Source organism: Papaver somniferum, chromosome 2, assembly GCF_003573695.1.
Source record: "Papaver somniferum cultivar HN1 chromosome 2, ASM357369v1, whole genome shotgun sequence".
In the NCBI taxonomy this organism is placed as follows: domain Eukaryota; kingdom Viridiplantae; phylum Streptophyta; class Magnoliopsida; order Ranunculales; family Papaveraceae; genus Papaver; species Papaver somniferum.
In genome coordinates, this window is record NC_039359.1 from 138,360,177 (window position 1) to 138,432,265 (window position 72,089).

General features: G+C 38.0%; 3 protein-coding genes, 2 long non-coding RNA genes and 3 pseudogenes across 7 annotated transcripts; 4 read left to right on the top strand and 4 right to left on the bottom strand.

The window, feature by feature from the left end:
- Window positions 1–9,202: 9,202 nt before the first annotated feature.
- On the top strand, window positions 9,203–12,984 carry LOC113349249 (sm-like protein LSM5). 3 transcript variants are annotated; one of them, XM_026593182.1, is made up of 6 exons: window positions 9,203–9,289; window positions 10,005–10,063; window positions 11,609–11,699; window positions 11,802–11,925; window positions 12,473–12,545; window positions 12,704–12,984. In XM_026593182.1, the coding sequence occupies exons 3-6, from the start codon at window positions 11,666–11,668 to the stop codon at window positions 12,734–12,736; spliced, it is 264 nt and encodes an 87-aa protein (XP_026448967.1). In that variant the 5' UTR covers window positions 9,203–9,289; window positions 10,005–10,063; window positions 11,609–11,665; the 3' UTR covers window positions 12,737–12,984. The 3 variants fall into 3 exon arrangements, with proteins under 3 accessions (XP_026448967.1, XP_026448969.1, XP_026448968.1); XM_026593184.1 differs by having other exon boundaries at window positions 11,614–11,699; XM_026593183.1 differs by having other exon boundaries at window positions 9,211–9,289; window positions 9,896–10,063.
- Window positions 10,098–11,583, bottom strand: LOC113349250 (mavicyanin-like). The gene is made up of 2 exons (XM_026593185.1): window positions 11,049–11,583; window positions 10,098–10,935 (listed from the first exon to the last, which is right to left on the bottom strand). The coding sequence occupies exons 1-2, from the start codon at window positions 11,218–11,220 to the stop codon at window positions 10,598–10,600; spliced, it is 510 nt and encodes a 169-aa protein (XP_026448970.1). The 5' UTR covers window positions 11,221–11,583; the 3' UTR covers window positions 10,098–10,597.
- A 197-nt stretch (window positions 12,985–13,181) lies between the features above and the next one.
- Window positions 13,182–31,425, top strand: LOC113354006 (annotated as a pseudogene).
- Window positions 31,426–37,970: 6,545 nt separating this feature from the next.
- LOC113354007 lies at window positions 37,971–38,717 on the bottom strand. The gene is made up of 2 exons (XR_003361643.1): window positions 38,259–38,717; window positions 37,971–38,180 (listed from the first exon to the last, which is right to left on the bottom strand). It is a non-coding gene; the product is annotated as an uncharacterized LOC113354007 (long non-coding RNA).
- Window positions 38,718–41,606: 2,889 nt separating this feature from the next.
- On the top strand, window positions 41,607–42,616 carry LOC113349251. The gene is made up of 3 exons (XR_003360033.1): window positions 41,607–41,793; window positions 42,086–42,249; window positions 42,494–42,616. It is a non-coding gene; the product is annotated as an uncharacterized LOC113349251 (long non-coding RNA).
- A 2,693-nt stretch (window positions 42,617–45,309) lies between these two features.
- On the top strand, window positions 45,310–46,979 carry LOC113352053 (annotated as a pseudogene).
- A 3,165-nt stretch (window positions 46,980–50,144) lies between these two features.
- LOC113354008 (WRKY transcription factor 71-like) lies at window positions 50,145–52,070 on the bottom strand. Its single transcript, XM_026597463.1, has 3 exons — window positions 51,416–52,070; window positions 51,174–51,317; window positions 50,145–50,784 (listed from the first exon to the last, which is right to left on the bottom strand). Exons 1-3 carry the CDS (start codon window positions 51,979–51,981, stop codon window positions 50,355–50,357), a joined length of 1,140 nt encoding a protein of 379 aa, XP_026453248.1. The 5' UTR covers window positions 51,982–52,070; the 3' UTR covers window positions 50,145–50,354.
- Window positions 52,071–55,136: 3,066 nt separating this feature from the next.
- Window positions 55,137–56,611, bottom strand: LOC113352054 (annotated as a pseudogene).
- Between the last annotated feature and the right edge of the window lie 15,478 nt (window positions 56,612–72,089).

Below are 72,089 nucleotides of genomic sequence, written 5' to 3' on the forward strand. Positions count from 1 at the left end.
GGATGCAAAGTATTCCAACAAATTTTTTGAAGCACATAATTCTAAGCCTAAATTAGGTAACTTTTGGAAGTCTAGGGGACTAGAAACAACCTCTAAGTTGGGTGAAAGATCTTGCGAGATAGGTTCTTCTAATAAATTAGACGAATCATCTACACAATCATTCACAGGGTCATCTATATATTCAGTATGGGACAGAGAGTCACTACATGATTCATCATCATCATTAGCAAATAATCTTTGACATTCAAGAACTCTCAATCTTTGTTCCAAACGAGGCGGTGTGTGTTGTAATACTTCTCATATATCTCTAGAGGAGATTCTTCACTTACCTCATGTGGAGTAGAAACTCCATACCATTGCCTACGCATGTATTCAGCAAGCGTCATCTCAGATGAGGTTTCCTAATAATTTTACTTTCTACGCATATATTCCGCCAGCGTCATCGTAGGTGACAACTCCTCATAAGAAGTCATCATCCTCAAAATGTCCCTGAAAGGAAATACAATAAGAAACGCATAAAAAGGAAAAATAAAATACTATACAAAATGAAAAATAAACCTAAAAAATTAATCTAAAAACAAATCCGCGTCGGCGGCGCCAAAATGAAGTAAGATTTTTGATTGTGGTTGTAGTAAATAAGGATTCGAACTCTAAGACTTATTAAGATTAATTTTAAAGGAATAAAATAGAGAGTTACTGGGTCTAGGATTCGGCCAAACTCATATCAATAGGTTCAATTATTCATTCTCAACAATTATCGCTCAACAAATAAAACAACATCGACTCTTATTTTTTCCAAGGTAGATCCTCCAAACATTAGTTATAAATCGTAAGCATGGGACATCAAACCTCTAAGCAAGCATGACCCATCTAATAAAATGATAACTCATTTTTTAAAATCATATTTCAATTAAAATTAATGAAAAATTCATATAAAAAATAAAATAAAATCACCCATGTATGAAGTTCGTCTTCCTCCGTCGACCTAGTGTTGGGGTTTAGCTTCTCATGATAAATACACACTCATAAATATAATTTGTTGCTCAAATGGTATTTTTATTAAAGAAAACTAATAATACAATGAATCTGGAACGCTGTATTGGCGTTACAGAATTCACTGTTACAATAGATGTTGCAAATTTAAAATAAGCGTGCCAAACTGACTGTTACAAGTACTGTCAGTAAACGACAGTTCTCTGCGACAGTCAGTGGACGTCAAATTTTTTCTTCTTCTTCTCGCTGCAGAAGCAGAGAAGTTGCTCTGCAACTCTCTGTTTTCTTCCCCAAACTCTCGATAATCTTTCCTTCGACTCCAGAAACTTATTTATACCTCTTATGACCAAGAAAACTTCTCATTAATCCAAAATATCTTTTCATTACTCTGCAGCAAATACAAAATATTCTCGGCATATTTTCATCCATTTTTACGTAATTGTTTCCTTTTTTATCACCAGAACACGTCACCATCTCTTCTAATTAGGTAGAGAAAATATCTCGACATAATGACCCTTGAAAATCTCCAAAAATAAGCAGAAGTTAACCACAGAATACTCGGTATGTTTTCTTCCCCTGTTTGACGAGATTAAACCCAAATCTTCCTTATCTACTCACACGCGTGTTCTGAGCTGGAATTCCTTGTTTAACTTGGCTTGATTAGTCGAATCTTGTTGAATGAAGAAGAAAATATTCTCCCATGCAATACGTATCATCCAAAAATTTCGAGATAATCTCACATGCATCAACTGCCCTGATTTCGTCTGCCCGACGATGTGACCCAAATTAATCCAATCAAAAGCCCTTACCAACCCTGTTTGGGTCTAATAAAGCTATCACAAAGAAATCAGCGATTGAATCTCTCCCTAGAATGCCCAAAAATCAACCCCTAAATTATGTTCTTCACTGCCATATTTTCCCGTCAAAACTGTTCTTGCTATTTCCATCAATCGTTGATTATCCAACCAAATGTAACTGAAACAAATCACATTACCACCTCTGTTTAGGCCCTAGGAACAAACCCATTTGATTTCAGCGCTTTAGTCTCTTCCTAACGCCTTCAAATCTTCAACCCTAATTCTGCAGCCATTTTCCCGCCAAAATTCAAAATTCAAACGAAGAAGATGACTGCCCCTTATCCAGATCCAGCGTCCCTTTAGCAATTTGGGGTATATTTAGTAATTCTTGGGGTGCAAATAGTAATTGGGTTACCCCTTAGTAATTGAGGTGCCCCTTAACCAGCGATGAGAGTCCGAATAACACGCGTCCTCCGGGGTACAAAAACTACTTTTCGAGCAACTTTCTCCATAAGAGCTTATTTCACAAAAAAACCTACAAACAAGTTTATTAGTGATAAAATGAGTCCCAGCTAATGTATTTATGGGTGAAAATGTGTCGCACTTTCGTGCTCATCAAATTCCCCCACACTTACATTTTGCTAGTCCTCGAGCAAAATAGAAAACTGACCCGCTACACAGTTGGTCATATAATAAGAGACATAGAGAGACCCGCTACACAGCTGGTCATAATTTTTTATTTTTTTTGAGACCCGCTACACAGCTGGTGATAACATGCAAGAAAAGAGAATTGACCTGCTACACAGCTGGTCATATAAGAAGATAGAGAGAGAGACCCGCTACACAGCTGGTCATATAAATTATATATATATATATTTATATTTTTTTTGAAATGATGAGAGAACAAACGAAAAGACCCGCTACACAGCTGGTCATAATATGTAAGAAAATTCCTGAAAAAGAAAAGTAAAACGTTAAACACTCCCCCACACTTAAACACTACATTGTCCTCAATGTAATTGAGTCATCCAATGCAAAATTTAAGATAGGAAATCCATAAGATGAAAAAAAAAGTAAACGAAAATATAAAAATAAAAATAAAATAAAATACACCTACTGGAATGTACAAAAAAGGATCCCCAAAAATTAACAACCTGAAAATTTGGGGATCAACCCAAAATACAACATTTGTAAATGACAGCTTCACACTTATGTTATAAAGATGCAGAGACACTGAAACTATTAAAAACAAATATTTACCCCTAAATCAAGTTTTTATTGCACAAGGAAGTGCGTAAAGAACAAAATATGGGGATACTATTGGGACTGGAAAATTGTCAATTGGCTCATGCACGGTATTAGAAACAAGGACGTCCTCTGGGTATTTGGATGCAAAGTATTCCAACAAAATTTTTGAAGCACATAATTCTAACCCTAAATTAGGTAACTTTTGGAAGTCTAGGGGACTAGAAACAACCTCTAAGTTGGGTGAAAGATCTTGCGAGATAGGTTCTTCTAATAAATTAGACGAATCATCTACACAATCATTCACAGGGTCATCTATATATTCAGTATGGGACAGAGAGTCACTACATGATTCATCATCATCATTAGCAAATAATCTTTGACATTCAAGAACTCTCAATCTTTGTTCCAAACGAGGCGGTGTGTGTTTGTAATACTTCTCATATATCTCTAGAGGAGATTCTTCACTTACCTCATGTGGAGTAGAAACTCCATACCATTGCCTACACATGTATTCAGCAAGCGTCATCTCAGATAAGGTTTCCTGATAATTTGACTTTCTACGCATATATTCCGCCAGCGTCATCGTAGGTGACGTCTCCTCATAAGAAGTCATCATCCTCAAAATGTCCCTGAAAAGAAATACAAAAAGAAACGCATAAAAAGGAAAAAGAAAATACTATACAAAATGAAAAATAAACCTAAAAAATTAATCTAAAAACAAATCCGCATCGGCGGCGCCAAAATGAAGTAAGATTTTTGATTGTGGTTGTAGTAAATAAGGATTCGAACTCTAAGACTTGTTAAGATTAAATTTAAAGGAATAAAATAGAGAGTTACTGGGTCTAGGATTCGGCCAAACTCATATCATTAGGTTCAATCATTCATTCTCAACAATTATCGCTCAACAAATAAAACAACATCGACTCTTATTTTTTCCAAGGTAGATCCTCCAAACATTAGTTATAAATCGTAAGCATGGGACATCAAACCTCTAAGCAAGCATGACCAAATGATAACTAATTTTTTAAAATCATATTTCAATTAAAATTAATGAAAAAGTCATATAAAAAATAAAATAAAATCACCCATGTATGAAGTTCGTCTTCCTCCGTCGACCCAGTGTTGGGGTTTAGCTTCTCATGATAAATACACACTCATAAATATAATTTGTGGCTCAAATGGTATTTTTATTAAAGAAAAATAATAATACAATGAATCTGCAACGCTGTATTGGCGTTACAGAATTCACTGTTACAATAGATGTTGCAAATTTAAAATAAGCGTGCCAAACTGACTGTTACAAGTACTGTCAGTAAACGACAGTTCTCTGCGACAGTCAGTGGACGTCAAATTTCTTCTTCTTCTTCTCGCTGCAGAAGCAGAGAAGTTGCTCTGCAACTCTCTGTTTTCTTCCCCAAACTCTCGATAATCTTCCCTTCGACTCCAGAAACTTATTTATACCTCTTCTGACCAAGAAAACTTCTCATTAATCCAAAATATCTTTTCATTACTCTGCAGCAAATACAAAATATTCTCGGCATATTTTCATCCATTTTTACGTAATTGTTTCCTTCTTTATCACCAGAACACGTCACCATCTCTTCTAATTAGGTAGAGAAAATATCTCGACATAATGACCCTTGAAAATCTCCAAAAATAAGCAGAAGTTAACCACAGAATACTCGGTATGTTTTCTTCCCCTGTTTGACGAGATTAAACCCAAATCTTCCTTATAAACTCACACGCGTGTTCTGAGCTGGAATTCCTTGTTTAACTTGGCTTGATTAGTCGAATCTTGTTGAATGAAGAAGAAAATATTCTCCCATGCAATACGTATCATCCAAAAATTTCGAGATAATCTCACATGCATCAACTGCCCTGATTTCGTCTGCCCGACGATGTGACCCAAATTAATCCAATCAAAAGCCCTTACCAACCCTGTTTGGGTCTAATAAAGCTATCACAAAGAAATCAGCGATTGAATCTCTCCCTAGAATGCCCAAAAATCAACCCCTAAATTATGTTCTTCACTGCCATATTTTCCCGCCAAAACTGTTCTTGCTATTTCCATCAATCGTTGATTATCCAACCAAATGTAACTGAAACAAATCACATTACCACCTCTGTTTAGGCCCTAGGAACAAACCCATTTGATTTCAGCGCTTTAGTCCATTCCTAACGCCTTCAAATCTTCAACCCTAATTCTGCAGCCATTTTCCCGCCAAAATTCAAAATTCAAACGAAGAAGATGACTGCCCCTTATCCAGATCCAGCGTCCCTTTAGCAATTTGGGGTATATTTAGTAATTCTTGGGGTGCGAATAGTAATTGGGTTACCCCTTAGTAATTGAGGTTCCCCTTAACCAGCGATGAGAGTCCGAATAACACGCGTCCTCCGGGGTACAAAAACTACTTTTCGAGCAACTTTCTCCATAAGAGCTTATTTCACAAAAAACCTACAAACAAGTTTATTAGTGATAAAATGAGTCCCAGCTAATGTATTTATGGGTGAAAATGTGTCGCACTTTCGTGCTCATCAGATTAGTTTCCATGGAGATGATCTACAAATGAATTTTAATTGTATCCCTTTTTACGAATTCTCCTCCATAACTCATATTTGGAATTTCGGACTGATACTAGGCCTCCTTTCCAGTAGACACTACTAGACAACATAGTTGATCTCAGTTTCCTTCAAATATGATTAGCGAGTAGAAAACTGTAAATTTCATTCCTTGATTTAAAGAATTATAATGCATCAGATGTCAAGAAATGGAGAATAACAAAGCGTCAATTTGCCAACAGTGTTGAGAACTGCGTAAGTTAGTCATATTTCTACTACCAGCACCAAGATTCAAGCAACAAAAAATATGCTCGGAACCAAATTGGAGTCATTCAGGTTTATCACGGTGCTACAGACCAAGTATTCGCAGCAACCCAATCAAAAGCTATTGGACTGAGAAAAGCATCAGGAATACCAAACGACTTTACCACCGAAAGAGTACTGTTTGTACCGTCAATAAAATTGATGGTGGCCCGTTAATCAAGCCCGCTTAGCCCGCTTAGCCCGCTTAGGAAGATTCCAGAAGTTTCCAGAGAAGTCTTGTTGCTCAAGTTGCTTGCATATCAAGTTTGTATCAGAATTAGAGTTACATAACTATATAAATATATGTATCCTAAACCCTAAGGGGATATGGAATCCTAGGTTAGCTAACCATACAATATCTATTGTAACTCATATCAATACAATACTCTCCATATGGGATTCCTATGTGGATGTAGGCACAACTTGCCGAACCATGTTAAATTCTTGTCTCCAATTGTTTATCTTCATTGTTTTAGCCCTAATTTCACATAATCATCGTGTTTAGTGCCTAGAAGTAATTTTCGGTACAAATATTGGCGCCGATTAAGGGATTCGAGTGAAAGAATCGTGTTTTATCATTGAGAGAGGTGAGGAAGAAATCTGCACGTAATTCCATGCAAATTTCAGCAAAAAAATAAAAAATAAAATAGGCTTCATCCGAAAGTGTTACGAAGAAGTAAAGCGTTGCAAACAGTTGCAGAAACTGTTGCGAAGGCAGTTTCAGAAGAATGGCAAAAATCATAAAAACAGTCACAGATATAGGTGTTGCAGACAGCGTTTCAGAAGCTTCTCTCCTGTACAACCACAGAGGTCCATCCTCGCGTACAACTTCATATCCATACCATATGATCCATCAGATTTAGTTGATCTGACCCGTAAGATCCAGCTGATCCAGCTCAGTCTATCGGTTCGGTTCAGCTCCAACCTGTTCGTAGATGGTCCAACTCGATCCAGGCGGTTCGGGTCTAACCAGTTGCCAAATCAGCAGCCACGCAACCAAAAAGTACATGTCATCAGCGCAACGTCCGGGATAACATCTGCTACATCTGCAGAAACCGTCCAGTCATTAGTGATGTGTCAACATCCAACCAGCTGCCATGTCATAAGTTTTGTCAACAACTGTTCTGCCACGTCAGCAAACTTCGTCTCAGTCAGCAGTGCCATGTCAGCACCCCTATGTCCAGTCAGCAACGTCACGTCAACTCTTATCTGCCATTCAGCATACTGTGCACGGTCAGTACTGCTACGTATGCAACATCACGCGCGCTTCGTTCAGATTTTGTTTCCTCAATAACTTCTTCGTTTTAAGTACGAATTGAGTGATTTTTGTCTCGTTGGAATGTCTTTCAATTCCCTACAGCATGGAAGCAAAAAATCTAGTGTTCGAGAAACTTTAATGTGCACTTGGAGCAGCAACATGATCGAGTTCGAGGATTGTGGATAGCGACATGATCGAGTTCGAGGTTCGTGGATAGTGACATGATCGAGTTTGAGATAAGGATTGCCTAGACCCTTCAAAGTTTATCCTTGCATCACATCGCAAGCACCTAAAGCCTCACCTTGTAGGTGAGCACTTAAGTCTTGCTCTTATCGCAAGCATAAAATCTCTCCTTGCACGCGAGTATAAAAGACTTGCACCTTGGCAAGCACAAAGCCTCGTCTCAACCACGAGCCCAGCGCCCGATGTTGGTCCGTACAAAGTCTCATCTCGACCGCGAGCCCAATGCCCGATATTGGTCCAAAGACTCGTACTCAACACAAGTAATACAACCAGCCTGCCCGAGCAGCGAGCGCTACAGCCTTGTTACGTTGCGAGCAAAAAGCCTTGCCCCAGCCGCAAGCACACTACACTCTACTCAAGTCTCGACCAGCTCTCGAGCATCACAAGTCCACTACGTGGCATAAAGTCTCTCCTAGCACGTGAGTAAATTTTTTGCAGGTAATTACAGTTGGGGGCGTCTTTGTAATATCTCTACTCACGCTTGGGGACGAGTTACGTCATCAACGTTCGACGCAAAAGGAAAAAAAAAATTCTTAACCACCAACAAGTTGGAGGTTAAGAGGGGGCGATGTTTGTACCGTCAATAAAATTGATGGTGGCCCGCTTAGCCCGTGAAGGAAGATTGTAGAAGTTTCCAAAGAAGTCTTGTTGCTCAAGTTGTTTGCATATCAAGTTTGTATCAGAATTAGGGTTACATAACTATATAAATATATGTATCCTAAACCCTAAGGGGGTATGGAATCCTAGGTTAGCTAACCATACAATATCTATTGTAACTCAAATAAGCCTTCTCCGTCAGGAAGCTTTCCCTTTCCAGATACTTTAGAGTATTGGAACACCTTAAGTTGCTTCAAATAAGCCTTCTCCGTCTGTTCAGCCATGGTTGAGTATTCTTCTTCAGAGGCGAGTGGGAGGAAGAGACGAGAGATCTATTGTAACTCATATCAATACAATACTCTCCCTATGAGATTTCTCTATGGATGTAGGCACAACTTGCCGAACCACGTTAAATTATTGTCTCCAATTGTTTATCTTCATTGTTTTAGCCCTAATTTCACATAATCATCGTGTTTAGTACCTAGAAGTAATTTTGGGTACAAATTAACATGTATGGGGTCGCAATTGGCTACATAGCTTTGTCACTTCTTTCCTTACATCGGCATCCTTATCGGGTGACAAGTAGCCATATCTGAGGAACGATATGTCCTCTTCTATGCTGATCAAGTCGACCTCAAAACGCCAAACACACTCTGCGCAAACAAAAAGAAATGAATAGGGTAAGCACAAAAGATTTACTGATCTAATAAAAAAAAGAGAGGACTTCCTTGTAAAGCAGTGTCTCTACTTTCTTAAAGTCATTGATTGACACAAAATGCACAAGTCTTAAGTGCACCATGACTCACAGCTACTTCAGCCTCCAGAAAGGTTTATAGTACTAATCTTTCCGTGAAATCTTTTGACAAGTCCTCTGCGGTCTGGTGCTGTATAAATAAACCTGTTCAAATTGTCATAATATGAATGACCCATGCGATTTTCGGTCTTCAGACCTTACCCTCCACAAACTTCACGGCATTCCTGATGCATTTTACAATAAGATGGTATCATCAAGTTCCCCACTGGAGGGCATTCAAATACATATTGCTATGTGACTTCACCTGAAGGGTCTTCATGTTATGCCGGCTTTGAATAACAAAGTTTGGGTGTCTTTTTTTTCTTCTCTTGATACACGGCCCAAGGCCCAGGCACAGGCACGAACTACCTCATAGAAAACCAACAAAATCCGTAAAAGAAAAAAAAAAAACCAAACTCTCGAGCTTCTTCCTCGTCTCTGGCTGGGAGGTGATCTGAGATTACAAAGGGCTTTTCTTCTTCGTTCCCAAAAATTGAGGTATGGATTTTTGAACTTCACCACTCGTATTGTTGTAACCTGTAACTTGTTAGAAACTTTAGAAACACCAAACTTTATAACGGGTGTTGCTGGTTCACAGATTGTAAACTACTGGGTATGAAATTAGCTTCGTTATAGCATAATGTCTTTGTCTCCAAATATGAGTGATACATGTTGAATCAAGGTTATAACTTTAATTGTACATTATAGAATCTTCAATTACTCAAAATTGTGATTATCAAATGGGATTTATTCGCTCTCCAAAATTCATGAATCTGTTGGACACTAACTAAAACCCTAAATTCTTTATCTGGTAGTATCACTAGAGGTATCATTAACATGTTCATAGATGCCGATTTTTCATTAATTTCAAAATATAGATAAGTTGAATTTAGAGTTTCATCATTAATCCCCGTTTAGTGAGAGAGAGGGGGTACCTGTAGCTTTAGTTGGAGAGAGGTTTAAGGCAATTTAGAGACACTTTCAGAGCATTGTATATGAATGCTGCCAAACGCGAAGTCTTCGACTTGATTCAAACAGTTCTGAGTAACATGATGGGGAATTAGAGATTCAAATCTTAGTATTTGCTCATATATACTTTGCCAGGTTAAAATTGTGTTCATGGATGTTCAAGGCTTGGACTCATAAGCATTAGAATTTCATTGCGAAAAGAAATTAACTTTTGATATTGCTCTCGTGCTTGTCTGCGGTTCAGTGTCTTCGGAGATTGCGATCCAGTAACAGACCTTGCTCTCGTGCTTGTCTGCGGTTCAGGTGCCTCTTGACTCTCTCTGTTGTACATTATTTTGATATGTGGTTTTCTTTGTACATGAAAAAAGACCTAAATAACTAGTGCAACATCGCTGGAGTTTTACTCACTTCTCAAAACCCTAAAAACAAAAAGGCGTAGATTTTCTTCTACTTCCTTTGTTCTTCTTTAATCTAGAAGTTCTTTGAGTTTAGAGTAGAAATGTTATTGGTATCGTTTACTGGGTACTTCAATATATGTGGTATTCGTAACTCTAGTCTACACTCACATTGATTTACTTTAAAAATGGAGTTGGACGTGGGGTGCCCTAATTCTTCGCAAAATAGGGTTTAGGGTTTAATGATTTATTGATTGCTATTTTTTGAAGCAACTGCATATTTATAAACATACTTCTCAATAAATTCCATAAAAATCCAAATCAGATTGTTGAAGTTTCTTACAAATCAAGCATACCAGGATTGCCAAATTAAAAAAACTATAAAAATCCCTACTGTAATTAGTCTTAAAGAATTTAACCTCAAAAAGACTTATAAGCAAAACTAGTGCATGGAAATAAGATAAGTTGCGGCGCCAACTAAACCGACAAGGAGACTGCTAGAGAGAAGATAAGACGCAGAAGATTTAGAGGGTGGTGGTGGAGTTGCCGAAGTTGGTGAAATAGCTGGACCTTGGGCAGCAACTTGAATGTCAACCTTCTGGCCCATTTCACAGTGACCAGGGATACCACAGATGAAATAGAAGTGATCATCACCCCCCATGATTGAAATAGCGTCGTTCCCTGTTGCATAGGTGGCGAGTGGAGCTGTTGTAGTACATGATTCATAGTCTGAAGATGTCACTTGTAAGACGTTGTGGAAATCTCGGTTGTAGACGAAACCTAAAATAAACAATAAACGTATACTACATTAAGAAAAGATGAAAAAAAAAAAAAAAACTAGCTAAGATTTAACAGATAAAAATTGACAGAAAAACTGAAAAGAAGAAACTTACGAAGGGTGTCTCCAGCGTGAAAAGTCTTGGAAGAAGCCCACTTATTGTAATTGACCCCTCCCATGATTGTCCAACCAGAAGCATCACCAACATCATAAGTTGCAGCCATTGACGAAGCTGCTGCAATCATTGTTACTAGGAAGAAAACCAAGGCTTTGGTACTGGAACCCATATCTTCTTAGCTTAAGTTGATGAATTGAACAAGACTTGATGAGAGGATGCAGAGATAAAGAATACTGAATCTGTATGTTTGTGGGAGGCTAAGCTTTTTAGGATCATCTATTTATAGCTTTTGGCATGGTGTTTCCATAAACCATTCTGATTTTTATAAGGAAGTTGTTTCCATAAACCATTCTGATTCCTACAAGGAAGTAGAGAACATAAAAGGAAGTTCTTTCTATATTTGGTTGAATCCATTAATGGGCCTAGTATTGGGCTGTAAACTCTAATCGTATGGTATGCATTCTCTTTAAGGTTTGTTGCTTTCAAAAAACTTTCTTTTACCAGAGTTTTTTGTTGCTAGCTTTTTTATCATATTTTTTTTGTGTGATTTGAATTAGTGAAGGAAATCTGGAAGCGACTCGTGGGTGAAGAAAAATTTGGAGGGGTAAGAGAAGATGTCAAGCAATCCATCACAGCTACTCCCATCGGGTATATTCCCTCTCATACATATAAATACAAGCATAACCTGTTTATTGTTATCGCGTTTAACCTTTTGAGAGGTAACATAATTTGGTTGGTGGTGCATTTCAGAGTTGATTGATCGGTGCATAGGATCAAAGATATGGGTAATAATGAAGGGTGACAAGGAGTTGGTTGGAACCCTTCGGGGATTTGATGTTTATGTAAACATGGTCCTTGAAGACGTCACTGAATAGTAATTCTCTCACTCTCTCCCTCTCTTGCTTACAATAGTATAGCATATCCAAATCTTGGCTATGTTACGGCTGTAAAAGTTTGTGCACATAAATCTCAATGTGTAGTACTTCTTATGTTCTCTTGGAAGAATTTCTGTTGTGTGGTTTGAGATAAGCTTCTTAGTTATGGTATCATTATAAGACTGGGTTAAGTCCTTCGATTGTTTCACATCGTTTTAGAAACTAAGATACGTTATTATCTTTAATTTCTCCTTTGCCTAGGATTTAGACCTACCAGTCTAGGATTTAGACCTACCCCTTGATCTGATTGAGCTGAATTGTTGCTTTTTCCAGCATCGAGCAATACAAATTTATGAGAATCTCTAATATCTGCTGTGTTCCTAACTTTTAACTGAAGTAGTTTCATTTGCACATGTCTCAAACTACTTCATATATGGCATTTTTGTTCAAATTTCTGTTTCTATTTTTATAGCTGATTGCCGTTTGACGCAAGTTTCGTTTCTTATTTGTGATTTCATTCGGTGTTGTACCTTTTGCACATTGTAGTGAAATAACTGCCGAAGGACGACGAGTTACGAAGCTTGACCAAATACTGCTTAATGGAAACAATATTGCCATTGTAAGTATACCATTCCACCCTGATTATATAGAAGCTTTGGAGTTGCAACATTGTATGACAACTTCAAACGAGGCGGAAAATTTTGTTCTTTTTCGCATTTTGCACTTTTTCTTGTTTAGCATCCCAAGTGTCTGAGTCTCTGCAATTTTCTAATGCAGCTGGTCCCCGGTGGCTCCCCTGATCCAGAGTAAGAGGTTGACTCGGATGGGCAGGATCTTCGTTTTGAGACCACCAAATCGATCATTATTAATAGGTACAATGAGAAATTTTAGTAAACTAATCATGAGCTGTAGGATAAATGTTTATTACTGTGGAACTGTTAGATGTCTCTGATAAACTGACAGTGAAATTAACATTGGAATCCTATATTTGGGTTGGAAGACTAGTGATAATTTTTAATTGGATTGGATAATTGCAAGTTAATTTTTTTTGTCTAAAATTATATGGCTTGTCGTCTCTTCTAATAACAAAAACCTTTCATTGACTAAATAAAATTGTTACCACATGGCGAAGGAACAGTTTGGCTGGATCTTGTTAACTGTCCACGATCTTTTGTCGGACTTTAAACACTAAATCAACTACAAATACTCAAAACTCAAAGGTGACAATCAATGTTTGATTAGTTGTTTTCAACAACTTCAATGGAGAAGTCTGGTTATGGAAATGATGGAATTTACAGATCTTTGAGACCACCTGTAAATCTACCTAAAGATCCAAACACTTCATTAGTCTCATTTCTATTCAGAAACTCAAGCTCTTATGCTGATAAAACCGCCATCATTGACATTGATTCTGGTGAATCATTAACATTTGAAGAATTGAAATCTATGGTCATTAAGGTTTCTAATGGTTTTGTCAAGTTGGGTATAAGAAAAGGTGATGTGGTTTTGATTATTGCCCCAAATTCTGCTCAGTTCGTTATATGTTTTCTAGGAATTGCTGCTATTGGTGCTATAGCTACTACTGTTAATCCTTCGTACACAACTGGTGAAATTTCAAAGCAAATCAAAGATTCTAAGCCGAAATTGATTGTTACTGTTGATCAGTTGTATGAAAAAGTTAAAGGGTTTGGTTTGCCATTTGTGATGTTGTGTTCTTCAAGTTCTTTATCTGGTTCAAAATTCACGGAATTTTCTAAGTTAGTTGAATTGTCTGGGCCGGTTTCGCGGAATTTTAGATTTGCTCCTGTCATGCAAACTGATACTGCTGCGTTACTGTACCCATCTGGTACTACAGGTACTAGTAAGGGTGTGGTATTAACACACAGAAATTTTATTGCTGCATCTCAATTTTTTTGCTCAGATCAGGATTGTAATGGAGAAATGCATAATGTGTTTCTTTGTGTCGTTCCAATGTTTCATATTGTGATCTCCAATATAGCGTATTCACAACTGCAGAGAGGGAATATGTTGGTTTCAATGGGAAAATTCCATTTACAAATGGTTTTGAGATCAGTGGAGAAATATAGAGTTACTCATTTATATGTTGTTCCTCCAATTATACTTGCTTTGGCCAAGGAAAGTTTTGTGAAGAATTATGATTTGTCATCTCTAAAGGTTCTTGGTTCTGGTGCGGCACCACTTGGGAAGGATATGATGGAAGAATGTGCAAAGAAGTTACCACATGTGCCAATTATTCAGGTAATTGTTGTGGGATGATTTTCAAATCACATTTCTTTTGATCACTTTGAAGGTATATTGTTCTTTTTTTTGATCCAAGAAAAGATTTTATTGATAGGTTAAGCAGTCACATGTTGTAGTTCTTTTGCAACTACGAACTGAATATCTCAGATGCATGATTTATATGGGCTGATACCAGTATTACTTAGAGGCTGATACCATTTAGCCGATCCAACGATGAGGATCGTTTTTTTTTATCATATATGAAATGTTATCATCCCTTAGTAGTGTTGGTATCAGCCCATATAAACGGTAGAATATTTTGGGATATTTCCTCGTCAAAATCAGAATCACTTCTTTCATTTCTTGTTTTTTTAGCTAAGAAGTCAGCTACACTGCCCTTAGTCCTACAAACCCACTTAAAGAACCAAAATCTGTAACTGTCTCCGGAAAATTTAATGTTAAAAATAACATTCTCATTCATCCAATGAACATAGGAGTTTTCCTCGTTTATGGATTTTATTAAAGATTCATTATCCGATTCAAAGACTACTCTTTCACAGCTTCCAGTAGCAGCCCATTCAACAGCTTCTTTCATGACTGGACATTCTAGCTGCTCCACTTCATTATCCTTTAGCATCCTTCCATTGAAATATGTCCCTCTGACTCCACAGCAGGCACCTGTAAAATTTCTATTAATTGGTCTAACATCACCTTGTAATGTTGCTTTAACAAATGATGCATCTATATTAATTTTACAATAATTATCAAGAGCATCACATCCTTGAACCTGCAATGATGTATTACTACTAACACTAGTGATACAATAACTATTGATTAAGCTTAGAATCCTCCCAACTGTTGACTGCCTATTTGGCTTGATGTTTTGAATGATAAGAGCACACCTATCTTTCCATATGAACCAAATAGTAGTCATTAGCAAATATAACTTATTAGTAATACTACTAATAATCCAACTGTTATGCGGAGATAGAATATTATTGGTATTAACATTCACTATTAGTCAAACGGATCTTGCACATCAAATAAAAAAAATGATCAAATGACTCAAGAGGATCATTACACAAACTACAATGCATATCAATATCACGTTTGTATCTAGAAATTTTCTGTCTAGTTAGGACAATATTTTTCAGACACTTTCACATAAACAATTTAGTCATGTGAGGAAGTTTTGTTTTCCATAGCTTTTTCCAAACACCTGTAGGAAACTTCCCGAGTCCACTGTGATCAGGTTGAGGGCCCTTGACCTAAACGAACTTTGGAGCAAATATTCGTCAGAATATCCAAGTTTAGAGCGTCATCTGGTCCTTGAGAGTGATAAGGTCGGATGGATGATTGCTCCTTTTGCTCTGTCACGTCGTAATGAGCTTTATCTTCTCCGGTGAGGTCGATTGCAGGCAGGATCCCGTCAGTGTTATTCTCAGCAGTTTTAGTACTCATTCTTTAGGAAACGTGTATCGATCTAGATTTGTTGGATCTATCCCTACAAGTAACTCCAAAGGAGTTTTCAGATAAGTCTGGATGTCAATTTGAGATTTTGCAAGATTCTGTTGAGTCTCCGGGAGTTCTCCTTGGTCCTTACCCAACGTTTTCAAGGATTAGCAGTAGATCTTTATGGAAATAGGTTACTGGGACGTTTCATTATGCAGGAAGAGATCACTAACCTATTCTCTAAGGTCAAACTCGAAATTAAGAGGAAGTGCTGGTAGGGATAACTCTCTCGACAAAATCTGTAATGGATTTACAAAGACTGAATCAATGAAACGTTTTTGTGTTTGGATTGGTGGAATCGACTTCCTTCCTAATAGTGACCATGATTAAGATCTATAACTGAGTGAACAACCTCCTACTGTGGTCGCCAAAAGTTACCTAAAATCGATGAGAGGCTAAAGTGGGATTCTAGGGTTTCTGAAAGTGAGTTACGGGAGGTTGAGCACGAACAATCTTCTCCTAAACCACGCACATTTTCCGTTAAAAGGATGTTTCAATCACATGAGAGGTTTAGAGCTGGTCTAAGGGAGGGAAGCAGACGAAGAGAGAGATCAGAGAATTCTAGGGTTTGGAGAAGAATTGCTCTGAGAGGTTATGAGAAAGATCGTGTTTTCTTGGAGAAATAGAGGACCTATTTATAATTGAATTCTCTAATCTCAGGTCGGTGAAGATAAGGATTGATTTCCTTGCCGTGCGGAGCAATTCTCCCATCTTTTCAGGAATATATAGAGATAATCTAGGTTGAGTTTATCTCATTATTCCACCGCCTTTACTCTCTTTTGCGGTGAAAAAATAAGTCGGGTATTTCTCACACGTGCCGTAGACTGCCAGAACAAATCCTAATTGTTATCACCCCATTTTTGTGAAGCTGAGTCAGCCTTTGTGATGATGTGTTGAGAGAAAGAAATATTTACTTTAGCCGAGTTGGCCAAGATAGAGAGATATTCTCCGATTTGTAAGAATGACTAGGATGAGTCACTTGAAAAGGCATGGGATGCTCCAGAATTCGTGTGTAGAGTCTGAAAAGGAGACTTGATTCCTACATGAGGCTCCTGCCTACCATGAGGAATATTCAGCCTTGTTTCAAATTTCCCGTGAGATTTGAATCTCTCTGAGAGTTTGTGGAGAGATGTGAATCTCTCTGGGATTTCGAGAAAAGATGTGAATCTTTCCGATATTTTGCAGAGAGATGTGAATCTCTCCGAGATTTTGAAGAGAGATTTGTATTTCTCCAAGATTTTGCAAAGAGATGTGAATCTCTCCGAGATTTTGCAGGGAGATTTGAATCTTTCTGAGGTTTTAAGGACGGATCAAAAGCTCTAGGAAGATTTTCTTAACGGATCTGAATCTCTCTGTGGTCAGCTGGGACTCGTCCTGAAGAGAGAGAAAAGGCTTTGTACGCCCGATTAATATCTCTGCGATACTTTGTCTCACTTGTCTTTGACCAGCGTATCTTGCAGAGATGTGCTAGGAATCAACTGTGTGTCCATATGATGGGGCCAACAAGACCAGTGTATCTCGAAAGGATGTTCTAGGAGTATGTCGAAAGGGACCGTAGGCAGAATAACTAGCGTATCCCGTGGGGATGTCCTAGGAGTTATTCGGAAACCTTAGTAAGTCGAGTTAGAGCCTAGAGCAGGCATGACCAGTGTATCTTGCGATGATGTACTATGAATCAGTCCTTGATCTCAAATAGGGTGAGTCGCTTACAGGAGACATGCATATCTCTGCTCTGGGTCATAAGTCCATGGTGGACGTTTTTACGCATCTACAGAGCCTACATGACCAACAATATCTCGTCGAGGATGTATACTAGGAATCATGGAATCACAATCAGTTGCGTCTCGTGAAGACATGATGGAATTGTGGTTGTTCGTGTTCATAAGTATGTCGGGGACGTTTTACGCTCTACAGAACCTACGTGACTAATATTATCTCGTCGTGGATGTGCGCTAGGAGTCACGACATCACGACTAGAAGTGTCTCGCGGGGACGTATCCTAGAAATCGTGGATATGAGTTCCTTGAGGACCAAGGGATTAATATCTCCCGTGAGAGTTGAATGTTATCTATGGTCTTGAAATTATACTTTTTCCCCTTATCCAAATTTCACCATCTACAGGTACCACAACTCACACTCTAGAAACTATTTTTATAGATAATATCTTTGCATCTGTAAATACCTTTTCACATCCAAGTGCTATTACCACTAAGCTTTTGTTGATGAAGAAAAGAGAATCATTGAAAGTCTCTAAATTCCTAAATCCTAGTCAACCTAATTGAAAAAGCGGGGGTCTAACAACACCACCCAATATTTCGCTTAGCAATCTGTATGGACTAACTCCGAAATACTTTGCTAGAGAATCAACTAGATACTCAGACTCCATCTAGATAAAAGTAACTCAAGGAGTTAATATCTCTCTCTTGATTTGATTTTACTCAAGCTAAAAACAATAGTGAGTCTTTATCAAATACAAGGAATACTTGGACGGTACCAAAGACCAATGTCCAAGGATCAATCAATATCAATTAACGACCAAAGATTGGATTTCCAATTGATGACCACGAACGCACAATCTGTATTATTTCAATTATATAAAATATAATGCGGAAAAGAAATAACACAGACACCAGAAATTTTGTTAACGAAGAAACCGCAAATGCAGAAACACCCCGGGACCTAGTCCAGATTGAATACACACTGTATTAAGCCGCTACAGACACTAGCCTACTGCAAACTAACTTCGGACTGGACTATAGTTGAACCCCAATCAGTCTCCCACCGATTCAAGGTACAGTTGCATTCCTACGCCTCTGATCCCAGCAGGATACTGCGCACTTGATTCCCTTAGCTGATCTCACCCACAACCAAGAGTTGCTGCAACCCAAAATCGCAGACTTGATAATAAACAAATCTGTCCCACACAGAAAAGTCTATTAAAGGATAAATCTGTCTCCCACAGATAAACCCTAGTTTTATTCCATCTTTTGACAAATCAAGGTGAATAAGAACCAATTGATAATCGGCCAGTCTTATATTCCCGAAGAACAACCTAGATTAATCAATCACCTCTCTACAAATCCTTCCTGACTACACAAGAGGATTGTCGAGGAATCACAAACAGTGAGACGAAGATGTTTGTGACTTCTTTGTCTTGCCTATCGGAGAACTCTCACTATCTCAAGTCAATCAATCGATTGTACTCGTACGATAGAAGATGCAAGATCAGATCACACAACTACGATAAAGTAGTATCAGTCTGGCTTCACAATCCCAATGAAGTCTTTAAGTCGTTAACCTGATTTTAGAGAAGAAAATCAAAGGTTAATGGAGATCGACTCTAGAGGGCGCACTAGTAGCACACAGACGTGTGGGGATTAGTTTTGCACAATGTTAGATGTCTCCTTTATATAATAGCCTTCAAATCAGGGTTTTGCCTTAGTTACAAAGCAATCCATATTCACCGTTAGATGAAAACCTGATTTAGATTCAAGCTAATATTTCTCAACCGTTAGATCGAAAAACCTAGCTTGTCACACACATTTTGGTAAACGTTTATTGGGTTCGTGAAAACTATGCCCAAACGTGTACGTGTATGTTGGTTCAACATAGTAACCCAAAAAGGTAAACCATATGAGCATTTCATATTAACTTTGTTCTTCTCCACCATAACTAGTTCAATTGACTCAAATGAACTAGTTAAAGAGTTGTTCAATTGCTATGAGATCTTATGTAACTACACAAGACACAATTGAAACAAAGATGATTCAATTCGATTGAATCGGCTCATGAACTTTATAGCCACGGTTTTCATAAAGCATTCCTTAGTAATTTAAGTTTCATGTTCAGAGAACATCTTTAGACCATAACCTCTTAAGTTCACAAACAAGTTCGCGGACTTAAGTTAATCGGTTGAGTTTTCCAAACTCAGCAGAAATTCTCGGAAAGAGAACTTACACCAGTTCGCGGACTTAGCACACAAACGAGTTTTGGAAAATCCATCAGAAATTCTCGATCGAGAACTTCCGTCAGTTCGCGGACTGAGTCTATGGACTGGGTTCGCGGACTTGGCAAGCCAATTCCACAATCCTTTCGATTTCTCTTGATCAACAAAGTTCGAAAACTTCGGTTCAAGGGATACATGGTTATGTAATTTACACTCTTATTTCAATCATTGAGACATTCTCAGAGGACGCTATGTAACCGTTATTCACAGACCGATTCACGTCAGAGCAATTCTCAAAGTGATTGAAACTTTTTATGACTTTCGTCACTAGGTGAAGATAAACTTGATCAAAGCGAAACGCTTTACCAACACATGATTTCGAGATATAGATAGGCGAGATATACTCAGCTCGAAATATCAAATGTCTATGATCTAGTCTATATAGCATACAACTTTTGTCTCATAAGAAGTAGGATATAGAAGAGATAGACAATTGAGTGATAGATAAGTTCAAGTATCCACATACCTTTTCGTTGATGAAGTTCCACGGTTCCTTGTATAGATCTTCGTCGTTATATGATGAATCTCCATGAAGTCCTTGAGCTCAACTACACTTTTCTATCCTAGTCTGAGACTTAGCTATGTAGGCTAGAAATCAAGATTTATAGTTTTGATCACTAACATTGACAAACATGCTTGAGATAGCAACACATGCGAGGTTGACCGGGCTATGCTCTAACAATCTCCCCCTTTGTCAATTTTAGTTACAAAACTATTAATACATATGGAATATAAAAAAGATAAACTTTAGTGGCTCCTATTCCATAGTCTAATCTTCAACGTTCCCTGAAATCTTCGTCCTTCCAAGTACTCCAATGATCCCAAAGGTTGTAAGTTTAGCACCATCGTTGTTGAAGATCCGTAGCTATAACAATGAGAGAAATCGAGATTTTCGATCATTATTATACAGTTTCATAGTATTATTATATAACATCAAAGTCCAATTGTATCACGACTTTAACAATAATACTACGGTGATATGTATCACTCCCCCTTAGTCAATACTCCATACCGATCATGGAAACCACTTCCCCTTACATAATGATCCGAAAACCATATGTATTTGTAGTGTGAACTACAATATTTCTCCCCCTTTTTGTCAACAAAATTGGCAAAGGTACAAGAATGGGATCATAATGAAATTTCCACAAGAGACATTTCATGACCAAAAGAAAAATACATACCAACTTAATTTAGATGCAATCTAATAGCCAAAGCTAACAACATTCATCAAGGAGTTTTAAGATACAAGATAACCCCTATAAAATTCCACATCCGCACTCCCCGCAAGATATTATCATTAAGCACAAGTTCAAAAGAACTCACCCCCATTTGATGTCATTCCCGAGAGAACAACAAGAGCGACCTTAATTTCGAAAGAAAAGAATGATTTTTTTAATTTGGACACTAAAAACCATGAGAATGATTTTCTATATCCAAAATTCAACCAAATTAACCACAAGTAAACCCATGATTAATTCAATTGGAATACGCAACTAAATCAAACCACAAAAGTGATCAATTTAATTGAAAGTGCTCAACATAAGTAAACTCACGGAGCTACGATTAAGTCAATCACACGGAGATGACTAACTTAACCGTTCAAATACTCAACATAAGGAATATACGACTACATTAACCAATAGAACATGATAGTGTAGCCTTTCATATACTCAACACAAGAACTTGTGGAATATACGAAAACTCAACTAGATTAATTACAAGAGAACCTATAATTAATCTAATTGGAATACAAATAACCTAACTAATCACCGAAGTAATCAATTTAACTATTTTGGGCTCAACATAAAAGAACTTATGGAACCCCGACTAAGTTCATCATAGAATATGACAACCTTAACCGTACATGTACTCAACATAAGAAAGAAAACTTATGGAGTACTAACTAAATAACCAAACTAGTTGATTAATTTAGTTCCTAATGCTCGACATATATCATCTCATGGAGCAACCAATAAAGCCAAGGTAAATCGACTTAGTTGTAAGGTGCTCAACATAAGACATACAATGGAGCCTTCACGGTAAAACATAATAAAATGGATCAATGAAGATCAATACCGTGGATAACATACAAGGATCTATTCTATTTTCCATCATAACGACATAACATACTTTATCCTTGTTTAACAAAAGATTTTATCCTATTTTCCATCAAATACATGACTGCATAGGCATAACTTTTGTATATGTCAAAAGTCCATTCGTCCTTTCATCAATACGAATACCGATTCATGAACGACTTTACTTTTGATCGCAATATGGGAACTTCAAGTTCACGGACGCAAACACTACATATCCCATAAAAGTATTGCAATATCACAAACCATTAAAATACTGCAATAAACATCATCCTCCAAATATTTTTAGAATTTAAAACCAATAAACCTAAAAAATAACATAAGAAGATGAAAACAAAAATAACTATGTGTACTCACAATCATCGCTATTCAAAGCACTAGTTATTCTTCTAACTAATCCAAAAAGAAGACATCCTAGGCGACAATGCCTTTGAGAAGTTCAGCATCATTCCCGAACTCCTTGTTGTCAACAGCCATTGGAACATATGGTTCACGAAGATAGGAGTTTATATCAACGAACTGTCTTGGTTGATTATGTTGTACCAGGGCTCTCTGAATTTCTAAGGACTTTGACACAAAAGCCTTTATTTCACGAATCTCCTTTCTTACTTCCTTCAACTCATCAAGAACATCGGAGAACTTCTGAGAGTTAGAAGGCACAACCCTGGGATTTCTTGTATTCCTTCTTTTTCTTTTCAGGGACTTAGAAACAGGAGATTTTTCTTTTTCCTTGATTGAAGATTTAACAATCATGTTGACATCCTTTCCATCTGACATGGTGCTTTGAGAACAGTTATAAACAATTGGATTTATGTGATTGAATCACTTAACTCAACAAGCAATCTTATATAGGATGTCAAAAAGGAAAAAGGAATGTAGGGTTCGAAACCTATTGACAGGTTCGTATACGCCCAACTCTAAAACCCTATAAAGGGTAGAATTTTTGATAATAACCCTTTATTTTATTTGATAGACAGAACATAACAAATCTAAGAAAAGAAGGAAATACTTTACTGAAGCCTGAATTCAGCACTCAATCTTGTCTCTTTTCAATCAGGTACATGAGACAAGATTTTCCCAACAACACAATCAAGTTGTGTTGCGATGAACAACGATTTGTCCATCTTTTTCCTCAAGGGAGGAATCTTCAGACTTCTGTCTATCAAAACGATTCGACCATACTTTCTTTTCAAATGGTCTTACTCTATCCCTGGAAACCAACTTCTTAGACGAAGATAAGATCATACATACCTCGGCGGTCTTCGAGCAAGTTTCAGCTTCCTTGCTAATCGATCTGCTCTTCGTTGAAGTTTGCTGGCGTGCCTTATTTGGTGCTTGTACTTGTAACACCTTGATAGTTCGTGTCCCTTCATCGAACAAAACGAGCACATCAAACTTGGATATTATTAAGGCATCTGAGATGTGCAAGCAGCTAGACATACAGTAGATCCTGAAACATTACTGACAGGGTTCCCAGTTAGAGAATTTTCCAGCTTGATTGGGTTCCCTTCTTCTCCGAACCCATTGAGGTTGATATATGTATTGCTACAAGTATCAAAATCGATGTTTTCACCAAGGAGCCCTACACTTGATTTCCTATCTTCATCGGAATCATAGGTTTCAGACATTTCATCAAGTGTTACAGCTAGACCTTTGTTCCCAGTGTATTTTCTACGATTTGGGCATTCGTTAGCAAAATGGCCAAAAACCTTACACTTAAAGTACTGAGGAATGTCCTCGTCATCAACCTCGTCAGCATCCCTGTTTTTAGGAGGTACGCGACCGTGAGGTTTGTCTGATGACCTAGTTTTGTCTCTTGAAAACCGTTTACTTCTCTTCAACAGAAGATCCCTAAACTGTCTTGTGATCAAGGAGACCGACTTGTCAAGGTCTTCATCTGAAAAATCATTCTCAGACTGATCATCCTCAGAGACATGAACACTTTTACCTTTGGCAAGTATTTTAATGCTCTTCTGTGCTTTAAAGGAAGCATCCTTACCGACTTTGGATGTATGCTCATGGTCAAAGATCTTTAGCTTCCTAACCGAGGTGTTTCTGGAAAGATTATTGAGGTTATTTCCTTCAACGATGGCATGCTTCTTATACTCGTATCTAGATGACAGCGATCTGAGAATTTTCATCACAATGTCCTTTTCAGGTAGTCTTACCCAATGCAAAAGATGAATTAACAATTTCAGACACTTTGTGATTAAACTCATCAAATGTTTCTTCATCTTCCATACGAAGGTTCTCCCAATCGGAATTAAGGTTTTAAAACCTAGCTTCCTTTTCACTGGAGTTTCCTTCAAATACGGTTTCTAAGATATCCCAAGCATCTTTAGACCTAGTGCAATTAGACACATGGTGTTGAAGACTTGGGGCAATGGCATGTATTGATAGCATTTAACCCTTCAGAATTCTGCTTCGCAGCAAGAATCTTGGCAACATTATATTCACCAATTTTCTTGGGAACAGTTCCGTCTCCAGCTGCAACAACGGGCGCATCATAACCATTCACCACATATATCCATGATTGAAAATCACGTGATTGAAGAAAATCTCGCATAACAATTTTTCCAGCATAAGTAATTAGAGCCATCGAAGACTGGTGGTACGTTAATAGAGATAACACCTTTGTCCATAGAGTCAGATCACTACAAACACAGACTGATGAGGTCTTAAACGTGTTTGCCTGCTCTGATACCAATTGAAAAAGCGGGGGTCTAACAACACCACCCAATATTTCGCTTAGAAATCTGTATGGACTAACTCCTAAATACTTTGCTAGAGAATCAACTAGACAATCAGACTCAATCTAGATAAAAGTATCTCAAGGAGTTAATATCTCTCTCTTGATTTGGTTTTTACTCAAGCTAAAAACAATAGAAAGTCTTTATCAAATACAAGGAATACTTGGACGGTACCAAAGACCAATGTCCAAGGATCAATCAATATCAATCAACAACCAAAGATTGGATTTCCAATTGATGATCACGAACGCACAATATGTATTATTTCAATTATACAAAATATAATGCGGAAAAGAAATAACACAGACACCAGAAATTTTGTTAACGAGGAAACCACAAATGCAGAAAAACCCCGGGACCTAGTCCAGATTGAATACACATTGTATTAATCCGCTACAGACACTAGCCTACTGCAAACTAACTTCGGTCTGGACTATAGTTGAACCCCAATCAGTCTCCCACCAATTCAAGGTACAGTTGCACTCCTACGCCTCTGATCCCAGCAGGATACTGCGCACTTGATTCCCTTAGCTGATCTCACCCACAACCAAGAGTTGCTGCAACCCAATATCGCAGACTTGATAATAAACAAATCTGTCCCACACAGAAAAGTCTATTAAAGGATAAATCTGTCTCCCACAGATTAACCGTAGTTTTGTTCTGTCTTTTGATAAATCAAGGTGAACAGGAACCAATTGATAATCCGGTCTTATATTCCCGAAGAACAGCCTAGATTAATCAATCACCTCTCTACAATCCTTCCTGACTATACAAGCGTATTGTCGAGGAATCACAAACAGTGAGACGAAGATGTTTGTGACTTCTTTATCTTGCCTATCGGAGAACTCTCACGATCTCAAGTCAATCAATCGATTGTACTCGTACGATAGAAGATGCAAGATCAGATCACACAACTACGATAAAGTAGTATCGGTCTGGATTCACAATCCCAATGAAGTCTTTAAGTCGTTAACCTGATTTTAGAGAAGAAAATCAAAGGTTAATGGAGATCGACTATAGCGGGCGCACTAGTAGCACACATACGTGTGGGGATTAGTTTTGCACAATTCTAGATGTCTCCTTTATATAGACTTCAAATCAGGGTTTTGCCTTAGTTACAAAGTAATCCATATTCACCGTTAGATGAAAACCTGATTTAGATTCAAGCTAATATTTCTCAACCTTTAGATCGAAAAACCTAGCATGTCACACACATTTTGGTAAACGTTTACTGGGTTCGTGAAAACCATGCCCAAACGTGTACGTGTATGTTGGTTCAACATAGTAACCCAAAAAGGTCAACCATATGAGTATTTCATATTAACCTTGTTCTTCTCCACTATAACTAGTTCAATTGACTCAAATGAACTAGTTAAAGAGTTGTTCAATTGCTATGAGATCTTATGTAACTACACAAGACACAATTGAAACAAAGATGATTCGATTCGATTGAATCGGCTCATGAACTTTATAGCCACGGTTTGCATAAAGTATTCCTTAGTAATTTAAGTTTCATGTTCAGAGCACATCTTTAGATCATAACCTCTTAAGTTCACAAACAAGTTCGCGGACTTAAGTTAATCGGTTGAGTTTTCCAAACTCAGCAGAAATTCTCGGAAAGAGAACTTCCGCCAGTTCGCGGACTGGGTTCACGGACTGAGTTCGCGGACTTAGCACACAAACGAGTTTTGGAAATCCAGCAGAAATTCTCGGTCGAGAACTTCCGTCAGTTCGCGAACTGAGTCTGCGGACTGGGTTCGCGGACTTGGCAAGCCAATTCCACAATCCTCCCGATTTCTCTTGATCAATAAAGTTCAAAAACTTCGGTTCAAGGAATACATGGTTATGTAATCTAAACTCTTATTTAAATCATTGATACATTCTCAGAGGACGCTATGTAGCCGTTATTCACATATCGATTCATGTCAGAGCAATTCTCAAAGTGATTGAAACTTTTCATGACTTTCGTCATTAGGTGAAGATAAACTTGATCAAAGCGAAACGCTTTACCAACACATGATTTCGAGATATAGATAGGAGAGATATACTCGGCTCGAAATATCAAATGTGTATGATCTAGTCTATATAGCATACGACTTTTGTCTCATAAGAAGTAGGAGGTAGAAGAGATAGAATTTTGAGTGATAGATAAGTTCAAGTCTCCACATACCTTTTTGTTGATGAAGTTCCACGGTTCCTTGTATAGATCTTCGTCGTTGTATGATGAATCGCCATGAAGTCCTAGAGCTCAATTACACTTTTCTATCCTAGTCCGAGACTTAGCTATGTAGGCTAGAAATCAAGACTTATAGTTTTCATCACTAACATTGACAAACATGCTTTAGATAGCAACACATGCGAGGTTGACCGGGCTATGCTCTAACACTAATTCCTTAGGCTTATTCATATTTGACCAAGAGATGAACTTAATCCCTTTGTTAGCCTTATGCCCCCATCGAAAATTCTTTTGAAGTCAAGTATACTAATATAAGTAGTTGGAATCTTGAAACATCCCATTTGGTAAGTGGGTAAAGATTTAAGAACATATTTGACTGTAGTGGTTCAACCATCTTGGTTTAAAGAGATAATAACCCAATTCCTAAGTCTGGCGTCACAAGATTGAGCAATAGGATCTAAATATCTTCATAATTACTAACCTGAGTCATATTAAGAGATTTAGCAAGATCTGCACAAGCTCCATGACTCAAATTATTACTATAATAGACACATGATTTATCAAAGTTTAAAAGTTGTCCAGATTACATACCAAACTTCTGAAATATGTCCATTATGTTATGAATATTCTGTATATTATCTTTATATAAAATCAAATTGTCATCAACAAACATCAGGTGAATGATGGGATGGGCTTTCCTAGCAGCTTTAACACCACAAATAACTTTATCCATAAAACTTCTGGATAAATTCCATAAAAAGAATAAAAAAATATATGAGGATAGAGGATCCCATTGTCTTATGCTTCTAAAAGGAGTAAACTGTTGACATTGAGAACCATTTAAAAGCACACTTACACTGGTAGTAGAAATACATTGCATAATCAAGTTGCATAAAACATTGTTAAAACCAAATTTCTCAAGAACTTTAATGAGCGAAGACCATTCAAGCCTATCAAAAGCTTTTGTCATATCAAGTTTCAAGGCCATTGTGCCACCGAAACCTTCTTTTTGTTTCATCGTGTGAATCATTTCATGTGCAACAATGATCTCATAATAAATAGATCTCCCTGGGATAAATGAAGCTTGATAAAGAGATATAAGCTTCTTAAGGAAATGTCTAATTCTGTTGGCAAGATTTTTTGAGATAATTTTGTAAGTCACGCTACAAAGACCAATAGGTCTAAAACCGGAAGCCACTTTCGGCTCTTTAGTTTTAGGGATAAGAAAAATATATGTTTTGCTTAAATTTTAGGCATGAAACCACACTCAAAAAACTTTTGAACCACAACAATGACATCCTTACCAACCAAATCCCATTGAGTTTGATACAAGCCGGCCTGAAATCCATCTGGACTAGGGGATATCCAAGCTGACATACTCTTAACTATACTTTCAATCTCCTTATTAGTAGGAACAACAACAAGGTAATCATTATTAGCACTAGTTATCGCAACAGGTATAATATCAAAAACATCGTCATCAAAAGTGGGATTAATTGTGCAACTAATAAAACTAAAATGATTTGTTAGAATGCTACAGATTTCATTTCTATCATTATGCCATATTCCTTAAGAATCACAGAGGGAACTAAAATTGTTTGTGTGCATTCTATTATTCACAAGAAAATGAAAATATCTTGTATTATTGTCCATATCTAGAATAGTTATATCCCTAGATTTTTCGCTATAAAACTCAGTTTGAATATGTACTAACTTTCAAGGTCATTTGTAAGAGCCTTATTTGCATATGTTGATTATTAGAGCAAGAAGGATTCTGAACAAAATCAAGTTGAGATTGCAAATTATTGATAAATTTTTTTTTTGTATATCACTTATTCTAGTACTTTGAAGTTTGTAGTTTAACTTGAAGATGGAGTACTATTAGTGTTAATATTCCAATTTGATTTTAGAGTATCCTTAAAGGTATCATGTCTAAGACAAGTACTGAAGAACTTAAATGGTCTCCAAAGATTACAAGAATAGGATCTGTTAGTAACAGATATAAGACAATGACCAGTTCCCACAAATTTTAAGTGAAAAAGTTATGCATAAGGAAAAATCAAGGTCCAATCATTGTATCCTAAATCCATATCGATCCTAACCTTTCTAGTACCGGAACTAAAGTTATTATTGGTCCAAGTGTAGTCTCTTCCTTAATTCCCAATGTATATTACACCACTGTCCATCACCTTATTATAAGTTTGAGTTTCCTATTACTGGTCATGGTTGTCTCACATCCTTACTAAGTTCATATATGAAATTATATTTATCCTTTTTAGGATTAGTATAAGTTGAACCATACATGAAGGAAATCAAAACTTCAGGTTTTCTAACATCAAGTCTAACAACAACATAAATTATATTATCAGCAGCAGAGACAATGTCACAACTAATTCTATCCTTCTACTTGAAAATTAAACCACCAGCATATCCCACTCAATATATGCACTCATAATTATGATAATGGACAGTTTGAGCAACAATGGTCATTCTGCTCTCATCTAATCTTAGTTTCACAAAGAAATATGATCTAGATTTTGAGTTTTAATATGGTTGTAAAATTGTTGCTTTGTGAAAGTATTAGCAATGCCTTGCATATTCCAAGCAAAAATTTCATATGTAAGTTGAATTTTCTTTTTAAAGAGATAACAAAAATATGGGAATGCCTGAAAATTACCTGATTTCCCCCCCCACAATGTTGAGCCTCTGTGTTGGGAACCTTTTTTGTGCTTCTCAATTTTTATAAAATATATTTATTTTGTAAAGACATTTCTTCAGCCTTTTGAATTGACTTAAGAGAAAATATTTGCCATTTCATATCTGTTTGCGTTTGTTTTTTAAAGGTTTATGGTATGACAGAGACATGTGGAATTATTTCTATTGAAAATCCATATGAGGGAGTCCGGAACTCCGGTTCAACAGGAAACCTTGTCCCAGGAGTTGACAAAATTGTTAGTGTAGGAACAATGAATCTCGGTGAAATATGGGTTCGAGGCCAAAATATGATGCAAGGTGAACCATAAATGTGTTTCAGCATATGTTTCTCTTTTTATATGTATTATTTTGCGTGTGTAATTGTATATTCTGTTGGAAGTTGGAACCTTCACGGTTTTAATTCAAAGATTGAGGTCCATTTGATAATTTTGTATATCTTAAAAATTGATTTTTTTTTGTTTAATTTGATTATGAAAAGTACCCAAAAATGCATGTCCTGATTCATAGTGCAAGGCATGTGCATAAGCAATATATCTTGTTTAAATGAGTTTATGTGGAGTCACAACAGATAGAGTTTTTGAAAACGGTACGTTAAATTATAAATGCTGGCTTTGGCCTATTTTAGAGTAATGTATTTTCTCAAAGAGTTTCTTTTCACTTCTATATGATGCAGGGAACAAGCTGATTATCTATATTTTTAGGGATATTTTGTAGACTAGTTGATTTTGATCACTTGTGTTTTCTTCACGCCATTTAAGACCTTACCACGACTATCTTATATCGTCCTTACTTATTAGTTATCACTAAGTTTCTTACCATAGATTGATATAATTATTATCACTGATTTTTAACATGTACAGGTTATCTCAACAATCCACGATAAACCAAGTTAATTATATATAATCAAGGTTAGCTCCACACTGGAGATCTTGGGTATTTTGATGACCGAGGACAACTTTTTGTTGTCGACATAATTAAAGAACTTATCAAGTATAAAGGATTTCGGGTAACATATTAGTCAGTGAATACTTCATAATTTTTTGTGGAGAAGGGTATCGGATATTTCGAAGGGTGATGAAGGCAACCTTTTCGTAGAATATTTTGCATATAATCTCCTTAAGAACGATTTCTTTTTCATTGTTAATTATTTTGTTGTGAAAATTTGGGTCTGTCTGGGTATTATTTGACGAAATAGTAGATTCAACACAATGCTACCCTGTATTTGCTTTTGGAGAGTTAACCATCACTAAAGTCTTTCTGATTCATTTATATCGACCAGTGACCACATAATTTACATCAGTTTTTGTTCTTGTTGAATTATTTATTGATATTCATGATTTTTCTATACATTGCACCGGCCGATCTTGAAGGACTGCTAGTTTCTCACCCCGAAATACTAGATGCAGTTGTCATCCCGTAAGTTTGAGAAGTAGATTATCCATAAATATCATTCTTAAGGCTAGCTAGTAGCATTAGTTGAAAAATGATTACCCATTGAGAATTTTTAGTTAAACTTTTATATTATTATTACCAATTCCAGATATCCTGATGTTGAAGCTGGTGAGGTCCCAACTGCATATGTTGTACGCGTGTCCAACAGCTCATTGAGCGAAGTAGATGTTCAGAAATTTATTGAATCCCAGGTGGATGTTGACGAACTTCTATTTATCTTAATTTATGAACCTGCTGGAAAAAAAGTGAAAGATACATTATATATATATATTATCATTTATTTTTTTGAAAGTCACACGACGTCCAGTGGTTTGCTTAGATTGAGTATTTATACATGGTATATGTATTAACGAATTTATGGTTTGTCTAGATTGAGTATATTATATGTAGTATATGTATTAACAAAGAAGTGTTTTGTGTGTGGTTTGTTACAGGTAGCACCATTCAAAAGATTACGCAAAGTAACATTTATAAGTAGTGTCCCGAAAACAGTTTCTGGAAAAATCTTCAGAAGAGAGATTATCGATAAGGTTCGGTCCGGTATTTGATGCTAAGAAAGATTATACAACACCACACTTCAGTGATCCTAGCGTATTATATATACATTTATCTCAACAATAAAGTTAATTGAACTTTTGAATTTTTCTGGAAAACCTAAGTCGAAGATTTGGGTTTCGTAGAAACTCATTGTTAAGATGGCTTGTATTATAAAACCCATAATTAAATTTAATAGCCAAAAACCACGTCTTTATGTTAAACATTTTTGTTGTAATTTGAATTTTGGCATTTTTATATTGGCAAATCAAATATTACAAAAATTTTCTTCTTTCGTTAATGACGCTTTAAAGGAAGCATTATTTGGAGGATACTCATGGTTAAATTGGGCCGAGTTTTGGCATAAGGGGAGGTTTTGAGTGGTAAAAATACCACATTATCCTTTATCCGTTTTCCTAATAAAATGTTAAAAAGAAAAACAAAACCTAAAACCTTAATCATTATCCTTTTGTATCCCCCATTCTCCTCAGCTTCTTCTTCTTCTTCTTTTGTCGATTCCAAAAATTTCTTCGTCAATTAATATTTTCTATAAAAATGAGTCAAACGAAACAATGTTTTACGCCTTGCCCCAATCTTGGAGTCGCGAATACGGCTAAAAATAAATCAAAACAACATTTCAAAGAAAGACTACATGCAATTGCAAATCAAGAAGATGAAGAAGATTTAGAAGCTCAACCTCTTAGTAAAATCATTCCGGTGAGAAGGTAAGTGATTCCCATTTGTTTTTTTAGTGTTTTGACCGATTTGAACTCTTTCTTTTTTAGGTTTAAAATATAAAAAATTAGATTTTCAATTTCAGTAATAGGGTAAAATTCGGCATCAATTGGATGATAAATGCAATGCCAACGATTACTGTCGTATTGATTTTTTTTTGTCGGTATTGATTTATCAATGAATACAATACTTACTCAACTATAAAGCCTTGGAAATTTTTGGCATGTTCGAAGTCGGCATTGGTTTATTAGTGAACACCACCTCGACTATTTCACCAGATCTCTAGTGTCAAAATATCTTCAGTTGGCATTGTCAATTAAAATCCTAACATTATCGACTACACATTACAACAATCGGTAGTGATGAAAATTTAAAACAATACCGACCGTTGGTGAAATTGTCTGGATTGAAATCTACAACTGTCGGCATTGTCGATATGGAATGCTCAATGTCGATTGATGTATATTCAATGACGTATGATATTGTTTCAGTACCGACTTTGTTTTGTTTTAATCCGTCTTTTGTTTTTTGTCAATGCCGATTTTAGTTTGTAAAATGCATAGTTTTCTTGGCTTGATGGATAGTTTCCTGTGTATGTCATATGATTTAGGACCAAAAGAAAATCTACAAGATAAAATGAAGTTGTATCCGCTGAGAAAAGAGCTAAGGAAGTTGGGACTAATGTTAAGAGAGGATCAAAGGAACTTGCATCTTTGAAAGGAAATGACGTTATTGTCTCTCCTGAGTTCATTCCTCCTTGTCATGGCCGCCACAAATGTTTGGGGGGGAAAACAATGGTGGTACTAACCTATCAATCTGTGAACTCAGTGAGATGAGTTGCGAGGAAGTTCTCAAGTTGTTTGGTAGATTTTAGGTTGAGGGTTTTTGAAAATTTTGCAGTTTGTATTGGGTTTTCTGTGGTGGTGAGCCTGACTTTTCCAGGGAGCTACACACCTTTTTATTTTAAGCCTAGTCCAAATTTAGTAACTATATTTTAACTCGTTATTATCAAGTTAGAGATTTTGCTGGATATATGTTGCTCTCCAATTACAAGTTTAGAAATTACGATTAAAGTTTGGGATGGGGTAGTAATTTATGTATGCATGTATACATCCTTATCCGTCATTTCTACTCTAGCCGTCATTATTTTATTAGTATCCATATCCTACCAGTCGTTTGATGGATATGATGACATGTGAAGCAAGTTCGAAATTATCATATGGCTTGGTCTGTATTCCCTAAGGACTAGGAATGGCTATCTGTAATACCCTCTTTATGTAAGGACCATATGAATGGCTATCTGTAATTTTTCTTTTTGTTGCTTAATAAAAAAAAAAATCTCCGAAATTACCCAACCTACTCGGTCCCAACCCGACTATTTGCATAATTATATATAATGGTTATTATTATAGCCGTAAAACATAGGGATAATTTATAAAGTACCCTCATTTTTTTAGCCTCGTTTTTTTAATATCCCGATATTTAATTTTCTAAAGTGCACGTTTAGTTTTTCATCCTACTTAATCAATAGTAGTTTACTTTTTTAAAGTTTACTTATTTACCCTTTACTTGTTGGCACGTTGACCTTCTACATCATTTTTCCGGTTCGTCGAGTTCAGACTCGTGTCATCATTTTCAGGTTCGTTACATCATTCCCCAAAAGGGTTCGTTATTCCCAAGTGTTTTGGGGTTTTTGGTTGGTGGAAACTCGATCTTCTACAACATTTTTTTGGGTTAGTCGAACCCCGTTCAGAGTCGTTACACCATTTTCAGGTTCTTCGAGTATGGTTCAGGGTCTTACGCTTTTATGATCGTAGAATCATTTACCTTCCCTACGAGATGAGTTCAGGGGTAAATAGGACTTTCAATAGATGAGATAACTGCCGCCTAGCATTTAACCAGATGTAAAATGCTACACGAGAAAAGCGGTTAAAAAAAGATATTTTATAAAAAAATTTAAAAAATGGGGATACTTTACTTGTTTATATTTTCAAACAGGGATACTTTATAAAATGGGCGTTCTTCTTTGTACCCCAGAAAATACTAATGGTACCCCTGTTGTTAGTTTTGTTCTTTATAATTTTTTTAACATAAAAATTATGAAATTGTTTCAAAATTTTGTTAATGATACCCCCTTCAAAAACTTGTTGTATAACCATATATAACCGTAAAAGATATGTCCCTATATATGCGCGTGAAAGAATAATCTTTCTTCCAAATATATAACATAATATTAAATGTGAGATTAATTGAGAGATTTTATAATAAGAATACATCTCTTATATGCTACTCTTATATGTTAAGGAAGAACACGGAAAACCCTAAGTAAATCAACTATGGAATCGTTAGAATCCCGTTTGGAAGGTCTGGAGATTGAACCATATCATGATGAACACAAGGTATATGATAACCTACAATAGGGGAACTACTAATTTGTTGTTAAAAAAAATTATTAGTCATTTTTTCATTTTGAAGGTTTTTGATGAGAATTAATCTGTTATATGATTTGATTGGAGTTGTTTAACAATGATTTTATTTGAGTTGTTTTGGAATCAGTCTTATGAGTGATGAAACTTGAAATCGCTTCTTCAGTTAAAAATGATGTTTTTGGTACGGATCATCCCCTTGTGTTTTAATGCATTTTATGATTTTTGTACAGAGTGTGGTATCACCCTGTGTCGAAAACCTTTCTATAGCTTCTAGTCCAGCGGAAACCGATCCCCAAGATCCTCAACCAAACTCTTCTCCAACACAAGAGTATTGTGATTTGACGGCTGAATTCTCAACTGATAAGGTATAATATAATGATCCATTTGTGGCTTTCAAATTACCACATTAAAGGTAATTCTTTCTAAATAAACATTACACACTGGTGCAGGTATTTGCAAGCTGCGAAGAAGTTATTCAATGGTGTCACGATAGGGAAAGAGAGACAAATACAGTGGCAATTATTAGGAAGTCCGAGAAAAAATCTAAAGTACAAGGCTCTTTCGTAGTGATGGCATGTGAAAGATTCAAGGTGTATAAAAGCGTTAAAAAAAGTGTTGGGCAAATTGCAGTAGCACGACGTCGAAGGAAGAAACCGAAGAATACATGAACAAAGAAATGTAACTGTCCTTTTCGTCTCAGGGCTACTTTCTTTGATGGATCAAATTGGCGATTACGGGTTTTTAATGGCCAACATAATCATTCAATTTATGAAACTCTAATTGGCCATACTTTTTCAGGTAAGCTAAATCCTGCCGAGAAAGATCTGTGCATTTCTTTGTGTGTTAATGGAGTGAAGCCTGCTCTGATTTTATCGACTTTAAAGAGTCGAAACAGTAAAAATGTTTCAACAGCATGGACAGTGTACAATGTCAAGTCCAAGTTTAGGACGAAAGTAATGGAAGGGCGAACTAAGATGCAAAAATTATTAAAACTGCTAGACGTACATCAGTACATGACATCTAACAAGAGAGAAGCAGATACAAGAAGAGTGTTGGAATTGTTTTGGTCACATCCGGATGGTTCCAGGCTTGCAAAATGTTTCCCCACGATCGTATTACTGTATTGCACTTACAAAACAAATCGATGGTCCATGCCGTTGTTTCATGCAGTAGTGTATGACATCTACCTCACAGAGTTTTACAATTGCGTATTGCTTTATGTCTGCAGAGAAGAGGGATAATTATATTTGGGCTCTACAACAGTTAAGGCAGTTATACTCTCCTAAGCATCTTCCATCGGTAATCGTCACCGATGATGATTTACAACTACAAGATGCTGTAAGTTTAATCTTCCCTGAAGCTACACGGCTTTTATGCACATTCCATATCTCTTGTAATGTGTCAAAACATTTCGACAAAGATATACCCAAGGCACAATCAGAAGATCTAGAAAATATTAAAAAAGATTGGGATACTCTATGGAGGTCTGCAAACCATGAAATGTATGAGATAAATTTACGCTACTTTCTCAAGACTTGGAGCACGCTATATCCTACCGCAGCAAGTTATTTGAATACACAGTGGTTGGCTCGTAAAGAACAGTTTGTTTACGCGTGGACAAATAATATTTTACACTTGGGTATTACCACAACGAATCGAGCCTAAAGCGAACACGCGGCATTAAAGAATTTTCTTAGGTGCTCAACTGGTGATTTCCTAAAATGTTGGCAAGATATGGACAACCAATGGGTAACACGAGTTATCAACATTCGAGCTTCATTTGAGAAAAGTAAAACCGTTGCAATACATGCATATAGCCAAAGTATGGTTACAAGGAGACTGAAGTATATTGTATCTCACACTGCCTTACAATTGATTTCTGTGGAACTTACTTCTATGGGCAAAAGTCGTTTTGGGTGAAGATGTTTGTGCATAATCCGGAAGACTCATGGGATACCATGTGCTTGTGAAATCCTTAACATCCACAAGAATGGTAATCAAATTTCTCTAGATTCTATACATGAACACTGGAAGCAACTTTCTATGATTCCTGCACACGAAAAGGTGGCATCGGTTTTTGATTAGGAAGATCTGTTTGAGAAAATAAGAATAAAATATGAAACTTGCATAGAGTTACAAAAGCATTTTATGTTAGAAATGTTGATAGAGATTGCAGATCCAAGTAAAACGAATATGCAAGAACCCAAAGGAAAATTTGCAACCAAGGGTCTCCCAACCATTGCACAAACAGAAGTACATAAGAATAAAGATAATTCTACGCATAGGGATTTATGTTGGTGGGAGAGACCATCTGCAGGAACAACTTCTAACGCAACATCAAAGAAAGTGTCGTTCAAGCCAAAGAAAGTGTCGGTTAAGCCAAAGAAAGAAGGCCGAAGAATCTAATATAGTGGATGAGGCCAAGAGTATAAACTTGTTTGATCTGAATGAACTACCATATTTGAACGAAGTAGAAGAACACGATCCCACTAAGTTAATGTTGAAAAGGAAGAAGGTGCAGTGTACAAAAGAATCTGTACAGCGACGGAAGTATACGAAAAAGATCAAGACAAACAATACCGATGTTTCCTATGATGAAGAGTACTTGAAAATTTTGATTAAAAATTTTGATAATCCAAAGATTCTTACTGATGTGGTAGATAGGTTTGAAAATGTTGCACCAGATACGCATGGTGGATTTCGAAATGTTAGGGCTTAGTGCTGAAGATGGATGGGTTACTGTCAAGATCGAGATGGAGCGGGAACTGAAAGTGAATTCTGAAATGTACATACCGATAATTGGTGGGATGAAAGAATATAAAGACATGCTTACTATTCTGCAATATAGAAGGCCAATTGCAACTCGTTCGTACTGGATGGTTTTGCGCAGCATGGGATACATTTTTGCCTCTGCATTCGGATGTATTTTTCATCATATTCAAATTTGGGAAACACAACATGGTTACTGTTGAGAACCCCGCCTCCAGAAGATTTCAAAGTTGTGACAATTCTCAATATTGACAATCAACACTTTGTTAAGGCGATACTGAAACCGGTGCCCCCCTTCCACTAGTTCAGAGTGGATGGAGTTCTATATGCAATGAAAACGCCTTAATTTGGACTCTACAAATGGAAAGGATGCATCGAGGATGGGAGAACATCGAACAATTACAACCTGGGCAAGGTTTACAAGTAATAGAGAACATTGACCTGGATGAGCAATGAATAAACATATCAGTTTTATTAGTGCTTACTAATACTGCAGTGGTTATTTTAATTTTTCATAGTTTCTCAAATTATTTCTTATTTTTGTAGAAACAATTTTTTGCAGACAGTAATATGAGTGAATCTCATGAATGAAACTTTCATATTGTAGTTTTATTTTCTGATCACAATGTCTAAAAAATTTGTTTCTTCATTATGAAAAGCAATTTGGTTTCAGCTTTGCAAGACAGTTTCAACAGATATTCTATTATAATTTACATGAACAAAAGTTCTAAAAATGAACTACATGGATATACTGAAGCCTTGGTAGTGGCGTCAGAACTAGTTGTGCAAAATCTCTAGAAACCTCTTGCATACAGTAACGAACTTTAAGAGCCAATCTGCAAAATCCTAGGGAGATTCATGTACCGAAAAAGAAAAGAAAAAAAAATCAAGTAGCAAATGGATCGAGAACCAACCTGTTGATAATCTATTGTTGAGAAAGGATGCGTTTCCAAATGCCTAAAAAAGAACACAAAGAACCTTGTCTCTTGACTTTTTATCCACTGGCCTTGCTTCCTCATGATCATCCTCTAACAGTTAGGAAATGTATGATGCATTGAATTTTCAACAAGGTCTCGAGTACAAACCTAGAAAGATCACTTTAGAATCCTTAACCACAATCAATATCAACGAAAATCTGCAAGGCATTTTAACGAACAGAGAAGGTGCATGGTATAAGTCTGAAAGTGTTTCAAATTAGGAGTTACATTTCCATTAATCCATCATCACTAATACAGAAACAAGAAAATGGGTTTGTGTTTCTATACCGAAACAGATGGAGGGAGGAAGAAAATGAACTCTATATTTTCATCCATTTGATGCGAGTGAAGAGATAATATCGTTTCTATTTCTTTTTTGTTGTTTAGGGGTATAGAAATTTTATGAATCTGATGCGGTAGGTAGATCATTGTTGGCTATGTAAGCCTTTCATTTCCTAATACTAATATTCGCTAGTATTTATGGGGATATATAGAAGAACACCCTATAAAATATGTAGGAATTACCTATAGATCCTATTATAGTGTTCTTAGTTAGTGGCAGGTCCACCCACTAAAGCCCAGTAACCGGAGGTCCATAATTAAAAGAAAAGAGAAAAATGGACCCAATTTTTTAAGCCCAGGTCCTGCACACGTGTGTAACCTATTACGTGCATTTTAAGAATTCCCAAAATAGCCTTCACTATATATAATAGAAATAAAAGCAGCTTTCCTCAATTTTCTTTTTCTTCTCAGATGCGTTTTCTCTCTCTCCCTCTCCCTCTCCTCTTCTCTGCTGCTGCCGCTTATGAAGTTTAGACCTAGGGTTTGTGAAGATGTTTAGTGGTTTTACAGGTATGTTATTTAATTTTTCTCCAGTTATTCTTTGTTTTTGTTTTGTTTCTCAACTGAATCATGAAAATTCGATCGATTTCATGATGTTTTCACTTTCTTTTTGCGGTTTTGGTAGTTCGATCTCATGATGCGTCTCTTGTTTTTCACGTGCTGCTGATTTTTAGACTATGAATCAACAGCACATATTTGGTATACTGAAATATACTGCTCTAATCTTGTTGTTTTTTATAGTTTTGGAGATTTTTCTTGTTTGATCCAGAAGTTCATATATGGAATACTCAAATAAAAGTGTTTCGATTCTATTTTTTCATAGATTCGTTACTTGTTTTTCACATGCAGCTAAATTTTAGATTATGAATCAGCAGTGCATATATGATGTACTGAAAAATTATGCTTTAATTTTGTTATTTTTGTAGTTTTGGATATTTTTCTTCTTCGATCTAGAAGTATATATATGGAATACTGGAAAAAAAAAAGGTGTTTCGATTCTGTTTTTTAATGGATTCATTACTTGGTTTTCACATGCAATCTGATTTTAGTTTCATTTTGGTTGTTTTTTATATGCTTTGAGTTGCTTTGTGTATCATCATCGTACGTATATGAATACTGATGGATTTTGATGAAACAAGTTCATATCTAAATAAAAAATCATGTTTTTATGTTTATTTCATTAGTAGATCTGATATTTTTTGGTTTTTGGTTGTTTTTTTCAGTTTTTATTTTGTGTATTAAACCATCAGTACATATATGACGTACTGTTTATTTTTGTGTGTACTATGAATTTTTAGATTTTTTCTTATTTTTTGGTTTGATCCATGGAGTACATATATGGATACTGAAATATGGTGCTTTGATTCGGTTAGATTTTACGGATTCATCACTTCTTCTTGACATCAGTTAAGTTTTTCTCTACCTGATCAGGTGCGTATTAACTTTGATTCTTCGTTTTTATTTACTTCTTTAAAAAAATGAGTTCGATAGACTTACAAAATGAGTCTTACAGGGATACCAGGTAACCCTAGATTTGTTAATTTTCAAAGCACCAAATTTTGAAATTTTGAAGTTTCGTTCAAACCTATAATTTTGATTGTCCTTGGGATAGCAAATTAGTTTCTGAGCTACTAGAGGCATTATATGAGAAATTTCAGTCTGAATGTGCAAAGTTCTCCGCAATATCAGGTCATTAAGGAATGCGGACATTTTCAGGTCTTAACATTACTTTGTTCTCATTTACTTGATTTCCCTTTGGAATCCACTTTGAATAACGATATTTTACATTGATTTGTTCTATGGGGTATTTATTTTGCAGTTTGATTTTCTTGCTCTAGATAATTTAGGATATCGATCCCGATGCAATAGGATTTCTCGGAATGTACTGCCTTTCTATTGGAGCTTAACAATAATTTTTCTGTTTGACTAGATATTTCCCGGCATATGTTTAAGAATTACACATCATATACCAACTTGAACGAGTTCCCCAAGTTGCATGATGCTAGGTCATGTTTGAGGTGATTCACACTAAGGAAAATGTGGTTTGGGTTCTGATTTAGATGCGATTATTTTCGACTTAGCAGACCATCATTCTCAAATGTGAATGATGAATACAAATACAAAGGGTAATATCCGCCATCAGACGACATTCCATGTACAAAAAACTTTGCTCGCATTTAGAAAAATTTGTAATATTGTAGGTTTAGAAATCATATTCTATTGTGTTCATAATTATAGGCATAAATTTGGTGCATATCAAAGCACTTAAATGAATCTTAATTAGAGATTGCATAAGACGGACACAGAAATGACATGAGTTATTGCGAGATAAATTAATCATCTTTTAGATGCCTATATGATAAAGATGTTTTACTTGCATTTGATAGTCTGTGTTGCAGCAGAATTGAAATGACAATGGTGTTGATGTAGCTGTTGCAGTTGTGGTTTAAGCTAAGAATATTGTGATGCAGCAAGATAGAAGATTACTGAGAAGATGGAGCTGAAGGCAGTGGTGAATGGTTGACTGCAGAGGTGCTGGTGCTGCAATAAAGTAAAGTGAATTGAGGAGTACTCAGATTCCTAAGTAGTGTAGCAGATGTGTACTCATATTTGTAAGCAGTGTGGCAGATATGTACTCAAATTTGTAAACAGTGTAGCAGATATGTACTCAAATTTGTAAACAGTGTATCAGTTATGTACTCAAATCTATGGTAATATGTTATTTCACACGTACTTAAACAGTGGGGTATATTAGTCATTTTCATGTTTCAAATAACTTTGGACCTTAGAATAAGAGTAAAATCTAGTTGGACCCTGTTATAAATAACCTTATGGGCTTAGGACCAAACAAGAAATTTTCCATAAAATATCCCTAAAAATTAAGCCCAACCCAAGAACTCCTTCGAATCACAGTTTCCCTTTTACTCTTTTACTTCTGCGCTACATAAGAAAAAATCGAGTAATCTTCTCTTGTTTCCTTCAAACACAAGAATTGCAGCTAAAACATCTTTGGGGTTTGTCTAAATGATGATTTAAGGCTGTCAGTTATTGGTGCAACGCGAGAGGTTGGGATCTTCCTTACTGGTGTTACTGGTTACTTATTTGATTTGTTGATTGATTCATTACTTAGGTAGGTCGTAATTACCATCAATGATTTCTTAATTTGGTTTGGGGAATGTTTGATAAATTAGGGTTCCTTATTTGTAATTTGTCATTCTTTCGATGGATGAAATAAGGTGTTTAGATTCTCTTCTCAATGAATTGTCATTCTTTCAATTGATGAAATAAGGTGTTTAGATTCTCTTCTCAATGAATGTTTATCAAATATTGAGCATGGTTTCTTAACTTCCTACCGTGAATTCAAGTTTCTGTTCGAAGGGTACAGAATTTGGAACCAATTCTGTTTTGTGCTTGTATTCCAGGATGTGGTGTTTGTTTTACTGAATGACGGGGATAGGATTGTGAAAGGAGAGTGCTCGAGTTTTTTTAAGCTCGCATTTAGGGCCCCTCTTGGACAGAACAAAGGCATAGCTTCTACGAGTATGTGCAGATCAATTGTGATTTACTCATCGTTGAATGAATATTGGTTAGTATAATATGTGAACCATCTGTGGTTAAGTTAAATTAAGCATAGGAATTTCATTTAAAATTCCAATTGATTAATTTCACAACTGTAGTTATTCGTTGTGTTGATTTATTAGGATTAGAGCAACTCAATTTCAGAACTATACCACTTAGAATAACTCATGTTTTTGATCCAGACCATGAATTTTCGAACTGGTTTCTCTTTTCTACTTTTGTTTGCTTTCCAATGCTGTTCTTGTTTGCAGAATTTATTCGGGCTACTGCTAGTCAACAACTGGCTTGGGCTCATGCGCTCTTTTCATGCAGCTGTATATAGTTATACTATTGCAGCATAGTTTCTAGTCTATGTGCTTTCTTCTTCTCCCAGGCAGCAGGCAAGCATTTTTTCCTTCTTGATACCATCTCATCGTCTTCCTCCTGCCATAAAACTATAGCGAAAGTCTTTGTCAGAAATCAGTATATCCTGAGATTGCTCTTTCCCTGAATCGGTCTGTATTTGGATTGATCTATCGATTCTATCCTTGTTTCAGATGTCAGTAGATTGGATAAGCTTAAACTCTATAAACCATATGATGTGATATTTAGATGATATGAGAGCAGTCAGCTTACTTGCTGAGGGTGTTACCTGATGATGTAAATCTTGTTGGGGGAAGTACCATTGATTACTATGTGTGCTAGACCTTTTTTGCCTGTGTGATTGGCCTCTTTCTACTGTCATTCAGACTCTCTTTCAATATGTATTGTTGTTTCAGCTGTAGTCTCGTAGTTTATCCGACACTCAAATTTTTGGGCCATTATTTGAAATCGTAGTTTCATCAGTTAATCTGCGGTCGTGATTAATACTTTCTAGGTTTACTTCAGCTTCACAGTATATTAATTGTGAGTTGATGATTAAACCATGTGTGCGACGTAGTTCTTAATCTCAGAGCTATCAGTGCATAGAAATTGAGATTGAAAATGGGATGCTTTCTTACTCGAAATACAATCTCAACACTGTTATTATTCTGATTCAATCTCATTATTTTAGATATTATCAACCCTCATTGTACTGTGACAGTGAAGAGCTGTTTCTTGCTCTAGATATAGGATCTCTTTTTTTTTTTTGAATATGGATTCTTACTGTCACATTAGATGTTTTGTTACTTTGTTCTGTGACAACATTCCAAAGAGATGGTCATTTGTTTGTTAATTAGCTTTGGCATGTAGCGTATAAAGAGATATTTTTGTGTTTAATTGTGAATGATTGGCTTTGACTTGTAGTATATTTAGTTTGTGCAGGCTTAGGGTGGCTAGTAAAGTTTTTATTACCCGCCATTCCGCGGGTAGGGTGGCTAAATAGGCCATATCCTACCCAGCCTATCCAATGTGCATCCCTAGGCAGTATTTAAAACCCTCATAAACACTCTTAGAAGTATATCAGATGATCAATTGTTAGGAATTTTTACACAGCTGTTGTCACTATCCATCTTTTATTAGTGATTTGACATCCCCATGGAGATCCCATTATTTGGCGATTGTTTAGTTTGAGTGCTGGCTTATCAGCTGTAATATGAAATTTATGCTTTGGTAGAGTCAAATTTTAGCTTTTTTTAGATTCGAATAAAATTGTATTGCAATGGAAAATGATGCAGTTGGATGGATTTTATGGAATTCTTGAACAATTAGTAACTGATAGTCATTGTATTTGGTAGAAATTAGAAGAGAGGCGGCTTCATGTGTTCCGATTGAAATTTCAATCCCAAAATTCTTCGATTCTAAATAGAATTGCTCGAAATTTCTTTCAATTTGTGAGAGCTATAACAACTATTAGCTATCCATTGTAAAAAAAAATGATGAAAAACAACCTAAAAGTGATCAATTTTGGGTGAAATTAAATTTCCAAAAAAAAAAATGAATTTTGGTGACAAAAAGCGTGACTGACAGAAAACGTTATTTCGTTTTGCAGAAAGTATCAAAGAACCTCACACTTCCAACAGTCTGAGGTTGCAGCAGAAGCAGAATTAGAAGGATCATATTTTGGATTTAGGTATTTGCAAGAATATCAATCAAAATGGCAGCTGCTAGAGTTTTAGCTGCTGGCGTGTTGCATGAATGCAACACTCACAGTGCTTCTTTTCTTCAAAGACAATCCTCTTTCATTTCTTCTAAGACAATTCTCTTTCATCTTACCTACTATTAAACATTTAATATCAATTTCAGTAGAAGGGCTTCATCTAAAAGAGCCTTTATTTGCAAACCTCTTTACAAACCTGAAATTCAAATCAAACAAGAAGGTCCACCTGAAACCCTAGAATACAGAGTCTTCTTTCTAGATAATTCTGGCAAAAAGGTTTGTTTTTATCAGTTTGCATCCACTCAAAATTGTGGGGTTTTGTTGACTTATTTTGTTTCTTCTTAATTTTGCATTTCAATTCAATGGTGCATTGTGTTATGGAGCTTAAGTGATTTAGGATTTTGGTTTAATATACAAAATTGATGTGTAGCTTTCACCTTGGCACGATGTACCATTGCAATTGGGTGATGGAGTATTCAATTTTATTGTGGAAATACCAAAAGAGACTAGTGCAAAGATGGAAGTTGCAACTGATAAGACATATACTCCCATTAAACAGGATACCAAGAATGGAAAACTTAGATTCTACCCATAAGATTCAGCTTTTGTTTTTGCATAGTCACTCGATGCACGTCTTGGGTGATTTCTATCTAAGTTGACGAGTTTAGGACTGGTGTGCATTTCATTTCCCATTGAAATAGGATTGCAGGCACTGAACACATTCTTCAAGTCCATTTGGTTCATTTCATGACTTATGAGTTGCACAAATGCACAACTAAACAGAACTGTTTATTTAATTTTTCTTTCCCCAGTACGTATCCTTTGCCTATTTAATTTTTCTTTTGCCAGTGTGTATCCTTTGCCTAAAAATGATATTCAGACGCAATAATCCAATGTATTTTTTCAGCTGCAACATCAATTGGAACTATGGATTGCTCCCAGCCTCCCACAGACATGTGAAGACTCAACAGTAGCTAATTCTGAAGTTGATGGGGCATTTGGAGATAATCATCTGCGACGTCAATCACTTGGGCTCCTCATTAACTTGGACTTTGTTTGGCTTGTGGGTCTTCGGATGGAAATATCTCGGTTTTTTCTGCTAGGAATGGTGGTTGGGAGATGACTAAGATTGATCAAGCACACCCTGTGGGTGTAACTTCAGTTTCTTGGGCTCCAGCGACAGCTCCTGGAGCTCTAGTGGGATCTGCTGCTCTTAATCCTGTTCAGAAGCTTGTTTCTGGTGGTTGTGATAATACTGTAAAGGTCTGGAAACTTTACAATGGAACATGGAAGATGGTTCCAGGCTGTTCAGATGCACAGGGATTGGGTGAGGGATGTGTCTTGGGCACCTAATCTAGGACTTCCAAAATCAACTATTGCAAGTTGGTCACAGGATGGAATTGTTATTATATGGACTGTTGCAAAGGAAGGAGACCAGTGGGAAGGTAAAATTTTGCAGGATCAAAGGAAGGAGACCAGTTCTCTTCCTTTGTTACAAGTTCTCTGCTCATCTGAGATTGTTGACAGGATTAAGCACATGTTAATCACTCCAGAAGAAGAAGATGTGGTTAAATGGAAACCTGCTAAAGATGGTTGTTTTACTGTTAAGAGCACCTAATAACAAGTTGATGGAAAACAAGGTCAATAGTCTAGCTGCAATAAATACTGTTCCAAAAAAAATACCTGGAAAGCTTTATGGAGTACGAAACTTCCTCACAGAGTTAAACTGTTCATATGGAAATTTCTCAAAGGCATTGTTCCCACCAGGCTGAGACTTTCCATTCATAACAGGAATATGGCAACACACTGCGGTATTTGTAATCAGGAAGAAGAGTCTCTTTTATCATCTCTTAATCAGCTGTCCTCATGCACGAGCAGTTTGGAGGATGATTAACATAGATATTGACCAACTAAGAGCCAACTGTTCCACAGTAATGGACTGGATTCTCTCATGGTTTGTTAATATGCCAAATGTTGGAGTAGCTGATGAAGAGAAATGGAGGAATACACTTATGGTTGGCTGTTGGGTAATCTGGAAAGAAAGATGTGAATGCATTTTTCAGGATAAACCTCTTAACCCTTCATGCACTGTTTCCAGAATTAATTTTCATCTACATAACATTTTCATGTCCGTTTATCTTGTAGAGTCAACGTTAGAAACTAATACTTCATCTCTGCAGGTTTCAGAAAAGCTTACTACAATTAACGTAGATGTCTCTTTTGGTACGTTTACTAATGAGATTGGCACTGGCATGGTGCTTACTTCCATTGCAGGACAATATGTTGGTGTCGAAGGAACATATGCAGTTGGAGTGATAGATGCAGAAGCTGGACAATGGATAAAAAGCTAAAAGATTGGCGGCATTCACCTAATAGCAGATGCAGAAGTTGTAGTTAATTCCATTATCTCTGATACTGTTTATGTCAGATGGGAAAACAATAAGATCCTTGGAGAGATCAAATTTCTTTATCTTCTTTTACGAGTTGGAAGGTAACTCATACTAAAAGGGATAGCAATGCAATTGATGATGCCATCTCTCTCTAAGAAAGTAAGGTCAGGTAAACTCATGCTTGAGGAGATCAATGATTTCTCTCCATGGGTAGTCAGTTTGTTATCAAGGCAATCTTTGCCTGAACCATACTAGTTCATTAATCAAATTTTGAGATATTTTGTAAAAGGGTCGTATGTTTTTGGCTATATTAGGGTATGGGGTCGTATGTTTTTGGCTATATTAGGGTATGGGTCGTAAAACATGTCGTTGATGTGACAGGGTCGTAGACTGACTTTGACCGTCTGATATTACTAGAATACCCATGTGATATAGTTTAATGACCTATATTATCCTAACCAGTTAATACTTTAACTAACCTAACCTTACGACTACATTTTGTGATTCCGGGGTTCTAATTTGATGGGGCAGTTGATGTTGCTAGTCAGTTCATGTATAATGCTAGTCAGTTCATGTATGAACTTATCTGAAGCATGAAACCCCGGTTTCCCATAACAATTGGCACTTATATTATTAAAACTTCCAAACTTGTTTACTAAATCCCATCAATTAGCCACTAACTACCAGTTTTCTGGCAAGAATGTATAACCCATAAAAATAGTAGAATAGCCTAAGTCATCATTCATCAACAGAAACAAGTTTTATTTCTTTCATGGAAGATTGATACGCAGATACGCTTCACAACCTGGTCATAAAGTGGAGGACGACGAACAAATGGGTTCTTATCATATCCAGTCAAGATATGAACCCGAGAGATACAAGGAACATATGGTTTCTAATGTTGTTACTGTCGGTGATAACGGGATTAAATGGAGGAGATTGTGAATGTCTTTCAATTCCTGATAGACTGGTCGATGGGTTGTTTATGAACTGAGTTTGCAGAAATTAGACAGTTAGAGAAGATGACTTCTTAACACAGTGGTACAATCAGGTTCTGCTCATCAAGTGTTCGTGATAATGCCTAAACCGCAAAAAAAAAAGTAGTGGAAGAGAGAGATCTTTCACCGGATGGAAAAGGACCATAGGTTAAGAATTTTTAAAATATTTTAATTGTCAACGATAGTCAACTGATGGTCAGGGTATTTGGCTAAATGTGAAAGTCAACTAAACGATTTTTAACGGTCTTTGGTTAGTCTACGACCCTATCGCATCAATAGCATGTTTTACGACCCAGACCCTAATATGGCCAAAAACATATGAACCTTTTACAAAATATCTCTAAAATTTTCTCTTATCAAAAAAAAAAAAAAAAAGAAAAAAGGAAAGAAGGACACCAGTGGGAAGGTAAAGTTTTGCATGATCTTAGTTAGATAACCCAGACAATGTGGGATTAATAATCCCAATAAATCGGGTGACGCGGAATAAAGGTGCGATCAAGACTAATAATCCCAATAAATCGGGTGACGCGGAATAAAGGTGCGATCAAATGACTCATAGTGTGTTCTGAAACCATGTTAAAGTTTGGGCATGGAGTGGCCCTATAAATTATAAACCGTAGGATTTTCGATAACCCAAACAACGTGGGACTAATAATTCGAACAAGTATGTAATGTTTACGATCGCTAGTATGTCTCTCTCTATTAGCCATCTCTGCTGATCTCTCTCCGTATATTTCCAAATTCCAAAAAAGAAAGCCTGCATATAGATACTGCTCTAGCTCATATTCATTACAGTATTATGAGTACAACTTCATTGGCTAAACCTTTTAATCAGCAATAATTTCATTATATAAGTCAAAACAAGTGGGGTTTTAACGAATTCACATCCTATATAAACCTCACAATCAAAGTACAAAAGTTGAGCTATATTTGATCTTGAATAGTTAATCACATCAAATAATATTAATTGGATGACCCACTAATTGCTTAAAGGTTAAGCTCAATTATAGCCCTCAGCAAAAAAAAAAAAAAATGCTCAATTATAGCCTACTTTTAAGCAATTACATGACTTCCATTATGTACCATTTCTATCTATATATAGTGATGAAAACATACGTTTTTTACTAATTTTTATCCATAAACCCTATTACGAAAAGAGCAGTTTGGGTAGGAACAAAGATAGATCTAATTAATCTTGTATGTGTATCAGTATCAGATATTTGGGGATACTTGGAGATACTTGGAGATACGTGTCAGATACTCAATTTAAAGTATTGCCTTTTTTTAATTACAAAAAGGTGGAGAATATTTTGGGATACCTCTATGATGCTCTGTTAGGGATACTTCCTATAATTTTAGCATATATTTTTATATGCAAAATCCATATATTTATAATTTTATACATAAAATCTAAATATTTAGAGATATTTGTACTCATAAACACATCGAAAAATTATATCTAAACCCGATAACATGTGACTATAAAGAAAAAAAACTTGTTAGTTATTCTGTGGTGCTTCATCTCCAGTGTTACAAGTATTTAGCTGTAAGGTTTCTTAGGCAACCATGTTCCTCGTGTTATTCAGAGAGAAATTGGAGCACATATAATTTTATCCATTCACTTAAGAGAAATAAGATTAATTGAACCCCAAAATGTTGAGAATAATATTTGCTCACAACAATCTTCTACCAAAAGGATGGGAGAAAGTGGAATGTGAGACATTAGTGTAGATGCATTTGATCCACTTGACAATGTGGGAAAACTTAAAGTAGAAAATATTTCACTTGATGAGCAAGAACTAGAAACCGTGATTTTTAACGAAGACAGTTAGATATTTGATGGGTGAGCGAGATGTTAGATATTTTCTATCTATCTTTTTCTAATATTCTAAACAGTATTTATGAGATTTTTATTTTATTTTATATGATTTTTCACTAAAATCAATTATTATTATATAAAATATTTTTAACAAGTACACTTATCGCACCGTATCCCGTTTTTTTTAAAAAAATTGACGAATCGCCGTATCAGTGTTCCCGTATCAGTATCCGTGCATCATAGATGTGTAGTCAACAAATGACTATTGCAAGCACTTGGCCATATCTATGTTTCACAAGTAACATTTTCTGGCCATGATTAATTAAGGAACCCTGTTTAGGCACAAACTTAAACTACATCATATCAATAAGTTTACGCTAGATTTTTTTTTTTTGAAGCATGTTCACCCTAGATATTAATAGTCACCCCATCAAAACCTTTTAGAAAATCCATTTTAGCATTGAAGTTCCTGTAATTGAGCATTAGAAAGAAAAAAACCCTGTAAAGATTAAGACTCCATAATCTTTTATGCTACATCATGCTTGACCAACTTATCAACTGTTGGACACTTTTTTATGACATCTTTCTTTCTTAATGTCATGTCTTTAGAAAGATCAATTTGCAATACGTAAGATCTAGAAAAGTTTATATAAATTTATTTGTAGTACTACTTATTATATCAAGTCAGATATTAAAATGAAACTAATCAACACTACTATATTTAATTATACATACAAGTGTATAAGTTCAGTAAAATATGGCCGACGAGGGCAAGAACCGAAGAAGGATACTGCATAAAAAAAGAAACAATTGATATATTAAGAGCTAGCGCCAGAAACTTCATGCTCATGGATGTTTCTGTTCATTATGATTGAAAGAAGGAACCATGTCTTGTAACAGACCATAATCAGCTGGAAGTACTCGAAGCTGTTGTTGATGAAGAACAGTAGCGGTAGGAGTTAGGTTATGTTGCGGGTACATGTAGTTTGATGATTTATGATCATGAACTTGGTTATTGTCGTTTGTCAATGATGATGAGGGTATGCGAAGCATTAGGTCTTGATGACGAGGAGGAAAGCTGCTCGAACCAAGAAATGGTGATGACGATGTTAACATGGATGGTGCTAATAACCTAGCAGCATTTCCTCGAAGTGTTGCCGGACTTTGATGGTTATGTTGGCCCTCATATGTTGTTATAACAACTGCTGGATCTTGAAATGATCTTTCAACGCGTTTTTTCACCGTGCATTTCTGTGTGGTACATCGATAATAGCTTCTGCAATATATGAAAACTATTAAAAGATCTATGAGTAGTGAACAAATTTAACTATGAAACTAGCTTGTAGATCCTATGAACAATGAAACTGCAAGCTAGCTACTTGTTTTGTTTGAGAGTTGAGACCTTCTCGACCAAAATGACGTTGATGTAAGACTACACATATTTCTTAAAGTAACATGATTAAATAAGAGCATCAAACTTTTACGTTTTCACTCCTTATAGTAATTTCTATGAAAGATTGTAAGTTTTTGACGAGCAGAGAAACACAAGCGCCTAAGTTACAGATTCTTATTGTCAACGGCGTAAAGAAGAAATGTTTCATGAATTCAAAGTAAAAAAAGTTTAAATGTGGTTCAAGTGTGTATGCATGTGTTCAGACTTCAGACCTTGGATAAATGCTATTCTTTACGGCCTTCTGCCCATATTTCCTCCATCTATATCCGTCTTCAAGATGATCGACTTCGCTCTTAGTCATGAAAGCGAAACGAGGTTCTCTTTGCTTTTTATCGACTTTCTTGTTCTGTTTGTTCCTATCAATTAAATAAGAGGTAATTCAACCATGACATAATTAGTAAGTAGTACTTAACCGTGTATATAGATCGACAAATTATTTGCATGGTTTACTTACAGTTTATTCTTAGGGAAATCAGTTCCATCTTCAGACCCTTTCGACAATTGATTCTCATCGTTGTTCTTTCTTTTATTACAAGAATCATCATCACCGGCTGCTTCTGTAGACGAGGAAGAAACCGATGAAGAATTCGGTGTCACCGGATTATTAACAATATTAGTACACCAAGCTGAATCCACAACTAAATTACTGATCTTACTTCCACCAATATGATTCTTGTTGTTATCTAGAACACCACCCACAACATCTAAAGAAGAGAAAATCTCAGGCGATGAACAAGGCAATAAGTTAAAATCTCTGTCACCTGTGTTATAATCCACCGAGGTGCCATGAAGATAGTCAGTGAAACTTAGTTGTTGCTGCGTTAATGGATCACTGCTACTACTACTACTGAGCAACCCATTCAGATCATTATGAAATGATGATGTCGACGATGACCGTGGAATGTTATTAATGCTGGTTTGATGATTGAAAGTAGAACGATCATAGTTGTTGTTGTTGTATAATTGATGATGATATTCTTGGTAATATAGATCTCTTGCTGTAGATTTATCATCAGACATGGGTGGGTGTGTATCTCTAGCTAGGGTTCGTGAGAAAAGAGAAAAGAAAGAGAAAAGAAAGAGATAAGAAGAAGAGATAGACAGAAAGTGAGAAAGATTGGACTTTCGTTTATTTAAGGTCTTAATTTTTGATTTTATGTGAGTGAGAAAACTAGAAAGAGATGGGCTTTTTGAACTTTGACCTTTGAATAGTATTTTGAATGTTCTTCTTTTTCTACACCATGAGTTGGGTAAGTTAACAGAGATAGATTAAGAAGTGATTCAAGAATCAAAAGCTATTTCAAACTCAAAAATCAAATGAGCCAAGACGTTTATTTCTTTTCCTTATTTTTCCATTTTACCAAAATTTTTGAGTATTTGACTAATTTTTGAGTCCAAATCAATGTAGGCACGTAATTCCAAATTTCGGTCTGTGTTGATCCACTGGGACAACTTTATCTCGGAGAGATTTTCGGCTAAATCTCAAAATTTCATTTTTGAATTATATACATATAGCATGTATATCAAAATTTTGAATTTCAGTCCTTCTCAGTCCACTGGGATTACTTTATCTTGGGGAGATTCTCGGTGAAATCTCGAAATAACTACCGACACTTCGTTTTTGAATTATATACATATAATATGTATATCAAGCGTTTTGCAAACATTTTTCACACATAGTGTATGGATATAATGAAATACCACCAATTTTTAAAAATAGAAACAGGTCTTCATTTAAAATAGTAGAAAAATCAAGATCCATATAAATTTCGAAAACTTCATCCAAGATATCCAGTCAGTTTCGAACAATTCCGGCCAAGTCAACTGAGATTCAACCAAGATTTCTGGCCAATTCCGCCAAACTCAGTCTCGGCGAACTCAAGCATTTCGATATCTTGAGTGTCATACCGGAATTTCCGTCGAGATATCAGCCGAGATTAATTATATTGGTCCAAATCCATATGGTTACATTGATGATTTATTATTAACAATAATCATTATTCGCATATAACTATTACCGATATGATTTCATGCTCCGCAGATTATCCATCTAACTGCATATTAAAGTGACAATGATTTATTATTAGTAAAAATCACTATTCACGTATAACATATTAAATTCACAGTCTGTGATTCCATTGTGAGGACAAATAAAATATCAAGGACCTATATATTGCTATAGTGCAAAGGCAATATGATCAAGTCGTGATGACAAAAATTATCTGAATTCGAAATTCCTCAACCCGGTCATGATGACATAAATGATCTGAGTCCGAAATTCCTAAGCATCAATTATTAGTCGACTAATCGAGATTTGAGACGGATCCTATGCAACGTAGAAAATAGTGAAGCTTCCATGTAGGATAGTAGCCTACTCAGTTCCTGGAACACCGTAAAGAAACAGGTTACAGAGTCAACCTAGACGACCGGCTATAGAAGGTCACTTCAGCAGGATAAAGGAAGGTCAATGTTTCAGACTTAAAACCTAAACCATTCCGTTTTCGTTAATAAAGCTGGCACGTGTCCAGGTCGGGCACCGTCATTTTGACTGTAGCCAATGTTTGACTACTGTGCAAGTCGTAATATATTTAAGTGGATTCTCACCTGGCTTTCTCTGCTGACCAGAATGTGATGTCAATATGATCTCCTCGAATTCTGTGTCGCGTCAGTTGCGGTGACGAAACTCGTCAAAAGTTTTAAACTTTTGAACATCACATATGCTAGCGACCAGTCTTGTGACTTATTTTTTAATCCGCAAATTCAGATTTAAGCCAGAGTTTTAAACTCTGGTCACCGGTGTTACCATTCAAAGATTTCACCACTTTTATATAGTAACATCGGCAACTTTTCCAAATGATTAAGCTATTTTGAAAAGAAAAAGATTGTTTTCAGCAATGGACCTCATTCGCATAGAACCAAGACGATTGATTTAGCAATCTCAAATACTCCTAGAAGTTATAGCTTCATTGATTTTTAGCAGGTAGTTGTGAATGATAATATAAATTAAATCGGCAGAAAAATTGCTTCACATGAAAGGATGCAATAATTTGAGGTTGACGCGTTGAATGAGTTTAGTCTATATTTATATATTCCACAGTTCAACTACACTTGTTGTTTGTCTTGTTGAAACGATTTTTAGTTTTGATCTTTCTATTTTATTTTATTTTGGAACTCACTAATGGTTTGGACTTTGGAGTTCGGGGTGGCTCTCTTCTAGAACCGTTAATTGTCAATGGTTTGTCATGAACTGCTGCGCAGGACATCATTTGCATTTTTAATAATGCCATAATTAGGATTGAGCACTCGAATGAGCATGCAACTGGGAGCGTAGCGCTAGAGTTAGAAAATTATTCTGCAAACATGCAGCAGCTCCACCTCAAGATATACGATAACGGCAAAACACCACAAAGGAGAAGCTAAATGAACCCCAAAGGAACACACAGCTGGAGAACCGGAGCGCTAGAGTTCTATAGGTGGACAAAGAGAATCCAACTAGGGGGCGTAGTGCTGGACTTGTATCCGCAAATATATAGCAGTCAGTTAGGTGACGGGGTCATTCTAAAATCATCTTAATAACCTTAGCAAGCATCAATTGTCATGATCGGATTTGTCTTATCATTAGCTTTACGTCCCTTAACCTTAATGAAGTAATGATATTGTAGAGGAAAGTAAATGTACGAAGAATATGAGACTATTGACCAATTTCCATCATCGGCATCTTTTGATGTCCAAATCAACGAAAGTCGGGTTTCTTTAATTTGTTAGGTATGTGTAAACTGTATATTATGATGACTACTTTTAACTTGAGCCACCCTCTAAAAGTGAATGTAAACCTTAATATTTAGTCTTTCTTCCTACCACGCAACAACAACAGCAGCAACAAACACTTTCACACCTGTATCATGTCAAGGAACAATTACTTTTTCGTTTAAAAACCAGTACATATATGGATTCACCTGTGCAACCTCATTTTCCAGACATGCCACTGACTGCAAACCAGGAGCCTTTGAATGAAAATATTAATGTCTACAACAAAAAAAATGTTTTAATTCAGGGCGACCAATAATGGCTTATAACAAGAAGAATTAAACAAGTTATATAACTTGGAACAAATTTTACAATGTCGAGAGGCCACAGTCTTTCTTGATTAGATTTCAGAATGCTCGTCAAGTTTTTCAACTGGCCACTGGCTCCGTGTTTGACGCTTGAATTGTACTAGCATTGTCTTCCTCATTGTACCGATCAAGACTGTGTAGAAATATTCCTACCAACCATATAACAGCTGCGACAAGAAAGATATAGACGTGAGAATAAGAGCAGTTGTTCTCCATTTGTGGATGTGATCTTGGAGAAGTCCAACAAGTGGTGAAGAAGGAACGTCACCAAAGATATGGATTGCTACTGTGGAGATCGCCAGAGAGATTGGTCTTAAACTAGACTTGACGATATGAAGACAAATAAAGTTCACTGGTGCTTGTGCACCAAAGAGAAACAACTGGCCCAATACGAAAAACGCTATGAAACCGTACATGCTTCTGAAACAAAAGGCACCAAAACAGCATGCGCCTCCAAGAGTTGTTGTTGCAGTAAGAAGCTTAAATCCGTTCTTGATTGAGCTATTTATGCGATCAAGGAGATGAGCGCGAGCCAACGTTCCACATATTCCACAGACAATTGTAATCCCTCCAAAGAAAATATCAGGACTAGTCATATGATAAATATCGGCACCAGCTTTCGGCCCCCAATATGAATAAGCCCCTACTACGAAGGTATATGCTACGTAGCCCAAAACGCCAACGACATACACCTTTTCAAACAAAATAACTTTCATGTCTTTCCAAATCATGTCTTTGCAAAATCTTGAAATCCGTTTGATTGTGCGCTTTGAAATCTGTTTGATTTTGCGCTTTGACAGATATGTTTTCCTTGAGGTCTTGTTATTGGACTGCCCTCCTCCAGATGAGACGTCGACAACATCTTTGCCCTGCTCAGAAACTTCTGTAATTTTAACCTCGTGCAATTCAGTTTGCACAGATGTTGTTAACGTTGCTTCACCAGATTCAAAACCTTTTAACTGCAAAGTCTCCATGAAAAAGCATAAAAGGACGAACGGGAGCATTAGAATTGCTTCTCCAAAGAAAGCACGACGCCAGTTGAGATGACTAGCGACTAATCCACCATAAACATAGCTGAATGCAATTCCAACCGGTATACACATGTAAAAGAGCCCAAGACAGAACGTTTTCCTTGCGACAGGAGCATTGTCATCAATAAAAGGAGCCGCCAGACTCATGAAGGAAGCCTCGCCAACACCAACTAACATCCGACAAACATCAATATTCCAAAAACTAGACGTAACGCCACAACAAGTTGTAGCAATGGTCCAAATCAACAATCCTACTCCAATTAGCCTAAAGGGTTTGTTGTATCTCTTCGCTAAGGATGCAAATATTGGTGACGCTACGAGAATTCCAACCATGAACGCAGTAGACAATGCACCATCCTGGAAATTTGTCAAGTTGAAAGCTCCTTCAATTCCTTACCTGCTATGCATTCACCACTTTCTTTGCATACCTTAGGCGTTCCATTAACACCAGTACTTAATCAAATTCATCAAACAAACAATCAAAAGCAACACTTTTGGTGAGCACCAAGTTGTTTTTTTTCTTCGGAGATGAACCTTCTTTACCTGAATTGGTGGTACCTAATGCTGATTCTGTATTTTTGTGAGCACACAAACCACGCGGGGGTCCGAACGCTCACAATCAATCATTATCATCTAAAGAGATTATGATGATGATACCCTGGTGTTGATTCATTGGCTCAAAACCTTCGGGTTTATCATGGCCTCATCCAACAACTCCATGCGTGGCGTTTGTGCATGGGATATAAGTATTAAGGAAAACAAAACATATAAGCAAACATGCACGGAGCTAAATGAATGTAAAGTGCTGAAATGTAAATAAGACCAAGGTTTACGTGGTTCAGCACTAAGGCCTACATCCACGGGGTTTGTTGTTTTACTATGTTCTTCACGGTTACACGAATAGTTGAATGACTTTTGGGGTTTACATGTTTCTCTCCTCTAAGGGATTAACTTACCCTTACTATTTCTCTCTCTCTCTCTCCTTCCCTTCCTGATATTTTTCGATCCCCTTTCCTCTTGGTGGAGATTGGGTATTTATAAGGTTAGAACGTGGGACCCATCTCTGAAGACCGTTGGAACCTTATCTTCTTGTGTCCTTGCGTCCATCACGCGGAGGTCTGCGTTTGCCCCTTGATCCCGCAGAGGCATCCTCGTTCGTTCCACAGGTTGGTCGACACGTACACTGCTCAGAGTGTTTAATGTGGGTAGTTGAGGGGTCTGCTCGTGTCAGACAAGTGTCTTCTGCCCCTGTCAGTCCGTGTCAGCTAACTTTCTCTCCACCGTTGATCTTAGCTCCTCTTTTGGGGATGAGATAAAGTAACTCCTCGGGGTTTATTCGGTGTTTCGTGACGCATCATGTTTTGATGTTTTGGCCTGCATGCTTTCCACGTACCTTTTTATATACACGTGTCTGATAGTGAGATATATGTGTACACAATTTGCCCCTTTTTTTCGGGCTTGAATGACTAATGGGTGCCTTGAAGAAAAACTATCGTCGCATATTCTTCTCACTCCTAATAACTTCTCCTAGATACTTGGGCACGTCTTTTATTCGTGCATTAACTGCTTATGTAACGGGCACGTTTCCCATTCCTCCCTTAATTTCCTTCTCTTTCTTTCGGGTATTTTAAGGATAGAAAGAAAATTTAATTTCATTCTTCCTAAACACTCTCTCAGTTTTCATTCTTCCTTTAAATTTTCTGTCTGTCTTCATTGAACCTGTGACCTTAAATTCTCTGTCAGTCTTCATTGCACCTGTGATCTTAAATTTTCTGTCAGTCTTCATTGCACCTGTGATCTTAAATTCTCTCCACCTTAGCATTAACCAAGCCCGCTTCTCCTGTTTGTTTCTTCTACTGCTGTTTTTGCCGGTAAGTTTTTCTTTTCTTTATTTCCACCATTTTATGCTGTGTTGATTTGTGAATTTTCTGCTACTGTTGTTCCTTGTTTGTGATGAAGAACTTCTTCTGATGCTTGCATACTAGTTTGCCCTTGTTCTTCATCTTAAATTAAGGAAGCCATTACTTCGAGGGTGAAATTTTGAGCATGTATACTAATTTTAGGGTTGCTACGTTATCGTGGTTGTATTGTTATGGATGTGTTTTTTGATTTTTGGTAATGTTTTTTGATTGTGTGTAACTTGTTCTTGATTTTATTCTTTCCGCAGCCATGTCTGACCGTCCGCGGCCTACTTATCAGACTCCTGATTCTGGGTTATCGAGATCTCCTCCGCGTCGAGAGTCTCAAGATGATGTTCGTCAGAGTCGAGTTTCTTCTGGAGCGAAAGCCTCGTCCTCTAGGGAAGAGATTCCTCCGATAATTCCGTCTGGTTCTCGAAGAGTCTTTGATCGCTCAATGGCTCGTCCTCGTGATGATACTAGGAGTACGCAGGCTCCGCCCCGCCCTGTTGCTTTTGACATTCCTCCTCTACGTTCGTTAGTGCCCGAGCATCATCTACGGTCTTCTCCAACTTTTAAAGGGAAGAATACGAAGGGCGTAGCTCCTAGGGTTGAATCTTCAAAGAATCCCCCCGTGAAGAGAAAAGCTTCGGAAGCGTTCGTTAGTTCATCCGGCCCCGCCGAGGAGGATGAGGCTGCTCCCTTAATACGCAGTGTCTCTGTTAGCAGGAAAAAAGTAACCTTCAAGCATATCGATCTTGAAATATTCAAGGAAAAGCATGAGCTTCAAGCCTTCGGGGTTCGTTTCTATGCCCCTGAGGATGATATTACGTATGAGCTTATCTCCAAGTATGAGTTCGATGAATTTCATTTGTTAACGACGGTTGGGGCATTCGAAGCTGGTCTCATGCTGCCGTTGTACAAATCAGGTGATTCCTTCTACTACGACGTGCTCGCTAGTCGTGAGGGTTCTTCCACCAATACTCACAGCCATTCCGTATCCCAACTATCGGGGAATTATCTCTGCGCCCTGAAGGAATGCTATCTGCGGAGTAAGGGGGAAACGTCGATGACTTGTTACGTCCCCAATCCCATGGAGAAGGAATGGTATACTCCTGAGAATTTCAATAACTCCTTCGGTGATTACGTCAATAGTAGGAATCGCAAGCCGTGGAGTGTCAGCCTTCGGAATCTCCCTGCTCCTCGAGGCGAGATTCGTTTGTTAAATGAGGTCAGCGATGCCAAGCTGAAGTATGTTCCTGGCACGGAGGCGTCCAGTCGTCGGAAACTCTTCCCCGCGCGAGAGAGGATCAAGCGCGATCATGACTACGAGTGGCACGCCACCGTTATCGAGATAGTTGGTCCGTGGGCTTACGGTTGGATTCCTGGTCCCCGCGGTTGGCGGCCTACCGAGAATAGTAAGCCGCGCGAATCTCCTCCTGTTCGCTATGGAGATTTCTGCCCCTGGCGTCTGAACTTTGCGGGCATGAATTTTCCTTATGCCCTGGACGTCGTAGAGGGAGACGAGGAGGATGGTTCCGGTGCTATACTCCCACCGAAGAATATCTCAGCTGCTCAGGTACGCAGATTCTAGCTGCGCTTCTTTTTTAGAACTTCCATCAGACGGGAAAAATAATTCTTTTTGTGTGTTGGTTTCAGGTATTGAAGAAGAAAAAGATTAGGCCGAAGCAGTCTTCTACTACGGTGATGGGCGAGGTTGAAGCCCAAGAAGAAGTTACTAGTCCAGTGAACGAAGAGTTTGCTGAGGACGAGATTACAGATGGGGAGGAACGTACTGGTACCTCCCCTATCAATGTCGAAGAAGAGGTCTTCGCTGGTCACGCTGGTGATGAAGGAAGGAACAAAGCTGTGGTGGCTGATGACGTTGTCATCGGGGATGTTTGCCCCCGAGCTGATATGGCTTCGAAACGAAAGAGTTCGGCAAAAATCTCGTATTAGAGATTTGGTTGAGAAAATTAAGAGTGAAGCTAAGAAATAGGATGCTCGGGCTGAGGTATGGCGCGCGCGGCATGTTCAGATGGTCGACATGCAAAATCTGTACAACCATGATCGTGCTTTATTTAATGGCACACTGCTGTGGACCCGTGATAATCTGCGGGAAGCCCGTGAGCGCACTTCCTTGTTGGAATCTAGGATTCAGCGGTTGGAAGAAGAATTACAGAAGGCTCGATCCATTCCTCTTTCAGGGGTCCAGGATAATATGCTCTGTCTTGCCAGAGAAAGAGATGATGCTCGTGTTGAAGTCTACGCTCTCAGCAATGCTCTTTCCGCGTCTCGTGCCGACGTAGCTCGTCATGCTGAGTCTGAGAGGAATCTCGAAGTGTGCATGTACAGACTCAGCAAAGGGGTCTCAGAGATAAATAAAGAGGTCGACCACCTTCGTCATATGGACTCGATGAAGCAGGTAGAATTAGATGCCTGTCAATTTACTCTCACCAACCTTCAACTAGACTATAAGAAATTATCCGCGGAATATGATCATCTTGATGAAGCGCGAGATGCGGTTGTTAATGAGTATGAAGAGGCTTCGGCTTGTGTCGAAGGTATAATCCCATTTCATCGAGTGTGACCTTGTTTTTTTTCTACGCTAACTCCGTGGTGTTGTCTTTTTCAGAGCTCGAGGGACGCCTTCGCGTCACAAATGAAAAACTTGAAAAGGCTCAATCTTCCTTAGCGCAGCAGGAAGAACAGACTTCAAGAATTTAGCAGCAACCCGCGAGGAGGCCGTTGGTGCTGCTTCTAGAGAAGTGAATCGGCTATCTTCGTTATTATCCCAAGCCCAACAGCGGACAACAGTTATTAAACACAAGGCTCGTTGTCAATTGGCTGAGGAGACGAACAAGATGCTGGAGAGGATAGAACTTGGCCTAAGGAATGAACATGGTCTCGTGAAGAACTATCCTCGTCGTCCTGTTCCTTCTGCCTTGCCCAGCTCCTCGGGCCCCTCTTCTGGTGGGAGCGTCCCATCAAGTCTTCGGAATAATCCTGCCGATGGGGCCGCCACTTAGGTAGAGATCGCAGCGTTTTGTAGGATCCGCGGCATCATTATACTTTTTGTAATCATGTAACAAGGATATTTTTTGCTGATGATCCTGTAAAAGGAATATTTTTTGATTGTGTATCCTTGACTTTGGCCTTTCACTTCTTGTAATCACCCTTTATGAAATGAATCCTCTTCTTGATATACCTACAATGTTTTGTTTTTATTTTAAGTATTTGTGAAAAATCAAAACAAAAGTTTTTAAGTGTTTTTGAGTGCGATACTGAAGGAAGGTACCTTCGTGATCGTCTTGAGACCTGTCACCCCGCTGGCGAATCCTGGGCCAGAGGATTCCCAGACGGTGGGGTCCGGGGCAACGTTCTAGGATATGGGATTAAAATATTTACGCACCCATTCCGTCGACCCGTTGCCTTAAGATTGGTTGGGTATCTCTTTCTGCTGGGTGCCTTCCCCCTGGTCCTACACTTATGGACACTGATGGGGGAGCCCTGAGAGATTGTAGATTAACTATTTTCCCCAATATTGTAGGTAGATTCCACTGACTTGATAATTTGAAAGCTTGTTTGATTGATAAGTTGAGGTCTGCAATTCCTCTTCCAGAGATAGAAACATGTGGAGCGGTCAGGCTTCCTTCTTCTTCTGGTACACTCCAAGCAGATTCAAATCTGCGTTGCTTCTATGGGAAGTATGGTTTGAGCCATTTAGCATTCCAAGGATGCCGGAGGACCTCGCCTTTTAGATTACGAAGGTAGTAGGAACCGTTACCCGCAATGTCGTGGATCATAAAAGGTCCTCCCCATGTAGGTGCTAACTTTCCCCATTTCTTTTCTTACTGATACCGTGGGATTGTTCTCAACACATACTGTCCCTCTACAAAATTCCGTAGCTTTACCTTTTTGTTGTACTCCCTTGCTAGTCTTCGTTGATAATTTTCCATCTTTTGCAATGCTACTTCCCTTCTTCCTTCCAAGTCGTCCAACCTTTCTAACATCATATCTGTTGTGAGGTTTTTCTCCCAAGCTTCGGTCTTCGTGGTTGGCATGAGGATTTCCGTAGGTATGACTGCTTCAGCTCCATAAGTTAGAAGAAACGGGGATTCCCCGGTAGCGGATCTTCGTGTTGTACTGTATGCCCAGAAGACATTGTGCAGTTGTTCGCACCATCTTCCCTTATGCTCGTCTAATTGTTTTTTGAGTATAAGGGCGAGGGTCTTTTTGGTAGCTTCCGCTTGTCCGTTGCTTTGAGGGTATATGGGGGTGGACTTGTTCTTTCTTATTTTGAAAGTGTCGAAGAGCATGTCTATATTTTTTCCCTTTAATTGCTTGCCGTTATCAGATACAATTTCAGCAGGTATACCAAATCTGCAAATGATGTTCTGGAATATGAAAGTGAACACATCCGCGTCTCTGATCCTGGCCAAGGACTTAGCCTCCACCCATTTACTGAAGTAGTCCGTGGCTACTATTAAAAATCGTCTCTTCCCTGATCCTTCGATAAAAGGCCCGACGATGTCTACGCCCCATTTTACAAATGGCCACGGGCTATCGACAGAGTTTAACATTGTTGCCGGCGCGTGTATCTTTTTGGCGAAACGCTGACATTCTTCACATCGTCGGGACATTCTTGCGGCATCCTGTATCATCGTGGGCCAGTAATATCCTTGAGTTTTGGCTTTGTCGGCTAGTGATCTCATACCGCTATGATTCCCTGCGTCCCCATAATGGATGTCATTTAGAATTCGGTGCCCCTCTTTTCGAGATAAGCAACGTAGTAACGGTCCGAGGAAGGATTTCTTGTACAGGACCCCATCCCGAAGATCATATCTTCCTGCTTTGGAGAGTATTTTCCTAGCCTGTTTATGGTCCGCGGGTAAACTTTCCTTTTCGAGAAACGCATGGATCACCGTTCTCCAATCATCTTCGTTGCTGAAGTCTTCGTCTTGATTTGCTCTTGACAGGATATATTCTTCGTCAAAATCATTATGGATGTCTTCTCCTGCCTGGTCTTCGATATTTTCTTCCATCAAATCTTGATTGGTAGCGAAGGAGAATTGAGATGCAATCGAAGGCTCGTATACCCTTGCTATTTTAATACCTTCGGCATTTTTATCCCTCAGCATGGATGATATATATGCTAGGGCATCCGCGTGCCTGAGGTCCCTTCTGCATAAGTGCCGGAACTTAATGTTCGGGATTTGTGATGCCAATGTTTGGACCAAGGCCATGTAAGCTGAAAGGGTGTCATCGTACACATTATACTCGAGCCCTATTTGCCGTATGACAAGCTGCGAATCACTTGTCAGCCTTATATCGGTTACCCCCATCTCTATTATTATACGTAGGGCATGTACGGCAGCTTCGTATTCAACAATGTTGTTGGTATGCTCTTTGAATTCCAATCTAAGTGCCTGTATAATCATTTCTCCAGTTGGGGTGATAATGACAATACCTATTCCTGCTCCTTCCTTATTTTTAGATCCGTCGACAAAGACTTCCCATTTTCTATGACTCGCAGGTTCGAGGATATCCATTGGATCCTTGATTTCTTCCTCGGCTTCTGGTATTCCCTTAATCTCTTCGTCGTTGTCAAGGGGGAGGTCTGCTAAGAAATCTGCCAGCACTTGGGACTTCTGAGAATGTTGAATTTCATGAATGATGTTGAATTGGTCCAGATGGGTGTTCCATTTGGCTATTCGGCCCACTTTTCCCGTGCTTTTGAGGACTGCTTCCAATGGTGCTTTGCATGGTACCCTGACGAGGTGAGTTAGGAAGTAGGTTCTCAGTTTTTGGGTAGCCCATACCAGTGCGAGGATGAGTTGTTCAATCTTAGTATAATTTCTTTCCGCGGAATTGAGTGTCTTGCTGACGTAATAGATAGGTTGTTTTACCTTTGTATTGGTTTTGACTAATACCACGCTGACTGCGTCCTCCGTTGCTGCTATGTACAGTGCCAAAACTTCATCAGGGTCTGGCTTCTGCAGGATCGGGATTGAAGCTAGATGTTCTTTGATTTTTTGGAATGCTTCCTCGCATTCGGCGGTCCATTCGAACCTGCTCCCTTTTTTAAGAATATTGAAGAAATGTTTGCATTTGTCCGAAGACCGTGCAATAAATCTGCCCAACGCTGCTATGGACCCATTGAGCTTCTGCACTTCCTTCAGATTCTTTGGGGACGACATCTCTACTATGGCTTGAATCTTCGCTGGGTCTACCTCGATGCCCCTTTTCGTCACCAGATACCCGAGGAACTTCCCCGAGGTGACACCGAAAGTATATTTCTCCGGATTCACTTTCATGTGATGCTGTCTCATTGCTTCGAAGATATTCCTCAGGTCCTGGTGGTGATTTTTACGCAGCTTTTGACGAGCATGTCGTCCACGTAGACTTCTAGGGTTCCTCCAATCCATGGCTTGAAGACAGCATCGACCATCCTTTGGTATGTTGCCCCTGCGTTTCGGAGCCCGAAAGGCATTCTGGTATAGCAATAAAGGCCATGTGGGGTATAGAACGCTGTGTGTGGCTGATCTTCTTCTGCCAGGGCTACTTGGTTGTAACCAGAATATCCGTCCATGAACGACAGCTCTTCGTACCCTTCAACTGCTTCAACCAGTTGATCTATGCTCGGCAGGGGATAGCTGTCCTTTGGACATGCCTTGTTGAGATTAGTAAAGTCGATGCATATTCTAACCCCTCCATTTTTCTTAGGAAAAATGACCATGTTGGAGATCCAGGTAGGGTACTTGACTTCCTTGATAAATCCTGCATCTAGTAGCTTCCTAAGTTCTGTTTCTACCGCCTCATGATATTCTGGAGCCACTTTTCGTATTTTCTGCCTGAACAGGGGCGTGCCCGGTTTGATGCGTAGTTCATGTTGGATTACTTTTGGGTCAATCCCCGGCATATCTCCTAACTTCCAGGCGAACACATCCGCATATTCCTTAAGTAATTTGGTTAAGGAATGTTCTCTTCCTTCGTCCATGATGGTCCCAATTTTGACCATCTTCGGGTCTTCTTCCGTTCCTATGTTGATTTCCTTTACGGGTTCTACTGGTGTGAACACAGTCTTCGGGTTTCCGAGGACTGGGGCGCTCTTTAATTGCTATTTAGCGTGTTTCTGCTCTTCGCTGGTTGTTGAGGTACTTGTTTCCGAGCCTTGGACATTACCATCTTTCGTCAAGCCTTTTCCTGTAGTTTCCTTAAGGAATAGGTCTACGGCTTTCTCTTTCGCGGTTTCTTGATTTCTTACTCTTCGGATTTTTCGCTGCTCTTCTTGCTCATTGTTGATATGATCTTGAGTGGCCTGGCACTCTCGCGTAGCGATTCGATCTCCCTTGATCTCCATTATTCCCTCAGGTGTTGGAAATCTGAGGTATTGGTGGTATGTTGCCGCAACTCTTTTGAGCTTGTGTACCCATTGTCGTCCAATAATGGCGTTGTAGGGGGAAGGGGTGTCCACCACACTGAATCGGGTATCCAGTTTCATGGGCCCTGCGTTAACCTGTAACACGATGTCTCCCAAGGGCTTCGTGGCTGCTCCATTGAATCCGTAGATGGTGTGATAAGAGGTCATCAACTGTTCATCATGGAGCTTCATCCGTTTGAATGCATCATAGAATAGGACATTTACAGAGCTTCCCCCGTCTATGAGGATCTTTTTGAGGTTACATCCAGCTACTGGTAATGTTAGGACCAAGGGATCGTTATGGTCTTCCATATCTTCTTCGATATCCTCGGCATCGAAGATGATAGGAGATTCCATCCATTCTTCGTGTTCGTCCACCGCTATCCCATCGACCTTATATAACTCGCAGCGGTCTTCGAATTGCTTCCGTAACCTTTTTCCAATCTGCGCTGTGAGTGAGGGTCCTGTGGCTTCGGAACACGAGATGGTGTTGATTGTTCGGTTTTCTTCCGGAAGTTGGACTGGTTTGGTTCGTTTGGATCTGTCCTCGGTAACCTCCTTTCGTATGTAATGTTTGAGCTCTCCCGCATCAATTAATTTTTGGATCATTATTTTAAGGTTCTTGCATTTTTCGGTCTGGTGTCCGTTGAAACAGTGATAATCACAGTAATCTTTAGACTTCTCGGATCTCGGGGGATGCTTTCCCTTAGACCATGGCCACTCTAAGTTTTCCCTCCCTTTGATCTCTCGTAGGATACGAGCATAGCTAGCGTCGAGTTTCGTGTAAACTTGATCTTCGAATTTTCGGTCGCCTGTTCTTCGTTCATCCCTCCGTTCCTTCCTATATTCGTGAGGTCTCTCATCTGAGCAACCCCTTTTGGCCCCATTGGTTTGTTCCGCTGAATTGGTGCGGTGAGACCTCTGCGGATATGCCCTCGGGTTTTCCCGTTGAATTTCTTCAAGTCGAGCGTGCTTCTCGATAATTATTCGGAGATCTCCTTCTGTCTTGGGCACGCTCCCGTGAATTTCAACAAATAGGGGACTCATTCGGTCTAAGCCCCATTTGTAGCAGTTGATGCTTACCACTGGGTCCACGCTCCCTATGGCTTGGCAGATCTTATGTCATCTGTTTGTGTACTCCCTCGTGGTTTCCTTGTATCCAATTGCTAGTGAAAAGAGCTTATCCATCCCGGTGTTTACAGTCTTGTTGTACATGTATGTTCTTAAGAATTTCTCTGCGAGTTGGTCGTATGAGTGGATGGAGTTTGGTGGCAGATTATCAAACCATGATAACGCCGATCCCTTCAAGCTTGACGGGAAGTATCTACAGAGTACGGCGTCGTTCTGACCCCATCTAGCTAAGACACGGTTGTAGTACCGAACATGTGCAGCAGGGTCGTTGGATCCATCATAGCATTCGAACGTCGGGACAGGGCATTTCAGTGGAATAGGGGTGTTGGCCAAGCGATGCGTTAAGGGCGTGGAGTTAGCTTCTCTCATGACCTCTTCTAACCTTCCTCCACCTTGTTTATTTTTTAATTGCCTGATCTCTGCCATCATCTCATCTCGTAGTTCCTCCATTGCGCGTTGGTGCTCTAAATTATTCAGCTCATTACCGTCTGACTCTCCATCGTCATAATCCGGGTCGGATACGCTACGTCTCCTTGTCGCGTCTTCATTAGCCGCTAGGACGACTCTACAGTCTTGGTTTGGCTCTGGTGCTTTGGAGATTGCTTCATCAAGTTGTTGGCTGGTCTTCGTGCTTAGAGCAATCCGCTCCTTTAAATCTTGATTTTCTCTGGCCAACAGAGCTATAGCTTCTGCGTAAACCTGCTGGTTCTTCCTCAGTTCCTCAAGCTCATCCATTAGTCGGTGTGATTGGTTGGACCCCTGATTGGGAGTCCCAGCGCGTGCCGCTACAGCCGTGGTGCCGCCCTCCTCCATGGTCTGTACTAAAGGTGGCAGGGGTTCAGCTTCGGTTGCTGGTGTTTCCAAATTGGAGTGAGCGCCCCTCTGCGGTGCCAGAGCCGCCGGTATGGTTTGATTCTGATTATTTGTTAGCGGCATTCCAAAGGTTAGAAGGTGCGCGGGTTGGAATGTTCTGGATTCATCCACCCTTTCTCTTGGTTGATTAAGTTGACTCATGGCGAAGGTATTGCTAGCCTCCGCAGCCTTCGGGACTACCGCAGCCTCCCCGTACTTTATCGTTGCTGCTCTGAGAGCCGCCGCTGCAACTGAATTAGCGTTCATGGGTGAAGTGATTTCTGCCGTATCTTGCCTTCGATTGGTCATTTTAGCTTTATCTCCTTTCTGCTTGCTTCGGGTGATGATCGGGGTTGTCCTGGGTGTTTCTTTTGACAAAGCTTTGGATTTTCCTGCTTCCTGCGTCTTTTCCATCACGTGCCCTTTTGTTGATAATGAAATCTCGCGTAAACTTGCCTTCTTTACTCACAACACGTTCTCTCTGCATAAGTTATTTCAAACAACAGAAACGGGAATATCCGCGTGAAGCGGGTTAGTTGGCGAAATACAATTTTTCAAGAGGGAATTAATACCCGCAGGCTATAAAATACGGGTTAGAGTTTTGTTAAAGGAGATCCTTAGTATAAAAACTACGAAAATTGTAAATCCGATGGATTAGAACAATAACCCGCTTAGAACAATAATTCTTATCGAAGAACAAAGGTGGGTTTTTGAACATAATACAGTTAACGAATGATCTATACGGTCCGAGCTGATAAAATCAGAGCAATCATATGCCAAATTAAAATGAAATCACAGGACAAGATAAATCTTTTACCGGGACGAAGTCCCTGTTTCTAGCGCCAAATTGTGAGCACACAAACCACGTGGGGGTCCGAACGCTCACAATCAATCATTATCATCTAAAGAGATTATGATGATGATACCCTGGTGTTGATTCATTGGCTCAAAACCTTCGGGTTTATCATGGCCTCATCCAACAGCTCCATGCGTGGCGTTTGTGCATGGGATATAAGTATTAAGGAAAACAAAACATATAAGCAAACATGCACGGAGCTAAATGAATGTAAAGTGCTGAAATGTAAATAAGACCAAGGTTTACGTGGTTCAGCACTAAGGCCTACATCCACGGGGTTTGTTTTTTTACTATGTTCTTCACGGTTACACGAATAGTTGAATGACTTTTGGGGTTTACATGTTTCTCTCCTCTAAGGGATTAACTTACCCTTACTATTTCTCTCTCTCTCTCTCTCTCCTTCCCTTCCTGATATTTTTCGATCCCCTTTCCTCTTGGTGGAGATTGGGTATTTATAAGGTTAGAACGTGGGACCCATCTCTGAAGACCGTTGGAACCTTATCTTCTTGTGTCCTTGCGTCCATCACGCGGAGGTCTGCGTTTGCCCCTTGATCCCGCAGAGGCATCCTCGTTCGTTCCACAGGTTGGTCGACACGTACACTGCTCAGAGTGTTAAATGTGGGTAGTTGAGGGGTCTGCTCGTGTCAGACAAGTGTCTTCTGCCCCTGTCAGTCCGTGTCAGCTAACTTTCTCTCCACCGTTGATCTTAACTCCTCTTTTGGGGATGAGATAAAGTAACTCCTCGGGGTTTATTCGGTGTTTCGTGACACATCATGTTTTGATGTTTTGGCCTGCATGCTTTCCACGTACCTTTTTATATACACGTGTCTGATAGTGAGATATATGTGTACACAATTTTCGGACACAACCACTACGGAAATATTTCCAGATTCCTATGAGACAGCAGCAGGTTCTGCCATCGAATAATCTTCTCCTTCACTAGAACTAGAATAATCTCTGCCTGTACCGGTTGCTCCTCTCTGCCTGTGATAGATAACACAAACTAAAACGCTGAATGCATCTTCTTTTTATAGGCATCAAAAATATAGGGGTGGCCGAGTGGGAATAGAAAACCGAATACGATTTGGAATAGAAAGGGGTGACTAAGTGGCAATACAAGGTAGAAATTAACGTTTAGTCCCAAAATTATTGGGCTTTTGACTGTTTAGTCCAACGCTCTCGGGCCTAGTACTAGGAGGTCCAAATTTAGCCAATTTAAAACGAGTCCTTCCATTCACTGGCATCGGGTTACTCATCGAAGTATTCATCATCTGGATTTGGCTCATAAAAATCATCATCATGAATTTGAATTTGAGCTTGAGGTCCAAATTTAGCCTAAAAATAGGCCAAATTGAAAAAGTGAAAGTAACACTTTTCCAGAAACGGAGGGAGTATTATTTAAATTGCTGACATCATCGTGAGTCACTTTTGATTAAACAGTAAATATTTGGACTAAATTGTAAATCAGGAAGGTTATATGTGTATTTTTCATATTTTAAATAATATTTGGACTAAATTGTACCTAGTTGACTCGGTGTGTACTAATCCGTACTTTTGATACGTTTTTGGACTAAACCGTTTTTTCCCCAATAAAAAACCAGATACATTTTGGAATAATAAGTGTCCGCAGAGCCGGTCCAGAGTCGGTGCAGAGTGTGCGACGCACAAGCCCCGACTCAGGGAAAAGCCACGTTCTCACTTATTATTAAGGCCTTTTCTCCAAGCCCAAACGCTTTTTACTCTATCTATTTAGGGGTTTTTTTGTGTGTATAAGAAAAATATAAATTAACTATGAGGTTTTATTCTGGGAATCCCGTTTTAGGGCAGACATATTAGGGCATACTCAATAAGGACAAAAATGGATTGCAAATAGTAAATTTAAAAGATCCTTGACCAAATATTTTTATTTTATAATGATAAATCTACCCTTTCAGTATTAGTGTTAATAATAATGATTAGTGATTAATATTAATGATTAGTGATTAAGATAATTAAGTTATGAAAGTTTGTATTGATGATAAAAAAAAATTTGGGAGGGGGGGGAGTTAGTTTTTTTTTTTTTGAGAAGGGGACGTGAGGAGAGAACTTTGATTCAAGTAATCTCAATGGATGAGGAGGGACAATCTTCATCTAAAAAACCTAGGGAAATACACATCAACCACAATAATGATCCGAAAATGGCTGATTTCTTAAATTATGAGAATGATTTTACACAAATCAAACTCAACCTCAAATTCAAATTCATGATGATGATTTTTGTGAACCAAAACCAGATGATGAATACTTCGATGAGTAACCCGATGCTAGTAATACACAAGTATACTTCCTAATTATGTTTAATTTTATATTTGTAGGTTGAAATCATCTAAAAATTGTATTTTTTTCACCATAGTTCGCGAACCAGGTATAGGTTCGGCTTATAATTATCATCTGAATCCACCTGGTTCGTTATAAATGATGAGCAGTTCGGCTTACTGAAATGTTTAAAAAAATCTGCCGAACTTGTATTTTATAACTTACCACCTAATTGCTAGATCCTAGTTCGTCTTATTTAAAGTTTTCATAACAAGCCCAACCTATTCCTGAGAGTTGTTCGAAAAAAAACTTGTTAATGGTTCGGCTTATTCAATAAATATCGTAAGAGCCGAACTTTCTGGCAGGCCCGGATTGGTGTATAAAATGAAGAGCAAAGATAAAGATGGCAGGGCCTGCGGTTATACCGCAAGTGCACGGTGTCGATTGTAGTATGTGTGTGCAAATACGGGTCATTCCACAGGGACTTGGGTGTATGTTTGAAGATTTCCTAAGCTAAAACAGTGGCAGTTGAGAACTTTGAGCTGTGTTGAGACACAACTCAGCTGAGGTCAGTGAGATGTCAAAATGTGTAAGAGTGAACAATGGTTGTAACTGAACTAGTGAAGGAAGTGAAGTAAATGTGACAGTGAAGTAGAATAAAAACAATGAAGCAAAGGTAACAGTGGCAGTTAACAGGAAACAAAGCCAAATAAACCAAGGCTGTTAGCCAAGGGAAGGGAGGAGATTGCAGCTGTGGCTAAGCTAAGGCTTAGAATCCACCTTGTGTCCTAGCTAAACAATGCAATTCTAGGTTTAAAATCTTAAGCATCCAACTAGAATGGGGAGAAAATCAGCTTGCTCACTGATTTTCCCCTAGCATTGACTGTCTTTTGAAAGCACAGTCAATCACAGGCATATCAGAGCACCAACCTCTTCCCATTACTCAAGCAAAACAGGACTTCCTAGCAATTCATCATTCAATAGTACACTAAGGTTTCATCAAATCCCTAGCAAATGGAATTAAAACATCATGAACATTACACAAAACCAAACATAGAACATATGCAGAACATCAAAGTTCTGGACACTGGCTAGTCCAGCATAAGCTTTTACATTACACCCACAGTCATATTTATACCCAATTACAAGTTAGGGTTCTTCCCAAAAAAAATCCAAAATTCACTCACCTAACACACTGATAACAACCCAATCAACCAACCCATGCTTCAATTAGACGTACAATTGATTTCCCCCCAAAAGTTCCCAAATCAGAAAAATTAGGGTTTTAGAAATTAAAATTAGAAATTTACCTAATCTCTGACTCCAATAAAACTTCGACCCATGCTTAGAATTAGTCTTCTCTTGCTTCCCATACCGTCAATTTGCCTCTAGATCGACCTAATTTACCTATTTCACACTTTAGGGTTTCGGTTGAAAATGTGTGAAATAAGTAAAGTAGAGGGACTAGGGAGAGGGGAACAATGATGGGTTATCATTGTTTGACGCTGTGGTGATTATGGTGGTGAT

Coding starts and splice junctions, on each gene's coding strand:
- LOC113349249 (XM_026593182.1), top strand. CDS start 11,666: ATGTCAAGCAATCCATCACAGCTACTCCCATCGG. Junction 11,926..12,472: donor CTTGAAGACGTCACTGAATA/GTAATTCTCTCA, acceptor TGCACATTGTAG/TGAAATAACTGCCGAAGGAC. Junction 12,546..12,703: donor ATGGAAACAATATTGCCATT/GTAAGTATACCA, acceptor TTTCTAATGCAG/CTGGTCCCCGGTGGCTCCCC.
- LOC113354008 (XM_026597463.1), bottom strand. CDS start 51,981: ATGTCTGATGATAAATCTACAGCAAGAGATCTATATTACCAAGAATAT. Junction 51,318..51,415: donor GATTTCCCTAAGAATAAACT/GTAAGTAAACCA, acceptor TTTAATTGATAG/GAACAAACAGAACAAGAAAG. Junction 50,785..51,173: donor AAGAATAGCATTTATCCAAG/GTCTGAAGTCTG, acceptor CATATATTGCAG/AAGCTATTATCGATGTACCA.
- LOC113349250 (XM_026593185.1), bottom strand. CDS start 11,220: ATGGGTTCCAGTACCAAAGCCTTGGTTTTCTTCCTAGTAACAATGATT. Junction 10,936..11,048: donor TCACGCTGGAGACACCCTTC/GTAAGTTTCTTC, acceptor TGTTTATTTTAG/GTTTCGTCTACAACCGAGAT.